The 62,210-nt window shown below is 51.5% G+C and overlaps 4 protein-coding genes across 15 annotated transcripts; all 4 read right to left on the minus strand.

Moving 5' to 3' along the window:
* Positions 1-1,146: 1,146 nt before the first annotated feature.
* On the minus strand, positions 1,147-2,033 carry Tmem89 (transmembrane protein 89). Its single transcript, XM_026383948.1, has 2 exons — positions 1,743-2,033; positions 1,147-1,323 (listed from the first exon to the last, which is right to left on the minus strand). Exons 1-2 carry the CDS (start codon positions 2,031-2,033, stop codon positions 1,147-1,149), a joined length of 468 nt encoding a protein of 155 aa, XP_026239733.1.
* Positions 2,034-3,507: 1,474 nt separating this feature from the next.
* Slc26a6 (solute carrier family 26 member 6) lies at positions 3,508-13,853 on the minus strand. Of its 9 annotated transcripts, none has more exons than XM_026383806.2 (23): positions 13,596-13,853; positions 12,605-12,654; positions 12,422-12,514; positions 11,655-11,812; positions 11,433-11,572; positions 11,177-11,287; positions 10,489-10,652; positions 10,160-10,324; positions 9,932-10,084; positions 9,545-9,627; positions 9,312-9,459; positions 8,953-9,066; positions 8,781-8,858; positions 8,362-8,457; positions 8,165-8,271; positions 7,926-7,995; positions 6,760-6,852; positions 6,570-6,674; positions 6,087-6,179; positions 5,172-5,348; positions 4,922-4,976; positions 4,515-4,651; positions 3,508-4,276 (listed from the first exon to the last, which is right to left on the minus strand). In XM_026383806.2, the coding sequence occupies exons 4-23, from the start codon at positions 11,771-11,773 to the stop codon at positions 4,262-4,264; spliced, it is 2,223 nt and encodes a 740-aa protein (XP_026239591.1). In that variant the 5' UTR covers positions 11,774-11,812; positions 12,422-12,514; positions 12,605-12,654; positions 13,596-13,853; the 3' UTR covers positions 3,508-4,261. The 9 variants fall into 9 exon arrangements, with proteins under 9 accessions (XP_026239591.1, XP_026239597.1, XP_026239594.1 ...); XM_026383809.2 differs by lacking the exon at positions 12,605-12,654 and adding an exon at positions 12,898-13,109 and having other exon boundaries at positions 3,509-4,276; XM_026383808.2 differs by adding an exon at positions 12,898-13,109 and having other exon boundaries at positions 3,509-4,276; positions 12,422-12,654.
* A 3,480-nt stretch (positions 13,854-17,333) lies between these two features.
* Positions 17,334-42,209, minus strand: Celsr3 (cadherin EGF LAG seven-pass G-type receptor 3). Of its 2 annotated transcripts, none has more exons than XM_026383802.2 (35): positions 38,528-42,209; positions 35,986-36,636; positions 35,341-35,566; positions 34,947-35,062; positions 34,503-34,591; positions 34,195-34,352; positions 33,432-33,595; positions 33,018-33,143; positions 32,758-32,927; positions 32,162-32,347; positions 31,467-31,583; positions 30,891-31,062; positions 30,592-30,733; positions 30,374-30,494; positions 29,895-30,078; positions 29,477-29,578; positions 28,011-28,105; positions 27,598-27,807; positions 27,124-27,319; positions 26,737-26,892; positions 26,191-26,362; positions 25,449-25,616; positions 25,092-25,218; positions 24,794-25,000; positions 24,382-24,556; positions 24,027-24,139; positions 23,492-23,571; positions 22,940-23,063; positions 22,298-22,414; positions 22,058-22,206; positions 21,692-21,801; positions 21,165-21,323; positions 20,519-20,719; positions 18,751-19,636; positions 17,334-17,361 (listed from the first exon to the last, which is right to left on the minus strand). In XM_026383802.2, exons 1-35 carry the CDS (start codon positions 42,207-42,209, stop codon positions 17,334-17,336), a joined length of 9,879 nt encoding a protein of 3,292 aa, XP_026239587.2. The 2 variants fall into 2 exon arrangements, with proteins under 2 accessions (XP_026239587.2, XP_077651363.1); XM_077795237.1 differs by having other exon boundaries at positions 35,341-35,560; positions 38,528-42,206.
* Positions 42,210-50,344: 8,135 nt separating this feature from the next.
* On the minus strand, positions 50,345-60,632 carry Nckipsd (NCK interacting protein with SH3 domain). 3 transcript variants are annotated; one of them, XM_026383833.2, is made up of 14 exons: positions 60,400-60,632; positions 57,759-57,868; positions 57,307-57,511; positions 57,041-57,131; positions 56,305-56,795; positions 55,070-55,240; positions 54,811-54,897; positions 54,585-54,723; positions 54,395-54,475; positions 54,082-54,210; positions 53,895-53,987; positions 53,582-53,754; positions 50,983-51,218; positions 50,345-50,522 (listed from the first exon to the last, which is right to left on the minus strand). In XM_026383833.2, the coding sequence occupies exons 1-13, from the start codon at positions 60,568-60,570 to the stop codon at positions 51,015-51,017; spliced, it is 2,145 nt and encodes a 714-aa protein (XP_026239618.1). In that variant the 5' UTR covers positions 60,571-60,632; the 3' UTR covers positions 50,345-50,522; positions 50,983-51,014. The 3 variants fall into 3 exon arrangements, with proteins under 3 accessions (XP_026239618.1, XP_026239617.1, XP_026239619.1); XM_026383832.2 differs by having other exon boundaries at positions 50,345-51,218; XM_026383834.2 differs by lacking the exon at positions 50,345-50,522 and having other exon boundaries at positions 51,057-51,218; positions 53,575-53,754.
* Between the last annotated feature and the right edge of the window lie 1,578 nt (positions 60,633-62,210).

A 62,210-nucleotide genomic window follows, 5' to 3' on the forward strand; every position in this document is an offset into this window, starting at 1 on the left:
CTGGTTTTGAATTTGCAATCCTCCTGCCTCAGCCTCCCGAGCCGCTGGAATTACAGGCGTGCGCCACCATGCCCAGTCTAAAACCATTTTTAATGATTTATTATTTTTTTTTCAATGCTGGTGATTGAACCCAGGGCCTCATGCACATGCTCTACTACTGAGCTAAATCCCCAGCCTTTTTCATTTGTTTCTAGTGTTCAATTTTGTTGTTGTTCCTAATGTTCAATTTGCAATAACATACTCTTTTTCTAAAACAGAGACCCCCAAAATGCATGTGTCTCAGGCCCAATTCTACCTGGATCACCTTTGATAGGTGGGAAAAGGGGTAAGTCTCTTTGGGGAGGTCCGACCTTCATTCTTCTTCTAGGGGCCTTGGAGCAAGGGCACTCAGGTATCAGAGCATGTTTGAGGTGGCCACAAAAACTGCCTACTTGGCTCCAGTTTGGTATTATGGGACCCAAGCTGGGGAGGAGGAGAGTGGGGAGCCAAACAGGTGCCAAGGATCTGGAGAGTGGCTGCTATAGGAGACTCAGCAGTGACCCCCTTGGAGTAGGGCCTTGCAAGTCCAGGGAAGAAGGAAACCAAAGCCAGCTGCTTTCAGGTGGCAAGACTAAAAAGTCACGAGGACATCTCCCCTACTGATCTCCTGAGGTGGTGATAAAGGTGGAAGAAGTAAAGGAGTGGGTGCCCCCCAGTAACTGGGGTCTCAGGGTTCTCAGTTCCTATTAGAGACCATTGGAATCTGGTTCTAGCCTCCTCACTACCCTCCTCCTACTCTTCTCAGCTGACCAGGCCTTTTCTCTGTACCCCATGTGCACTGGAAAAGCCTGGACCCTTCCTTGGCACTTTATGCTCTCCACCACTGATCACTACCCATCCTGACAACAAGCATGGAATACCAAACACAGCATATGGCCTTTACTCAGACTGAGATCTCCACTGGGAGTAACCTCCCCCATACCCACTCTTCCACAGGCACTTTGTCAGTTCCTGGACTCCAGAGACCTGCTGGTTCTAAGAGTAAAAAGGGGCCACAGAGAGGCCCAGAGAGAACATTTGCATAGGCTTGAGTCCCAGCCAGGAAACTCAGACTATCGTCACCCTGGCTGGCCAGCAGGCAGAGAGAAATGTGCTGGATCACCCACACTAGGTGGGAGTCCCCTTTATTTGAATTTGCTTTTGGGTAGCTAGACGCTGCAGGTGGCCCTCAATATGGATCAGGAGGGCATCCAGCATGTGAAGGACCCCAAGGAGTAGGGCACGATCTGAAATTGGAGTTCGCCGTTTCCAAGGTCCGTAGCAACTAGTGGTCACCTGTGGGTGCTGAGAATAGGAGTCCAAGTCTTACTCCAAGAGGTAGGAGTGAGTGGAGAGAGGGGAAGGGGCATAGCAAGTGGCAGCAATAGAGAAGGGTGTAGGGTTACGCATTTGTGCCCAAAGGAGATGGGAGAGGTGACTTAGGGTGATGGATCCCTGAGGGTCTCCTATAGGCTAGCATGTTCATGGGACCCATGGGGGCTGGATGAGAAATGGATGTACTAAAGGAGGATGGATGGTTCTAGAAATGCATTTCATGGAGATGTGTGGACGGATGCAGGGAAAATAGGGTGTTGGGTAGGGTGAGGTTGGGCAGGAGGCCCATGAGTCTTTATAAGGCAGGCTTATTAGGGAAGGTTGAGTAGAAGTTATGGGCCCACTGGGCATGAGTGGAGGAAGGAGCTGTCGGGGAGTACTGTGCTCACCTTACCCTTAGTGTCCTGTGAACGCCACCGCTGCAGCATCACACGGCTGATCACCAGCATCATTGTGGTGGTAATCGTGACCCCAGCCACAGGGTAGATGCGGTTCCCTCCCAGGCCCACCCAACCATTTGGACAGCCCAAGCTGCTCCTGCAAGAGTCTAGGCTATTTGGCTGGCACCCCCAGGGCTGCAAGTCCAACCCCACCTGATACCAGAGGGGCCGTGACCAGGCATGGGTGGGAGTAGGTATTGCCAACAGTAGTGACAAGAGAAAGTACAGTGCATGAAACATGGCTGTGGCCACTACCAGAAGCCGGAACCTTTGCGCTTGGCAACCACCAAACACCCCTCCCCCAAGAGTAGGCCCAGCTCTAAGGCAGCAGGTTCCAGCAGGGCCCAAGGCCCTTCATGACCAGCCTGGACCACAAATGGGAGGTGGAGGACTGTGTTCGGGGGGGCGGGGGGAATGGCAGCTCTGAGGCCTGGCAGACCCAGGATAGAGGGAACACCTCTTATCCCCTATCTTCCCTGCTTCCACCTCATCTTGACAAAATCTAAACACCATGGCCCCTACAGCCCTCTGTTCTTCACCAGAGATAGCACTCCCAGGCCAATCAAGCAGTATGTGACTGAGCTGCTCACTGTCCCTGCCCCCACCCAGCCCAGCTCCACCATCCATACTGCCTGAGTTGCAAAAATGTGGCTCCCGCGCTGGGGTTGTAGCTCAGTGGTAGAGTGCTTGTCTAGCATGAGTGAGGAACTGGGTTCAAGCCTCAGCGCCACTTACTACAAAAAAAAATTTTTTTTTTTTCATGTGGCTCCTGTCAGTAAAAAAAGTCTGAAGGTTCACACTGGCCTATAACATCTCCCTCCCATTCATTTGGCTGTACCTGCCTCATGTACACATCCCTGAACAAATCTGCTGTTCCCTATGTCAAAAGCAATTCATCTCTTAGAAAGTCACCTTCTCATGGCTAGAGTTCAACTGTTACCTACTCCCTAAGCCTCCCTCCCATGACCATCTTGGGTAACACAGCCCCTTCTAATGTGACCCTGCACTGTTTTCTTCAAAGCACTTCTAAGTACCTTCAATTTCATATTTGAGGTCCAGACTCCTACTCCAGCATTTAAGTCTCATTCAACCAATATTTACAGAGTGCCAGTTCCTGGTACCAGAATGCAGTATGATGGAGCCGACAAAGAGCTTTGATTTCCTGGACTGTGGTGAGGTTCTGGAGGGAGGACAGACAGTTTGTAAATACAGTGCCAGGCACTGACATAGGCCATGATAAAAATAGGCCTGGGCAAGGGTGCCTGGGTGATTTGGAGGGCAGGGCAGTCTCTGTGGTCAGTAACTTGATGAATGGCAAAGTTCATGCTTTGAGCAGGTGATTCAAGTCCTGAACTCGTCTAAGCATTTCCCCACATTTGCTCATTTAATACTTACTGGGTAGTCTATGAGGTGAGTACTATCGCCACTCCACTCATCAGTAGCACACCCAAGCCCAGAAAGATTCTGGTGCCCCCATAGACACTCTTGACAATTTACTATGTCAAAACCCCCTTGCCTGCTGGGCCATATGCCCTGATGTTGGCTTTTTTTTTTTTTTAAGTTGTAGACCGACACAATACCTTTATTTATTTTTTTTGTGGTGCTGAGGATTGAACCCAGTGCCTCACATGTTCTAGGCAAGTGCTCTTACCACTGAGCCATAATCCCAGCCCCTGATGTTGGCATTTACTGGGAGAAATCAATAAATGCTTCTTGGCTGACAGTGCTCTGCCAAGTCAAATGATCTAATTATATAAACAAGCAATCAATCACACTTATTTAAAAATACAGATCAGCAGCGTTGGTAGGCAACTGATCTTCCTTGACTGGGTGTTCAGGGGTTCACTCTGTACCACCCAAGGGCTGCCCAGTGGCACCTGCCCTGCTGTGCACCTTATTGGGTATCCCTGAGAGCTGATTATTCCTGAGAAACAGTTTTAACTCCAATTATTTTCCAGCCTGAAGCTAAATTCTACCTGTGTGTAATTGGGGAGAAACTTGAGCCTGGGATGTCCTCACATTGGGCCTGGCCCCATAGCTCTCCTACTCTGTACACTTTCTGCCTGACCTTCCCCTCCTCTAATCCCCATCCCTGGCTTCTGACCTCAGTCTCTATCTTGGGGCATAAAAAGGTCAGAAGCCAGAATTATCAACCATCCAACTCCCCAGTCAAGCTTCCCCCATGTCATGGCAAAGCCTAGAGCTGGTTAAACAAATTTTTATTCCTTAGACTGAAAATAGACATTGGCTCCCTCCCCAAGCCTGGCCAAGGCCAGCCAGACCACAGTACCCCTCTTCCAGGCCTATAACCTGAATCTGGATTCCTAAAATCTCCATCCCTGAGTTGTATGTATGTATGTATGCACCAAGGGGCTCCTGAGTGGCACATGCTCAGTGTGGGGGTCTTCTTGAGGGTGCTCCATCACAACCTCCAGAGGTAAGCAATCTTGGGCAGGGTAATAACACAGTCAGAGTTTGGTGGCCTGGATAGACAGAGGAGGGGAGGTTCTAGTCAGTCTCCAAAAAACACAAAATAAACCACTTCTCCAGGACAGCAACCCCTGCTCCCAGGAGCAACTTAATCCAAAGACAACTGGAGAAGGAAATGGGTCCACTGAGGGCAGAGCTAGGTCAATAGATGGACTTCCTGGAGTTAGGGTCAGGTTGGGGACAAGCAACAGATTAATAAAAAACAGCCTAGTGGGCCAGAAACAAGCTTACCAAAACAGGGCTGATGGGGCCAGACTTTGAGTGTTGGAGGGCAAAGGTCACAGCATCATGAACAGAGACAAAGAGATGCTGTTTTGTTATAGATGCATCAAAGAACTGCCCAGCCTCCAACTGGGTGACCACAGGACCTGTAAGCAAGGAATAGGTCTCCTCTGACTCTCAGGACCACTCGACATTCCAGCCCCAGACACCTTTATAGTGTTCTGATGTCTGCCACACTATCTTCCACCCCTGAGGCTAGAGCTAGACACCCAGTCACTCCCAACACTTGACTCCTTCCTCCCAGGGCACCTTTGATCTCCAGTTTCAGAAACTTTTTCCTTGTGATTCCTGGCAAACCTCTCAGCAAAGAGTCCCACCCTCTTCCTGGACCATCCTGTTATCCCCAAGCAACGCACTGTGGCAGGCTGCAATGTACACATCCACCTCAATCTCCCGGAAGTCACGGAAAATCTGCAGCAACAAAAGGGGCTGGACTCAAGGGAGGCTCAGGGATTCAGAGGGGACACTTGGGCAAGCTTAGGGGAACAATTTTTTGATGTTGAGCTTGCAGGGTTTGGGGGCATCATCATGCTCAGAGGGGTCTCAGCAAAAGTTATGGGGTTTGTGTGGAAGCCTGGGGGCCATGGCCTGCTTACAGCCCCTTACATTCTTTAGGTTCTTGATGCACACAGTGTCTACAAAGGAGAGGGCACCCAGGTCCAGGATGAGGCTATGAAAGTCCGGCTGAGGCAGGCCCAGGGCTTTCAGTGTAGGCACAGCTATAGCCTTGGCATCTTCTTGACCACTAGCCACAATCTCTTCCAGCTCATTCTCTGGCCTTGCCTGCAGGGGAACCAGACATGTGGTAGGACAGCCCATCAGGAAGTGAAAGCAGGGAACATACAAAGCACCTTAGGGACACATGGGATTAGACACAGGAGTGTGCATATAAATACCCACATATAGAGGGACATACAGGGAACACATGATGACACAGACATGGGGGAGTCATGTGTGTACATAGGACAGGCAGAATAGATACATAGGGACATACAGGAGAGCATGCCCAGATATTCACACACAGCTGTTACCTCCTGGGCCCAGGCTTAAAAGGGACACAAGAAGGGAGGACGCTGGGAAACTATATTCCACCATCAGCCAGCCCAGGTGGAGTGGGTAGGGGTACAAGGACCAGAAGAGACACATGCATTCATGTGCACACACTCACACACAGACACCTTGGCAGCCTGTTCTGTTTGAATCTCTAATTGAGTGTGGCATCTCTATGTTCCCAAGATTTTTCCCATATATTCAAGCCCTTCCCTCCCTTCATGAGCAGACTCTGGGATCTATAAATCCAAGGTCTTCATCTAGGCCTGAGATTATAGATAAGAGAACAAGCAGAATTCTGTTTCACCATAGGTCTCTCCAGAGTATCAGAGCCATCACCCTATTTCCCCAGACATTGGTGCCTCCTCAAACCCAATTTGGTTAGGGTCTATGACTTTTCTCAGGAGATGTGTAGACACCCTCATCTCTACAGCTCATGGCTGACCTCTCCTCTTCCACCTCTAGCCTTACCTTGGTCTTAGAGCTCTCCACATCATTGCTCTTGATGTCTCCAAGATTGGTGTTGACATTGATGGAAACTGAGTTGTCCTGGGAAGAAACAGCCTACACAGGGGAAGAGTGGAGACAGGAAAGAGTTATTCCCGCTGTCATATGACAACATGTCAGGTAGGTAGGTCTGATGTAGATCCTAGGCTCTGGAAGCTGTGGGATCTGGGGCAGCCAAGCCACAGGGCTCTGACCAATTCTGAGAACAGCCATAAAAATGGAAGAGGACTATGATGATTCATACTGTCACCGGTATAGGGACAACAAAAGACCACCAAGAGCCCTGCCAGGGAGTGAAACAGGGAGGCTGGGAGACAGGCTGAGGGGGGAACACTGGGGCAGGGGCAGAGTTCAATAGTGAGACAAGTTGGCTGGGGTCAACAGTAGACCACGGGCAGAGGCCAGCCCAGGGCAGGGCCAGGAGTCAACCACTGGAAGGGGCCCTGCCTGTTCCTGGGGTGACTTGTGTTTCTGTAGGCGCTTCAGCTTCATCTCCTGCTTCTTGAGCAGTTTCTTCTTCCGAGAGATGAGGTGATCAACATCCACACCACACTAGAAGTGAATGTGAAAGAGGAGGATGAGGCACTCTGGGAAGGCAAGGGGCCCTCAATCAGTCCCCAAGAGACCTCAGTCTCACCCTCTGCTTCAGTGTGTCACTGTAGAGCTCAGCGTTGGCAAAGTATATGGTGGCTGAGGAGCGGAAGATCTTCACACCTGGGACCTCCCTGGCCTGGGGATGGGACAGAGTTGTAGGGGAGCCAAGTCCTCTCCCTCCATTGCATCCTGTTCTGTCTTTCCTCCCCAAGAGCACCCAGTGCCTGCCACCTCCCACCCTCTGTTCCCAGCCTTTGGCTTACTCAGAGGTGGACTCCCCATCCTACTACTTCACTCCTGCCTCAGGTCCTCTCCCCATCACCTCTCCTGCTCTTTGCCACTACCCAGATTAGATTTTGGTGGTGGCTAGGCCTCCTCTTAAGATCTCCAACCCCTGTTTTTTTTTTTTTTTTCCTGCATGTAGACATAAAGATTCTTCTAAGCTGTCACCCCAATCTCAGTTCCCATCCCATCCACAACACAGCAAGATCTTTACTAGGCATCTAGGCCTGTGCGTCATGGTGCTTCCTCTCTATCCAGCTGAGCTACTCCCCTCATGTCCTCTCCCACACCTTAGATCCCTTGGTCCCATCCTTTACTCTGTCTAATCACACTGTGCTCATGCTTTCAGTCTCTATGTCAGTGGGAAGGGACCTTTTTTTTTTTTTTAACATTTACTATTTGTAGTTGGACACAATAAATTTATTTATTTATTTTTATGTGGTGCCGAGGATCGAACCCAGGGCCTTGCACGTGAGATGCGAGCACTCTACTGCTAAGCCATAACCCAAGAAGGGGCTTATTTTATTCCAGATCCCTATCCCCTGTGCCTGCCCCACAGCCTTTTTTCCATCATTTGGCTTAAGACTTCCCAGGAGGTAAATGATTAGAGACTTAGTAGCCCCACTGATGAGATCTGAAAACAGCCTATGCCCTAGGACCCTGATCCTCTATATTCCTGACCCAGGATGGCTCTAAGACTGACCCCTCACTAGACCTCCAGACCTACCTCTCCTTCTGTCCCTTCTTAGCCCCTCCCCCCGAGTGGGGGTTATAGACCCAGACTCCTCACTAAAAATTCCAGAGACCAAACCCAAAGTACTCTCAGCCCACTGTGTCCTTGCCAGTGTAAAAGGGATTGACATGGGTTTGCTCTGTCTCTGTTCCACCCAACTCATGCTGCCCTCCTACTCAGCCCCTGCCACTCACATCTGAGTACTCTGCCACGTCTCTGTAAATATCCGTGTCTGACACCTGCCCCAGGACAGAGTAGTGAGGTCTGTAGAGGTGAAAGTGAGTATAAGAAGAGGAGGAGAAGGGAGATATGAGGGCACACTGAGGAGCCTGTGGTTTCCCCCTTCCCCAGAGACATGGGGAAACCTGGGGGGGGGGGAGCCAGTATTCCCTTTCCAGCTGGAATGAGGGAAGGACCAATAAGATTGACTCACAGCTGTGTTCGGACCACTACAAGAAGCAGGGAGAAGGCTAATGCAACTGCCAGGCCAAGGTCCAGGTTTAGCAGGATGGTGGCCACAAAGGTCACCAGCCAGATGAGCTGAGAACAGAGGGGCAGGAGTTAAAGAGTATAGAGGGGCCACTGTGGCTAAAGGCCCCAATCCCAGCTCTGGGCCCCCAGGTCTCTCACCAGGTCTACACGATTTTTCTTCCACAGGGAGCATATGTCAGCAAACTGCATCAACATGCCCTTTAGGTTCACAATAATGGTGGCTGCCAAAACTGCCTGGGGTGGAAGGAGTATCACCAGGGCTGCTTATAGGTGCCTAGATATTGACTTCAACCATGTAGGCATGATCCAGACTGACCCCAAGAACCTGGTCAGAACCCCAACCAACAGCAATGACCACCCACCCCAACTCTAACAATTTAGATTTGACTGAAAAATTCTAAACCCTGACCCTTGAGGCCAAATCTCACCCTATAGATCTCAGCCTTAAAAATCCAGGGCATGATCTTATATTCTTGCCCCTTACTTAGGTATAGACTAAACTGAGACCCTGGCCTTACCAAAGCCCTGAAAACTGGTTGGGTAGGGCAGTGGCTCACCCTAGGTAGGTCTTGGAAGAGTTCTCCAAGTTTGAGGATGATGAGGAGGATAAAAAGGGAAGAGACAGCTCCGGCAACCTATGGGATAGGGGCGATGAGCAGGTGGGGGCAAGCAGGGGTAAACCACCCTGGAAAAGCAATGTGCACCCTCACTCCCACATCCAAAACCCACCTGTGTGTTGCCCCCAGTGCTTTCTTGTACCAGACTCCGGGACATAGAGCAACTCACAGGAAAGCATTGGAAGATACCCCCAATGAGGTTACTGAGGCCAAGGGCCACCAGCTCCTGTTGGGGGAACATGGGTGTGAGGAGACTTGCCGGAGGTGCCTGGTCACTGCTCCACTATTTAGCTGATGCATCTCCAACCCCCATCCCCAGTTAAGGGCCTTCAAAGACTTGGCTGCTGTCCCACACATCTTTTTCCCCACTCTCAGTCCCACACAAGTCCCATCTGATCCTCCCTACCCGCAGCTGCTGGGGACTCTGTACATACACCTGGAGGTCCCCTATGTGTCCCTCATTACTCAGACCTGGTTGCTGTCCACACGGTAGCCATGTCTCAAGGCAAAGATCTTTCCCAGTGAGATGGCAATGGCAAACCCAACCACAGCGATGGCGAAGGCATTTCCCACAAGCTTTACAAACAGCTGGGGGTTGGGAGCTTCTGGGGATACCAGTCTGAAAGAGGCATCTGTGAAGTCAAAGAAAGGTTCTTTCCCTGGCTACCCAGTCTCTCCTGCCCTGATAGGGGGCCAGAACTTACCCTGCAGGGATGTTGCCCACAACATCCACCCCAAATCTCTGCTTCAGGCCTACACCATAGGAAATGCCTGTAGCCCCAATGAGCTGTGGGGAGAGAACAGAATCAGGGGAAAAAGGTACAGGTATTATTTTCTGGGAGAAGGATAAACCCCTTTGGGAGAGAGGAGACACTGAAGCAAAATTTTCTGAGGGAAGGGTGAGATTCTGTCAGGGGTAGGGAGAAGCCAATGGCAGATTTTTGCTGCAGTACTCAAGAAGCTTCACAGGGGCCACTTCAACCAGCTCCCAAATATCTGGAGGTTCCCCATACCTGGGATCTATCCTCACTGGCCTTTTTCCCCTGCCCTTCAACACCCAAACCACAAGCAATTCCCCAGTAAACCCGAACCGTGAGCAATTCCCCAGGTATCGGCAGGGGCAGATACCGCTGCAGCTTGTCATTCAACAGCTTCACCATCACAAGCACCACCCCGGCCACAAGTGCAGTGATCACGGTGCCGATGACACTCTGGGGCAGCTTCCAGCAGACCTCCAGCACTATCTGAGGAGAGGTGGGGTCACAGCCAGCACTCAAGTTCATGGGGCACATCTATTCACCCATCCCACCCTTACTCACATAGATGAGGGATAGTGGCCCTGAGTGGCTACTCAGCTGGAGGCCAAACACATACTTGAGCTGTGAGACAAAGACCTGCACAGATGCAGCTGTGGTATAGCTGCGGACCAGAGGCTCTGACAGGTAGGTGACCACAAAGCCAAAGTGCACCAGGCCCAGCCCCACCTGTGGGATAACAGGGAAGAGTCAGGGGAGGCAGGAGTCCTAGCGGTGGTCCAGGGCAGATGGAATCAGAATCAGAGGAGATAGTGAACAGAGGGGACAAAAATAGGATGGCAATAATCAGAGAATCTGGGTGCTGGGGAAACATACTTCTGAATGTTTCACACCTGGAAGAGTCCAACCAGAACACTGAGTGTGGAGGCCAGCTGCACACGGGTGACATCTCTGGCTGTCTCATTGACTGTGGAGTTTGAGTCCAGCAGGAAGTTCTCATCTGGGGCTAGGGATTCTGTCACACTGCCCACCATCACAGACATGATAGCAAAGGTCCCTAAAGGGGCAGAGCAGGGCTGGTCTGAAGGGAAAAGAAAACTGTCCTCCCCTGGAGCCTTGGTCTTGACAGTGAGGCCAAGATAGATCTAGTTCTGGACAAATATCCTTAGACCATGGCTATACAAATGGCAGCAGGTCAGGAGGGAACCCCGAGGCTCATGGGTTCTTAAGGGTACTAGAAATGCTACCCTACATTATATACCTTGTACCATTTATGTCCATTGGCCTAGAGACAGAGACATTCCATGAATTGGGGAAGAGGAAATAACCTGCCTTGGCCTCTTGAATTCCCTCATTCACTTATATCCTCCTGGAGTCAGGGCTTTGAAGTACCCTGAATCTGTGCTCCCACAGCCAGTGACCTAGTCCTGCCTGGGGATGACAAATGGGCCAGCCTCCTAGCAACACAGCAACCATTCTACTCTTTCCCTAAATTTCCCTGCCCTGTTCAGCCCTCCCTCACCCTGTTCTCCATGGGGGATATGGGCATCCTCCCAAAAGTTTAGGCCTGACTCTACTTACCCACGGAGATATGCCGGGAAGTACCAAACAGGAAGTAGATGAAGACTGGGTAGAAGGAGCTATAGAGGCCAAACACAGGAGGCAATCCAGCCAGGAGGGCATAGGCTAAGCCTGGGGGGAAAATGGTAGCAAAGCAGGCTTGGAGATGAGGATCCAAAAGGTTGGAAGAATCCCAGCATGGTTAGAGGCCATGTGTCCAGGTATGGTATATCACAGATCACAGGGACTCTAGGTCAGGGCCTTGAATGTGGCTCACCCTGGGGAAGCTGCATGATGGCAACACTCAGGCCAGATAACAGGTCACCCAGGAGCCAGTCACGCACAGGATAACGGGGTAACCAGCCCAAGACCGGGAGATGTTGAATCAGAAGGGCACGGGCCCGTGCATGGGAGCACCTGGGGACACGAAGGGTATATATGAGGGACAGGGGCTATCTGGGCCCCGCCAGAGTCCCCAGGCCTTTCTCCCTGGCCTTACTTCAACCATGTTCTCCACTGATAGGTCCTAGGTGTCAAGTCCCAGCGCCCCAGTTCTTCCAGTTGCTCCTGGTTCATCAGTGGCCGGTCCACATGGTAATCTTGCTTCTGCAACTCCATTATCTATGTTGCAGACAGGAATGCCTGTGTATCCCTTATCTGGCGGGATGAGATCAGAGATACAGTAAGGATACCCCTTACCCAATCTTCCCTACACATACCTGGGAATAGACAGTCACATACTGATTTTTCCAGGCCCTAAGATCAAGGTAGATCCAGCCCCAAGTTGGTCCCTGCAGGCCTCATGCCCACACCCAAGCAGGGGCAGTACCTGAACTTTGGCTAGTAGAAACCTCTTTCTGGGCCAAAGTCCCTCATGAAGGGATAACAAGAAGAACACGACCCACACTTCCAGCCTAGGTGTGGCTGCCCAGCCCTGAGTACTGGTCCAGGTCCAGGTCCAGGTCCAGGCTGACTGCTCCTCCTAGCCCCCTCCTCCCAGGCCCTTGCTCTCCCTGAGTCAATCCCTGTGTCCTTATCCAGCTGCCTCATGAACCCAGATCTGGCTGGCCGAGAACACATTTAGGGAAGGGATCCAGCAAATCAGAGATCCAAGTCTTCAAGCAATTCTCTCCCCAAGCCTCAGTCCTCCTGATGAAACTCTTTCCTCTAAGGGAAGGACTGTTTTGCCCCTAGGCCTCTAGCCCCAGAGTCCAATTTGTAGACAAGCTGGGGACTGGGTTGGGGAAGCCAAAGGATGGTTCTCACCTGGGGGGATCTCTGAGGAGAAGGGGGTCTTTCTTGAATTTGGAAGTTCTCACCTAGGGGGAGACACTCCCATCTGGAAAGGGAAGCTCTCCCCTGAAGTAGGGAAAGTCACCTGGGAATAGAGCTTTCAGGGGGGAAAGCCTTCACCCCCAGGCAAATTCTGATCTGAGGTAAAGTTCTGACCTGGGAGGAATCTTTTATCTGCCTACATGCTCCTCTCTGAAGTGAAAGACCTTAAAGAATAGGAGATGGAGGTGGGTGGGTGGGAGAGGTAAGTCTTATCTGGGAAATACTCTCACCTAAGGGGTAGGCTCCCCATAGCATGGGAAAAAGCTCTCTCTTGGAAATAACTTCTCAACAGGGAAAGGGTGGTAATGGGGTTCTGGAGCGGGAGGGTCCAGCATAGTAGGAAAGCTTTCACTCATCAGGAGAGTTCTAACCTAGGAGAGGATCCCACCTGAGGGACAGGAACTCACCTGGGGAAAGCCTCTAACCTGGATGTCCCGGTTGGAGGGAGGGAGTACAGCAGGTGCAAGGAAGATCCTCAGAAGGCTCCGCTGTTTCACCGAGATCTTAGAGACCCCTCTCCCCTCCTCCGTAACTCACTCCAGTCTTCTTAAAGGGCTCCCTCCCTCGCAACGCGGGACGCGAGCCTGGAGGGCGGAGCCTTGCTCCTTGGCCCCTCCCTCTGGGAGAGTACGGTGCGGTAGAGCTAGAGCTCTCATTCCCAGGTCAGTTATACACCTGGGCGGACTCGGGCCCCAGCTGATCCACGGGCCCCAGCTGATCCACAGGCCCCAGCCAGAGACTCTCTTGCAGCGATCTTCCAACCTCAACGCGCCCCAGCTAGCACACCTCTTGGGCCGGGGCTCCTCCGCACGCAGCCACCTCCTTGAGCCCCCCCCCCCCCCGTTAGCCCTTGGACAGCATTCCAGTGGCTTTACGCACAGCCCTCAGGGGCTAGGGTCGCACCGGCTCCCACCCCCATCCCTCGCTGCAGAGGGGCAGCCACCTGCGGGAAATCGTCAAAGCGGTAAACCAGTTGGGAGAAGGAAAAGCCTACTCGGGACTTAGCGGTCCCTCTTAAGAAGCCCAGGCCGGGAGCCCGCGCGGGGGCCACGAGGCTGCCCGCGCCTCTCGGACAAGCAGAATCCGGGCCATGCCCTGCACTCACCCCAAAGCATCAGACAGCCCCAAGGCCCTCAGGCTTCTAAGCCAACAGCTCCAGCAAAAGGCCGCTTTGGGACGAAGGTGGCGCCAAGACAGGGGCGAGGTGGGCCTCTAGCTCCCAGGGCCTAATCCAGGGGCAAGTTGGGGAAGGTTTGAACCAATCAGCGTTCTAGGGGCAGGGACCAAAGCACGCTTTCTGAGCGGGGAGAGTCGGGAGAAGAGAAGTTTAACCCCTTCTTCACCCCGGGCCTGGCTTTTTTCTTGCTCCCCCTTGCGGCTCGCTTAACGGTCTGCCAGAGCCTGATGGGACTGTGGAACATGAACCAAGAACCAGAGCGGGACTGGCAAGGAAGTAAGTACAGGCCAGAACCGCGCCTCCAGGGTCCTGAGTGGATGGAGCTGATCCTGGTGCTTCGCTGGGTAGTGTGACCTGATGTGCATGAGGTCTTGTGGGGCCTCTCATATTTCCAAGCTGAGGGCGCCACCCTCAGGCTTTCCCTTGGAGAGCAGGAGGCATGTTTCTGAGACCCACGAAATGTCCCCAAGGCCTCCTCTTCAACTCTAGCTAGTGAGGAGGGCTCTGGACAGGTGCAGGGAGCCCAACTCCATGGTGCCTGGAGTTTCCTCCCTGAGCCATGGAGGAACTCAACATTCTGGCCAGTTGCAAGTCATGGAGGGTGAGAGGAATCTGGGATTGTGGCTCAGTGGTAGAGTGCATGTCTGGCATGTGTGAGGCCCTAGGTTTGATCCTCAGCACTGCATATAAGTAAATAAAATAAAGGTCCATCAATAACTAAAAAAAATATTTTAAAAAAGAAAGGCTTGTGGGGATTAGTGCTGTCAATGGGCAGCTGCAAGGGCAGCTCCTAGAAGCTGACAACTTCTCATGTAACAGTGGTTCACTTTATGCTTTGGATATAGCCCTTGCTGCTCTGCCATTGCAGAATTCTTTAAAATGGACATTTTTTTCTCTCCCTCTTTCCCTTCTCTTGCCTAATCTTTCCCTGTCCCTAATCTCAGAGGAAACAGGATTACCTTTCTTCCCCATCCTAGGCAGATTTATCTGTTCTTGAGTAATCACCCACCATAGAAACAAAGTAATCTGGACTTTGGGGATGGTATCAGAAGATCTCAGAAATGACTAGCTCCTAAATTAACAAGTAAATTACAACTTCAGTAGAGAATGTAGCCTTTGAATCACCTCTATAAAAGACCCCTGTTCCTGTTGGTAGGTAGAATCACAGACTCTGGGAAGGGAGTCCCCTGTGTTTCTCCTTTGCTAGCAAAGCAATAAACCTTCTTTTGGCTTTTTCTCAAAACCGTGTCCTCATTGTTGGACTGGATTGGGGACAAGGACTGCAACACCCAGAGCAAAACAGTAACCAGCTATAGGCATGGTGGCATACGCTTGTAATCCCAGTGGCTTGGGAGGTTGACGCAGGAAAATAATGAGTTCAAAGCTAGTCTCAACAATGGCAAGGTACTAAGCAACTCAGTGAGATCCTGTCTCTAAATAAAATACAAAATAGGGCTGGGGAGGTGGCTCAGTGGTTGAGTGCCCCTGAGTTCAATCCCCCGTACCAAAAAAAGGTGGGGGGAGCCAGTCTTAGCAATTTAGCAGGGCACTTAGCAATTCAGGGAGACCCTGTCTCTAGTAAAATATGTTTTTAAAGGGCTGGGGATGTGGCTCAGTGGTTAAGCACCATTGGGTTCAATTCCCAATACCAAAAAAAAAAAAAAAAAAAAGTACTTAGCCAGGGCTGCAGGCCCTGAACACTAAGTAGGTCCTCATGCTTGACCAGGGAAGAGATTTCCTTGGCACCCCACTCCCAGCACTTGTGGTCCATCTCTAGCCCCAATCACAGGTAAAAGGCCAGATTTCAAAGAGAAAGAGATGGGAACCTGGTCCAAATCTCCTGTAAAGTGAGCAAAAAACCCCAAAATACCCCTAGATATTCAAACTCAGTCTGAACTGAATCATTCACAGCCACCATTCTACCACCACCACCTCCAACAGAAAGAGGCAACAACTGTTTTATATAGAAGTTTATTCCCAAAACAGAGCTCGGCTTCACGGAACAATTTACACAGACAGGAAAGAGGGCCGCTGGGCTGGAGTGGGGAGACCCCAGAGAGGGGTATCTACAGAACCTAGGACATAGCAAGGATACCCTCTCACCCACAGCATGCCACTCAGCCCTTTGAGGGCTGGGGTCATTTTGGGTAAGAGCTGGGGTCCTGGCTGGTGGGATTTGAAACCAGTCAGTGAAGTAGAATTTTTAATCTCCTTGGAAACTGCCTCCAAGAGCATGCATGGGAGTTGGGTATGGGGAGGTGTCTGCACAGACCCAACCCTATACAACCACTGTTAATAGTGGTAAAAGGATGCCTACTCTCAGACCTTCTGGGTCTGCTGTCAAACTGGGGGCTCAGGATGGACCTTTGGCCTGGGAGAGCTAGGAATTAGAAAACCCCACAAGATGACCAGGCCCAGGATCTTCACAGGTGGGTCCTCTTAAGCCCCTCTCCCACTTTTCCTACCTTTCACTTGTAAACAAAGGGGGAAAAAATTCTCAACTGTAAACAAAGTGTTAAAGTTCAAAATTTTAAGTTGTAAACGAAAAAAGTTTTTAAAAACCTCACCTGTAAACAAAGTAACAAAATTTTAAAGTCTCTAGTTCTGAACATCAGACAAAGTAACAAAAGTAAGAGTTTTGTGAACAGGTCCTAACAGTCATTTTTCCCTTTAAAAGGGAATAAAGGAAGGGTGGAACTGAGTCACTTCAGCAGCCCGGTGCCTAGGGCCAGGGAGGATCCTGTAAACATGGGAGGCAGTGGCACCTACATTCTGGGTCTTGAATTCCCTCATATCTGCTCCCTTTGTTCACTCTCCCACCCACCCCTCAGAGGGCAGTGTGGGGGAATCAAATGGCACCACAGACAACTTTTGCTCAGGCAGGGGCAGGGGCAGGTCAGTAACCCCTCTACCCACCCAATACTGGAATGTCTGAGTAGAAGCCTGGGCCCCTCCCCAAGGGAGAAAGAGAAGCCTTGCTCTGTAAACATGACATCTGCTGCTCCACCAGTGCCCACAGCATCAGTCCTAGGTCATAAGGCAGTAAGTGGCAGGGACTCCATGTAATAAACACACACATCCACGGGGAGGGGTGGCATGAGCAAGCCCCCATGAGAGAATCAGAGGACCCCTGTTTCCAAGACCAACCCCCAACCCCAGAAGTTTGGTCGGTGGGGCATTTTAAGAGAAAATAAGATCAGTTCTGCACTTTGGGCCCTGACAATCCTCAGATCAAACAGGGGGGTGGGGTGGGGTGGGGTCAGGAGGGCATCTGTCCACATGTTGGACAAGTCTACCCCAGTAAGATATGAGAAAAGAACATATGGTTTACTATGGACCCAAATGGGGCCAAACTCTGCATCTCTCTTCCTCTGTTCCCTTCCCTTTACCAGTCCAGTCTCAGACCCCTGGGGGGAGACAGAAAAGCTGAAAAATAACATAAGCATATCTCTCTGGTTACAAAGGTATAAAATGTATAAAAGTCTTCCCTTCAGTCCCCACCTGCCTTGCACTTGTCACACCCATGCTCACTGATGTGCATGGAACCTCCACACTGCCATTGAGGGAGCTGGGGGGAGGCGCACAGGATGCTGCCTTAGGATCAGCCCCCCTACTCCTGGATTTTCTCCTGTTGCCCTCAGTTGTTCCTCAAATGCACATCATCCTTCAGGAGTGACCCTCACTTCTGGGAACCCTGTAGAGTTGAACATGGACATCAAAGTTAACTGCTGAGAGGACCCTAAGTCAGGTGCCTCCTAGCTTCCCTACCATATCTGGCCTGCTCCACCTCCCCCATTACCGTAGCCTCTCAGTGTTCAGCCCTTCATGTTCACTTTGGAGTTCTGAGTCCCCCACCCATTCTGAACACCTTAACTCATCAGCAAGGCTTCCTGACTACCTCGGTCTTTTCTCTTAACACTTAGCAAGCACCTGCCATGTACAGACATTATGTTAAGCACTTGGCATGTAATATCTCACAAATCTTCACATCTCAAAGAGTTCGATACTATGGACCTTTCTACAGATGAGGAAACTGAGGCTCACAGAGGCTTGTACCCTGCACAAGGTCACACAGCTAGTAAGATAAGAGAACTCAAACTCACACCTGTATGATTCTAGAGCCTAAGCCCCTACTCAATTTCCCAGCCCTCCTCTTACTCAGCCAAAGCCCAAGGCCACACTGTAGCGGGGCCCAGGTGGTAAGTCTGCTCCCTTTCATCCTCACCCTTTAGTATCCCTCTAGAACCCTGGGCCCTCCAACCCCCCTGCCTCTCCCTTCTTCCTTTGTCTTCCCCCAAACGCTGGGTCCTGCACAGTTCTGTTGGTCCCCTGTCCCATCCCCAAAGACCCCTTCCCCTCAGATCCATCCCTCAGCCTACAGACTCCCCACTCCTCCAGAGCTTGACCTAGCTATACTCCCTGAAATGCAACTCTCCCATTGGCTTACAAAACCAGCAACTCCTGGTTTCTCCTCACCCCACCATTCCTTCTCAGGCTCTTGTATATCCAGCTACTTCTGGGCATGTCTGCCATCCTCTACCCCACAGATGCCCTGCAGGCTCCTGAGATGTACCAGATCCCAGCTCAAGCCTCTGAGCCTCACCCCATAGTGCCCACAGGCAGGAGGAACTTAAAATTGACTGAATATAGTTTATCCTCAAAGTTAGCTCTTCATCCTGACATATCTGGTATCCCAGGATATGACCCCTTAGACAAACCTTCCCAAGAAAACACTCCTTCACTCCTCCCTGCTCTTTGAAAATATGGGGTTATCTTCTACTTCTAGGCTTTGACTCCTGCCTTGCCCCCTCTACTAGATCCAGTCCTTTGGAGGGCAACTATCTCTTCCTTAGTCTGGGAGGTGCAGGGAAGGAAAGCTGGTCCCAATCATACAACTGGTGAGTCCCTGCTAGTCACATTCCCTTTCAATGCCAGACCTCTGTACGCAGCCTCTGACCTCCTGGCTGTGCTGAGCCTGGGGTAGCCCACACCTGTCTGTCAACCCAGACCCCATTCTGTAGTGGAACCTAGGGGAGGAGGCTAAGCTAATAAGGGTATGAGTAGTTGGCTAGGCCATGCTTACTCTGAGTCTGGCGACAACTCTGAGATGCTGTGGGACGTGGCAGAGCGAGGTGTGGAAGGCCCAAGTACAGAGGCTGTGGCAGAAGGGGTGGCAGTGGTGTGAGGGCCAGAGGGCGTGCTTGAGGACTGCACAGAGGAAAGAGCTGAAGAGTTGAAAGAGGCGAGGATGGAGGAGAGAATGTCTAGCTGCTCTGTGGAGGGGCCATGGCTCGGGCCACTGGTTGGCTCCTCCCTAACTCTGAGCAGCTGAGGGGGTGGTCCAAGGGCCTCTCGTGAGGAGTGCCTACTAGGCACTTGGTCCAGCTGCTCCCGAGAGTTCGAGCTCCTGGACAGAGAGTCCAGGGGCCGAGATGGCAAGAGGGGGTCCTTTGAGAATTGCCGCTGGGGAGACAGGGGCAGAGTAGGGTGCTGTGGGTCAAGGTCCCGGGTGAGACGGGGTGGGGGCAGTGTGCTCAGCCATTCTCGGGGTGCTCCTAAGTCCAGTGCATCCCGTGACCCAAAGCGACCAGCTGTGGCTCCAGGGTAGTCTCGGGGTGGCTGCCTCCGTGGCAGGGTGCTGCCCCGAGCTCTGGGCTCTAAGCGGCCTAATGCAGCATCCAGGTGTTCCTGGGAACCTGGCCGGCTCAGGGGATGCAGAACAGGGACAGGGGCTTCCTCTAGTCTCTCACGGCTCAGCTGCCGCCGTAGGAGCAGATCCAGTTGTTCTCGAGAAGAGTAGCGACTGGCTGGCTGTGAAAGGCTGCCTGTACCCCCACCAGCATAGATGCGACCATAAGAGGCAGCTGGCACAGCACGGTGACCCAAGGTGGCTGCACGGCACCAGGACAGCTCAGGAGCACCTCGGGTCTGTGGTACCAGTGGGTACTGCAATGGGTTCTTCAGGATGCCTATAGGAGAAACAAAATGGGGGGCGGGGTGTGGGGGTGGAGTGGGCCAGGTAGGTATTCCCTGAGTTTAGGGATGGGGTAGCTGCTGGGATCCCTGTCAGAGTTGAGACTAGAAATCAATCCCCTGGGGAGGAGCAGAGGCAATCCTGGGTGTCTCAAAGAGGCAGCAAGAAAGGGCCAGAGTGGGCTGGAGATGTGGCTCAAGCAGTGGGGCCCGGGTTCGATCCTCAGCACCACAACAAACAAAGATGTTGTGTCCGCTGAAAACTAAAAAATAAATATTAAAAAAATTCTCTCTCTCTCTTGAAAGAAAGAAAGGGCCAGAGTGGAGAAGTATTAATACTCTGGCTCAGATGAAGGCAGCCAAACTTTCCTACTGACGTCAAAAGAGCAGCAGCCACCAGGTTCTGGAAATATAGGACTAGGTCAAAGAGGAAGTCCCCAGGGCTGGGGTAGAAGCAGTCCCCAGGGTCCCTGTAATGCAAGATTGAAGACAGAAATATTTTGTGTTGTATAGGAACAACCTCTGGGGGTTCCTGTAAAGCAAAGTAAGGAGACAGAAATCTTCCAGATCAGACAGGCTCTGGGATCTGGGAGACAGCTTCCTCTAGGATCTCCACAAAGCAGATGTGGGATTGGGGAAGGGAGAGGAATCCCTTGGGTTGGGGCAGCACTGGCCTCTGGATGTAGGCCAGGGCATGGGAGGAAGGAATTGCCTGGGTTAATATAGGTGCATGGGGACCATGAAGCAGAGGAGAGAAACAGAAACCTCCCAGATCAGAATAAGAGGAGCTCAGTTTGAGACTAGGAAGCTGAAATTGCATGAGGGCAAGAGTAGCCTCTAGGGTTCATATAATGCAGGCCAAAGGTCCTAGACCATACCTTTCCTCTGGCGCTGGGCTTGGCCCAGGGATGTTTCGTCCCCGCTGGTCAGGGCCAGATCTGGATGGTTGTTGTTGGCTGTATCTTTGCTGGTGTCTAGCCCCAGGCGCCTTTCAGAGCCCCATGTCTGCAGAGCACAGGGGGCTGCCTCGCATTCCCCCAGGGCTGGCCAGTAGGACAGGAGGTCATTGCCATCCACGTCTGTGGAGCCAGGGCAGGTTACAGAAGCCTCTAGTTTGATCCCAGTGACTGAGGACTTCTGTGACCCAGACTCAATGACATTCAGTGATTCCTGACTCTAATGACTTTTGAAAATCCTGGCTGTTCTCATTGAGTAGAGGTAGGAACAGAAGGGAGACCAGGAAGACCAGGTTGGGTCCCAACCCACAGGGACAGAGTCTGGAGGGACATGTCATTCTATAACATCCCTGATCTTCATCACTCTATTGCTTAGGCTGTTCCTGTGTCATCCAGATACTGCTGGAAAACTGGATGGGGATGGTGCATGGGGTTCCCATGAAGACCCCAGAGGGTCCTAATGTATCAGATTCAGGCATCCTGAGGAGATGACAGGGTCCCTGAATTGCATCTAAGTGGAACATGGGGTATCCCTCAGTCATTCATGGAATCAGAGTGTTCCCATCACCTTTAGGGTGGGTGAGGAGCCTCTCACTCTGGGCTGCCCGTCGGAGTGGACGCTGGAAACGCCCTCGTGTCCGACCATTGTCCTCGCTTTCTGAAGATGGGATAGACAGACTCCTTTCCTCCTCCAAAGACAGGTCACTGTCAGAGTCAGAGTCTGCACCTAGAGTTGGGAAGACCAGAAGGAGGAATGTGTAGCAGTAGCTTTGGGAAGCAAAGGACTTGGGGATAAGGAAAAGGCCTGGAGATAAGGGTCTAGAGGTGGATGCAGCAAGGAAGTTGGGGAGGAGGGCCCCAGGCAGAACTTGGGAAAGGGATAGGAACAGAGGGGCTATAACTATCAGGTATGAGCTGGGTTAGGAGTAGGTTGGAAGAACCAGGGTTAGGTGGGTGGGTGCCTCCTAAGACAGTGACCTGGGGGGAGCTCATCCCATCCCAGTCAGCCACTGCTCTCAGTTTGGGACAGTAGGAGGATCAGGAAGAGACCCTCTCCCTCCCTCCTTCCTTCCTGATCCAGGGCTCCAACTCCACCAGCATCTCGATGGAACATGGCCACGTCCAGGTCAGTGGGGCCAGCATGAGCCTGGAGGCTGTGGTTAGTGTGGTCAGCAGCTGAGCCATGTCGAACCAGAACATTGTCCCTAGAAATACAGGAGACCCCCCCAATCAAGGACAGATGTGATGAGGTGCTTTGGGAGCTGCAATATCTTCAAGGACATGGCCAGCTGAGAGTAGAATGGTTGAAGGTGTCCCTGGGCGTGTAGCAGGAAACATCTGGGGCAGCGGCAGCAACAGGCCCCCAGGTGGCTGAGATAGGTAAGGTCACCCACCTTAGGATCTGGTATTGCCAACCCCCTGGTGAAGGGGGACTGGTCTAAACCTCATGTGGCCACTCACCTGAGGTAGCCGCGGCCCCGCTGGCTGTCCTGGTCCTGGGTCCGGCCAGAGCGGGCACTGCTCACTGAGGAGACGGTGGAAGCACCAAGAGTGATGCGGATGAGGCCACTCTCTTCAAAGAGGGCCGTGTTATTGTAGGCCCCAGGCCCCTAAGGATGGTGGGCAGGACAGGGGTGTGAGCCAGCCCTGAAGGACCTCCAGGGTCCCCATCCTGACTCCCCAGCCTTGGAAGCCCCTCACCGTCCCAGGTGCTGGCCTTGTCTCCTCTGATGCTGCCTTCCTACTCAGACAGGCTGGTGTCCAGGCAGCCCGAGCATCTGCATTCAGGACACAAAAGAGCAGCAGCACTGCCAGGCCCTGGAGGTGAGCAAGGATCAGGGTGGGGTCAGCAAAAGTCACTAAGAAAGGAGTGGGTTAGGAGTGGGTTGGAAGAACCAGGGTTAGGTGGGTAGGTGCCTCCTAAGAGATCAAAAAAGTCAGATAAGATCAGAGGAGGGCCACCAGATGTCCCTGTGGCTCAGCAAGAGGGGAGTCAGTTATTGCAGGTTAGCATGAGCCAGTGAAAAGTCCAAGGAGGGCTTAGAAAAGTCAGCAGGATCTGAGCAACAGGAGTAACTGGAGTCAGTCAGCAAGGGGCCAGGAACACAGTGTTAGTGAAGGTCTAACCAGCACACAGCCTGACAATTTCTAGTTGAGAGTCAGCTCCAGGCCTGGAGCTAGCAGTTAGGGCCAGTGTCTGGTCTGGAGTAAGCACCCAGCCTGGCAATAATTGTTACCCACTCAGAGTGAACTCCAGGACTGGGGGCAATGCCTTGCCTGGGCTGGGCCCAGCCTGCTGAAGCCCCCTCTGGTTCTGGGATAGAGGAAGGGTGTGAAAGGTACCTGGAGGCCACAGAGTCCAGCATGGAGGTAGTGGAAGGCCAGGATGCTGTGGTTGACTGCCAGGAGGCCAAAGAGCCAGGAGGCACTGACCAGCAGGAGAAGCAGAAAAGAGCTGCGAAGGGTCCTGCTGTGAGGACATGAGAGGACACAGGAGGACACAAAGGGGTCACACTAGAAGAAAAGGAACTTTACAGGAAAATGGAAGTCTCAGAAAAACACTAGAGGAAATGGGAAGTCACACAAAGAACCAGGAAAGTACTCAGGGAGCCATGAAAGGACATGGGGAAAATGGAAGAGTTCAGGTAACACATGGGGCAGGGGAAAAAGTGAGTCACCCAGGCTTTGGGTGACAGAAACTGTGAAGAGCCAGGGAACAAGGAGATGGTAGAATGGAAGCACATGTGGGACCAGAGAGGGACCACAAGCTAGGGAAGGCATTACTTTATCCAGAATTTAGAGCCCAACCTATACCAAGGATGTTCTGGGGGCTCCATATCTTATCCATAATGGGTCTTCCATCTGTGAACCCCACTTTTTCCCCAGTCAACTCACAGCACAGAGGTCTTCTTGGTTTCCCTCTGTCCTGTGGAGCAGGATGTGCGGGCAGCAAGGAGAAACATGGTCCCATTCATCTGGACCCATGGTGAACATGTGGGGTCCGGGTAGGGCAAAGAGAAAGAGAAGAGATAGTGTGAGACAGGGACATAGAGAGACCAAGACTACACATAGGGGCAGAACCAATGAGAAATTCATATACATGCACACACACAAAGATAGATCAGGAACAAAGACAGTGGAGCTTAGAATCACAGGAAAAGTTAGACATAGGGAACCAGAGAGATACTGAGAGACGGAGACAGAGAGAGATGCAGAAAGAATCAGAGAGAGTGGCCAAGTCTCTGACCTCAGGCCCTCCATCTCCATGCCAGCTAAGTGGGGAATGGTCACTCTGTGACCAGACAACAGAGGTAAAGAAAACCCAGGAAGCCTATGGACTGCCACCTCTGCAGACTCCGCATTTTCTGCAAGCCCTCTCCCTTTGTCCTGGGAGGGAAGCACATGGTGGCACCAACTGCTGGGCACTCACCACAATGACAAGGATAACAGGGCCAGCAAAACTCCAGATGAGGGGTTCATGGATAGAGATCCAGCAGAAGTCAGGGTTCCCGTAGCCCTCAGGATCCAGGCCAACAGCAAGGCCTTGGAAAGAGAAGGGGAAGGACCAAAAAGGTGTCTTCTAGAACTAGAGAATGACTGAAAACCCCTTGTGTATGGGGAAAAGCTGGGAGTAAGGATGAACAGGTTCTTCCTTGAGTAGATGGCATTGGGGGGCTGGGGTTAGGGGTCATGATTAGGACTAGGGATATGGTCAGGGTTGGAACATGTGATAAGTGAAGATTTTGGGGTCACATCCCTGAATAGACAAGTGGGCAGGGCCTCACCCAGCAGCACAGCAGGGACACCCCAGCCCAGGGTGTGGTAGAAGCGCATTGCACCGCGGTCCACATTGCGGGGCTCAACCTGCATGCGGTAGAGGTGCAGGCCCTCTACCAGGAGCCATGCAAAGGTGCTGAGGAAGAAGTAGTGTAGGAGGATGGCAACCGCAGTGCACACCAGCTGAAGGTAGAGAAGGAGACATCAGCACATCTCCTGCCTTGCCCTACCTCTGACCCTACTGCAGGCATCTGCTTCCCATCTCTGACTCTTAAACCATAGCATCTTACCCCAGCATATTGTCCCAAACTCTGACCCCAACCTGAGCATCCCTGATCTCAGCTTCTAAACTTTGGCCCCAGGCCTTCCCAGGTCAGGTGGAGTCATCAGGACACAGGTTCCCTGGCCCTGACCCTGCACCTGGTTATGGGTCCTGTGAATCCCCAGCAGGAAGAGAAGCTCTGCCACCCCCAGGGCAGCTGCTACATTGGCATGGATCCCACGCACGTTGGACTTGAGACTGCGTAGGCTCAGCAGGACAGCTGCAGTCAATACCAGTGCAGCCACAGACACTGCCACAACCACATGGGTGAACACAGCCAGAAGCTCCAAGTCACCTTCTAGCCGCTGTGGAGACAGGGATGGTTACTGGGTGTTGGGCAGGACCTCCCTGCCCTTTCAACTTCCCATTTCCTCAGAACCCAGAACACAGCCCCACCTCACGGGGGGAGGCATCCATGAGAACACCAAAGGTGCCCGTCCGGCTGCAGAGACACCGTGCGTGGGACCCATTCCTGTGCACCAGCTCACAGTCCCGTGCTGTCCACGTGCCATGCTGGTCAACCCTGCAGCCACAAGACAGTTAGACCTACCTTTCCCAACAGGGAGTGCCCACTACTAGAATTTGTAAGAGTTGGTGTAGGGGCTGAGGGTTCCTGAAGTTGGGGAGCAGCATTCCTCATGGACCTAGTTGCAAGGCAGCATGGGTAGGGAGCTCAGGGGAAGGCTGGGACTATCAGTTGGCCTCTCAGAGGCTAAAAGGGGAACCAAGGGTTTCCAGAACAGGGATCCTCACGGGCCAGGTGGGTCCCATTGCACGCAGATCGCCTTGCTCCGATTCGCTGTCTGCAGGAGGCGGAACTCAAGGCTAATGGGGGACTCCAAAACACCCTTTAGGAAGTTGCGTCCATGGAACACAGCCACGCTGACCACCGGGGAGTTCATAACAGGGTTCTGGGGAAGCCTGAGGAGATACCCCATTTGGGCTTGGTCATTATTGACTTCTGATCTTTTCAAGCTCTAAACAGCTATCTCATCCTATCTTCATACCATCTGTCATGGCTGACCCAGGGTTTAGGATGCCCCTAGAGTAGATGCTGCTTCTAAGAATGCCTCTAGCCCCTGCCAGCCTGCCATGGGGCTTTAGATTCACTGCCCAGATTGGGATCTGAGCAGCTTTTGATGGTCTACAACTGTTTGACCCAACCTTTCCCCCTCCCATCTCGATCAGACCATCAATTCCTCAGTCATTATGTCTCAGTTAGTTGGCCTATCTGCACCTGTTTCACATATTCCTCTTGTATGATTGACCCATTTGTGCTCCATGTCCATCAGCCTTCACCTCTTCTATTCTGCACAAATCCAGAGAAAATTCACACGGTACCTAAATTGGATAGGTCTTGGAGCCATGCACAAGGACATCTCTGTATATCTGTGAACCTGTGCATCTGTCCACCAAATAAGGAGGTACTAGGCTAGGTAGAAGCTCACAGAAAACTCAAGAGTGAGGGGCCTGAGAATAGTTCTACTCATGGTACCTGGCACCCCGGCGCTCAGCTTGGAACTGGGCAGGGAGTAGCCCCCCCAAGGTGCGGTACACGAGGAGGATGACAATGGAGATCCCAGATTCGGGCTCAGGCTCTGGAGGGGCTGATGAAGGGACCACACTTGAGGCAGTAGAGTTTTCCATGTTGCTACTTGTGGGAAGAACTGACAGGAGAGAGGGAAGAACCATTGTCAAGTGACCTCTAACCTATAAGACCCACAAATCCAACATTGAACCCAACCCAGCATCAAGCACAAGTATCTCTTTCTTGCAGATCCAGAACCGGGGAGTACAGAGAGCAGGCACCCATGAATGAAATATTCCAGGCCTGGGAAGTATCATCTGTGGTGAAGGAGAGGATCTGGCAAGTGAGAGTGTAGCAAGGTGTAGGGTAGAGGGTTAACCTGGAAGGTCACACTTAGTAGATCTGAAGCAGGAAAGGTCTGATAAGGGGAGAATGAACAAGAGGGCAACATGGTGTCTGTCTTGAGAGAATAGGAAAACAGGACTTGGTCAGAGATCACCCAAAGGTTCTCACCTTCAGATGGGAAAGACCGTGGAGTCTGGGAAGGCAGCAGCACATGAGTATGAGGATCCCAGGCATCTTGGCCCCGAAAAAGGTTGCTGTGGTAGCGGGGGTAGCGACGGGCCCCCCGAGTTGAACTAGGATGTTCCAGGCGGTCAATGCTGAGCACTGTCAGGAGAAATAAGAGTGACACCCATCAAGTACCTCCTCCCCATACCAAGAGTCTCATTCCCACCTACCCAAGTACCACAAGTCACATTTTCCTTGCCACTAGTGTAGAGACTGTCCATACAAAGCCTGTCACAGCCTCCTGCCACTATTTGCATTATCATCCGTAGCCCCTCAGAACTCTAGGCCCCTGCCTTTTGCAGCCCCAGTCCTGCCCCACCCACCACGCACTGATATTGGGTGTCACCAGTCCCACAGGATTCAGGTATGTGAGTTCCATATTCCTTGCGAGTGTGGCTGCATATTCCTCCAGATGCTGCATCAGCCCTGCACTGCCTGGGGAGTCCTCAGGGGCCCGCTGCCCCAGCGCTGCCCACAAGTTCCCTGTCTCTGGAGCAAGCAGTGCAGAGCCGGTCCACAGCAGATTCTGAGAGAATGGAAATAAAATTGAACTCAGCCAGGTGGTGAGGATATGCCAAGGGAGAGGGCAGGCATGAGGGATCTGGCCAGGTGCTCAGAGGGACCCCAAGAGGCCAGGGGGCAGAACTGGAGAAGATAAGGGAAGAGAGAATGCCCAGGTCCTTCACTTTTTCAAAGATCAGGAAGGACCTTAACTGGGAATCCAGGGTTGTAGGACTAGGGAGTCAGGGCACATGGAGCTAAGAAATAGGACCAGGGATCTGTGAATATAGGGCATAGCCCTACCTCATTGAAATGGGCATCTTGTGTGGCTGTCAGCCCAAAGCCCTGCTGATGGCTCTCAAAGGCCAGTAGGTAGGCCAACAGGCGGGCAGTGACTCGGACATCTTGGCTAAAGTAGCGGTCAATGTGGCCAGTCACCTCCCGTAGCCGTTGAGCCAGCTTCTTGGCCTCCACAGTATCCAGTGCTGTCTTGTTCAGCTCTAGGCCATCCAGCTGCCAGGACAAGGATGGGAATGGTTGTTCTGTCATCCTGTAGGCTTTTCTCAAGTCTTACAGGGAGAAAGACTGGGACAGATTAAAGGATAACCAGGAAAATCCTTTTAGGTCAACAATTAGGACATGATATTTGGTGCCCACCACAGGCCTGGGGAAGTTGAATCCAGGCCCAGGGCCAGGGAAGGTCTAGGCAATCTCACCAGCAGACTGAGCTCTCGAAAGGCAGGGGAGGTACAGTTGAAGAGGTCAGGCTCCAGCCAACCCCGATCCTCATCACATAGCCTCACAGCAGCACCTGGGGGCAGGCAATACTTGGTCAGGCCTAGGGCCTGGATACCTTTACTGACAGGGTGACCCTCTTCTATCCCAGGGGGATCCCTGAGACAGAGGCCAGAGTAACAGGCATCTATGACTAGATGCCTGGATGTAGCAGCCCAAGCCCAGCTGCTTGTTGGTCAATTCCTGAGGGGTCTGTGGAACATTCTTATCACCAAGCACATAAAGGAGAGCACAAGGATGGTGCTGCAGACACACACACACACACACACACACACACACACACACACACTCACGCACAATTATTCTCACACAGGCCAGGCAGGACAGACACACACTGGCCAACGTTCAAACTCATACACTATTGCTTAGCTGCACAAACACAGACATGTGGACCAGGACAAGTGTGCAAATACTTGATGATCTCTCACACACACTCAAACACACTGATTCAAACAAGGTCTTCCAGGATTATAATGTGACACAAGTGAGATGGGGTTGGGGTTCTCATACAAGTTTTAACTGTTGTCATTACTCTCCCTTATCTGTGGGGTTGGGATGTAGTTGACTAAGACATATCCTGGATCTTAAGCAAGATTATAGCCACCAACAAAAGGGACCCTAACTTAAATATAGTACCCCATTTTCCCAAAAGAGAGTCATAGACACGTGCACAGGCACAGTAAGACACACACATACACATAAGCATGCATACACAGACAATCTCTGTCCAGCCACTGCAGAGACCTCAAGCAGCAGAGAGGTTCTGAGGGACTCTCAGGTGGCAGGGAGGAGCTACTGGGTCCTCAGTCAGAGGGAAGGGGTATTTTGTGACCTCAGTCAGTATGGATAGGCCTACAGGGACCTCAGGAAGTGAGGAAAGGCCAGTACAATTCCTTAGGAATTAGGGAAGGGTTGGCAAGGGTCTTAGGAAGTGGGGAGGGATCTGTAAGATTCTGAGGTGACAGGGAAGGGTTTCTGAGGACCTCAGGCATCTTCAAACAGCAGAAAGAGGCTTCCAGGAACTTTAGGCAGTTAGAAATAGATTTTAGGGACCTCAGGCAGCAGGGAGGGGTCTGCAGGGACTTCAAGCAGCAGGAAGAATCTGCAAAAGCTCAGGCAGTGGGAGGAAGCAGTGTACCTGAGCAAACACGTACCCCTTACCTGCACCCCGTAATCCTGCCCAGAAGCCAAGAGAAACAGATGGAGGCTTAATGAAGGTGTAGGAAAGGACCCAGAGCCCTTAGGAGGTAATGAGGGACCCACAGGACTACCAACCCATCCCACCTTTTTACAGGTACAAGGTCACCCCACTCAGGAAAAGTAGCTCTGACAGTCAGAGAATAGGCCCACCCCTGCCATCAGCAATATCCCTATTTCTCATACTTACCTAGGGCCCCCCGGGGACAGGGCACTGTGGCCAAGACACCAAACTTGGTTTGGGGCCACCACACACCCGATCTCAGGGACTTGGGGCAGGCATCATAGAGCACTAGGGAAAGAGGAAGCTCTGAGCCAGGTAGTCAGGGTCTAAGGCAAGTGACAGCCACACCTACTACCCCTGTACTACACACCACTGCAGACCCCCCACTCCCCTGTAGACTTCTTAAGAGCTGGCATGTCACATTCTGTGACAGGTCAGCAAAGTATTTGGGGTAAATGTGAGGCTTCCTGGGTAAAACTGGTCTGGTCTCCCTCAGAAGCTTCCCAGAGCCCCTCTACCCAGAAGCCAAGCATGCCACTGATCCTTTAGTGGCAACTTGCTGGAACCAACCCTCTACAGGTGGAGCTGGGTGGAGCTTGCTCACCCCGGCAGCCGCTGGCTGTCACCTCAGCAAAAGGACTGTCACAGCTGTTGCACTGGCGGCCAAGGGCTCCTGGGCGGCAGGGGCACTGTCCACTGTGGGGTGCACATGATCTCGAAGTGGAACCAACAGGGTAGCAGTCACAAGGGAAGCATGAGTCACTGCCCCGTGGTCGATAGTGGAACTCCTGTTTGAGGATGAGTCAGGGGCCTGAAGTCAGAAGTCAGGGCTTAACATAAGAGTCTTAGGTCAAGGCTTGAGGAGCAAGCAGAATTAAGGGCAAATAGTAAAGACAATAGGAACATTGGTCTCAAATGAAGACAAGGAAGATGTTATGGGATGAGGAGGAGAATTGATAACTAGGTCACAGAATTCAGGTAAGAGGTTAGGGCCCAAGTCAGGTGACTGAGGTCAGCCAACTGGACAAGAATCACAGATCATACTTAGAGGTTTAAAAGGTCAGGGTCAGGGGCCAGGCAAACCTTGCAATGACACTGCCCATTTGTCTTGTTGCAGCTGGGGTCAAAGCCCTTGTGAACATCACAGTTGCAGGGACCACATGTTGGGCTCCCCCACCAGCCCCGTGGGCATTGCTGGTCCATCCTGGGGATAAGATGAGGTGAGAAATGCTTCCATAATACTTCAGTGACCCTCCCTATCCCCACCAGCTCTTTCCATCATCCAGCACCCAGAATCTCACCTGTGTTCACAGTGGTGACCAAAATAGCCACTTGTACAGTCACAGATATAGCCATAGGGGGCTCCTGGGAGGTGCCGGCATGAACCCTGGTTCTGACAAGGGTTCAAGAGGCAGGCATCCACACAGCCTGGGCCATAGTAACCTGCAAATTGGGTCAGGAAGCTCAGGACACTAGTCACAGAGCATGGAAGGAAGTAGGCACTTCTCCCTCTCAATTCCTACCTCCTCCAGGCCCTGCAGCCTCCCAGTCTTTCCCATAAGCCCCTGGCTTCTTCCCAGATGACCCTCTCAAGGCCCACCTGGCTGGCAGGTACAGGAAAAAGTCTGCCAGAGATCTCGGCAGTCAGCGTGGGGTGGGCAGGGCCCAGATGCACAGGCGTTGGTCACGACACAGCCAGGCTCCACATTCACTCGGTGGGTGGGGGGTAGCAGGGCTGGGGACCCCAAGGGTGTAGAGCCAAGCCATACCCCCTATGGACACAGCCAGCAAGGGATAAGACTCATGTCAAGGCACCTCAGCATCAAGTCCTGTAGAGCCAGCCACCCAGTCTGATGACCCCTGAGATACAGTCTCCCTCAGGTCCCCCCGAATCCCAGCCCCCCCAAATCCCAGCTTAGCCCCCCCATTGGACCCCAAATTGTGCTATTTCTGATATAGATCACTAATGATTCTTGATAATCTAATCTAGACTCTTACTTTCCACACTTCAGAAAGGCTTGACTAATCTCTGAATGCTCTGGGTCATTTATCCCCCAATATCAACTCCTACTTGAATGCTATTTTTCAGCTCCTGATATCTGACCATTATAGGAGCCCCTGACAGCTGACCACTAACCCTAATGCCCCCATATCATGTTCTCATGCTGACCCCCACCTGGATACAGCCGACCAGACCCTGAGGAACATCCTCCTTACTGCTGTGGGGCAGGCCTCCCACGTGGAGTTGCTTTACCTTCAGGCCCTGCAGCTCACTCCCCACTGCCATGGTGTCCTAAAGAAGGGAGACGGTCAGCACTGAGGGAAGTGGGTGACTAGTGGACTCCTGCCATACCCCAGAGTCAGTATTAGTCTTTTTCTAACTCTGCATGACCATATTCTCTGTATAGGGGAATAATGTGGAAATGAGCTACTTCCAAGTACAAAGAACTTTCTGAGGCATGGAGGATGCATAATAGAATGGTTGCAGTCAAGAGCTGGGCTTGGACAGGCCCCTCCCTCCTGAACTCAGAGCAGACCTTGAACTTCCATGATTTTGACCTGAAGTAGTAAGGATTGGGGTAAAGACCAGAAGGGTCTTTTAGGAATCAGGCAAAGTATTGGCTACAGAGGTACCCCCAAGACTAGGCCAGATATCTGGGTATCCTTCCTGACATGAAGAGGGCCTTGACAGTGGACCAACCTAGCTGATGGGATGGGCTTAGAGCAAGGCTATGAGCAGGGAGAGTGGGGGAAGAACATTAGATTTGGTGCAGTGATGGAGTAGAGAGGACCTGGATTAGAGGTGGGGTCAAATAAGGTAAATCTGATTGGAAAACTGAAAACAGACTACACTGGGGTTAGAGGTCAGACCCGGAAGAGGCTGAAGTCCAGTGAGACCATGAAGACGTGGTGGCCCCGCCGGCCACCTGGCTCCTCCTGTAACTCCAGCCGCACATCATGCCATCGGCCATCATTGACAGTCACTTGGTCTAGCAGGAGGTAGGCAGCACGGCCTGAACCCCTGGTTACCGTCACAGATAGCAACCCTCGATCTAGCTGTGGATAGAGATAAATAGCCCCAAGGTTAGAATCCCAAACTGAGTTATGACTGGGAGATGAGATGAGATGAGAATATCAGAGGTCAGAAGAGTAAAGTCAAGGCTATATCTGCCACACAGGGGACACCATGTTGCTGACATGGATCAGTAATGGACAGGGAGCAAATGAAAGGACCAGGGGGTCATGGATTGATGCAGTTAGCACAAGAAAAAGCTATGCTTATGCCCTGCACCTGCAAAGAATATTGTGGTAGGGAAAAGTCAAGGGTCCAGAGCAGAGTCTAGTGCAGTTAGGAAACCTGGCAGAGAAGTATGCTATATGATCAGCCTGAATCCATAGAAATGTTACTGGCAGTATCAGAGATTGATGGTTGAGGGTATATGAAGGGATCAGAAGGAAAAACACACCTGGCAGAGAAGCGTGCTGTGTGGCCCAATCTGTACTTGCATCAGGACCCCGTGCATCGCCCATGTCCGAAATGCTAGCCCCAGGTACCATGGCACAGTCACAGCCATGTCACTTCCAAAGTCCCAGCTCAGTGTGCTGTTGCCATGGAAATGGTAGGGATGGGCCATGGCTGAGGAGATAAGAGAAGCAGGGTCACAGCCCCTATTCTAGAAACAGACCTTACCCTGCAGACCCCTCCTGCCCTATGCAGCCTACTCACTGAGCCGACAGTCTTTGCCACCAAAGCCCACAGGGCAGTCACAACTGAAGCCACCCCAGCGCTCTGAGCAGAAGCCACTATTCTTGCAAGGGCTTGAGTCACAAAAGTGCAGCTTGGCCTGGCAGCCTGGAAGAGGAAGGCATATAGAAGATATAAAAAGATGGGGTGAGGGCATGAGTGCTAGAAAGAATAATTAGGTGCAGAGAGGCCAAAAAACAGCATGATCTCAGCTTTGTGTTCACTGGTGGGGGAGGGGTGGGTAGGAGTAAGGCCCTAAACGCTGGGCTCTAGCAGCCTTGCCATCAAAGGAGACTGGGTTGAGGTCAGATATGGAGCCACCCCATGCAGCCCTACAGAACCCTCTTATGATTGGGACAGGGCCACAAGTGAAGCTAATGGGAGCTTTGTGCCTACCTGCCATGGTGCCATTGTTTGCAACGAAGGCCGCCATGTCCACTCGGCGGCCATCAATATGCAGGTCTCGCATACAGCCAATGAAGTCCTTGTGGGACACGGGGAAGTTCTCGGGGAGGTTGGGGACACCCCCCAGGAGCAGAGGGCCCGTCAGGTCCAGGGACCTGGGAGTCAGGGGCCTGGGTCATTGGTGGAACTGGGGCCAAAGTAGGATTGCTCCTGAGGGCCACAGGAAGTAGGGGGTAGGACTCAGAGGAAAGGGTAAAAAGCAGGGAGGAAAAGGCCGTCTGGGGAGGGAACTGGGGGCTTACTCCAATTATGGGGGCACAAAGGAGAGATCATGATGGTGTGGGGAAAGATGGGTGAGATGGAGTCAAGCAAGGGTCATGATGAAGGAGTGAGGCATCCAGGTGACTGGGGCAAGTGATGGAGAAGTGGGTTTGGGAGTTGATATCAGTAGGCTGAGAGTCCTGGAAGGCTAGGTAGAGATCAAGGAGCTGTAGGTGATGTATGGTATTAGAGACTTGGATGGGAGAGTAGAGGCTTTGGAGGACTGGGTACCTGGGAACTTGTGCATGGGAGCAGGGAGTCAGGGATAGAATACAGGATTGGGAGGAGGCTTCTAAGGTCTTTAAAGGGAAATCTGGTGGTTTGGAGAAAGGTTGGGAAGTTTGGCAGGCTGTGGTGAGGAATGGGGTATGTGAAGGGTTGGGGTAGGCTTTTATAGTCAGAGGATATGGGGACCATGGGATGGGGGCCTCACTTCTTGGAGCTTGTTTGCACACCAGCAGCAGCACATGAGTAGTTGCCAATTTCAGCACCAAACTGCAGAGCTACAGCCACATTGCAGTCATCCACACTCAACACAGCAACCTTGTCCTTGGAGGGGCCCTGAGCACCCCCTAGGGCATCTGTCCGGGGCTAAAAATCCAGGCACACCAGTCAAGTATGCCCAGGGGTAACCCCTGAGAAGCAGAACTCAGAATCCCCATGCACATGCACGAGTGCACGCACACACACACACACACACACACACACACACACACACACCATGCCAGGGGTGGTGCCTACCTTGTTGTAGTATTTTAGATGCACTGTATGCCACTGCCCATCACTCAGGCCCCCTGGAATTGTGGGGCTGACCACTGTATTGGATTCACCTGTGGGGGATATGCAGGTGGAGTGTCCTCTGGAGCTGATGAGTTGCTCTACCCTCACCCAGCTCATATAGCCCATTCCCACAGTCATCCTGGATGCATCAGATCAGTATATCTCCTGGTGACCACACTGGTTAGAACAGAGTGGCCTTGAAGAATTGGGAGAAACATACACTTCTTGGAGAGATGGACCTTCCCACAGGGAATGGACATGGAGCTGGGTCCTCACTGTTGTCTGTTTGGCACTGAAGTGTGTTGAACAGTGCTATAATGAAGCAAACCTGAGGGGACTTGTGAACTACATTTTCCAGCCATCCCATGCACACACTGTCATGTACATCTCCCAGGGAGCACCCACCAGTGGAATATGTGAGCCGCACTTGGCCAGCCACGAGCTCCAGGGCCAGAAAGTCATGCTTCTCATTCAGGCGCCCATTATAGAAGAGTAACCCGCTGGGCTGCACCGTCGCAAACCTGGGTGGAGTGGAGTAGGGACTTTAGGAACCAAAGTGACCTCACACCTACCATCCTTAAGAGAAGGCTCGCAGGTCACCCGCCCAAGCTGGAGCAAGAGAAGACAAGACACGACAGTATACTGATGGCCAGGGTACTGATGCTCTGAGACACCCTAGCTAACTTCAGGGGAGGGGGCGGTGTCCTGTGGGGACTTCAGGATGGGGCAATCAAGAATCTTAAGGTCATGGAGGTAAGGACGGAATGGAGGCGTACAGAGACACGGGGCGGGCACCTACGAGAGGGACAGCGTGAGGTGAAAGCGCTGCCGCAGGCCACGGAACATGACGAACGAACTGGGCGGGAACGAGCGTGCAGCCACCTCACAGCGAGGGCCCTCAAAGGCGCCGCCCGCAGGACACTGGCAGCGGAAGCCGCCAGTGGGCGCATCAGTACAGGTGCCCCCGTTGCGGCATATGCCGGGCACGCAGCGTCCGGCCTCGGTGTCCAGCTCGCAGTCTTCTCCTGCGGAGCAAGACACTTTCAGAAGCCATCATGGCCATACCCTGCCCACGCTGGAGCACGACCAGCCAAAGCCGAGCCTCCAGGCGGGTTCCAAGATCTCTGATTGGTCGAGCTGCCAGAGAGCTCGCCCTCTTTCAGTCTAGCCTAGCCCCATTCATCCCGCCCAGGTCTGGTCACACCCCCTTATCGCCTGGCCCTTGGCCACGCCTCCTTCACAGCTTTTCCAATCTGAGGCTTTTATTCCTTGTGTTCTTAGGCTTTCTTTAGGCTGGGCTCTATGATTTCAAATGTAACTGAGCTCATACTAACCCCGTTGCCTCAAAAGTGATGTCCAGTCTGCACTTGTACTATAGTCCCGCCCCTAATTTTGCAAGTGTTCACCCAGCGCGGTCCAACTTTCAGCCCTGTGCGGGACTCACCGGTAAAGCGCGGACGGCAAACGCAGGTGTAGCCGCCTTCTCGCTGCGCGCAGGCGCCGCCATTCCGGCATGGGTTCGAGTAGCAGAGGTCCAGCTCAGTCTCGCAGAAGTCACCAGTGAAGCCAGGCGGGCAGCGGCAGCGCAGGCCGGCGATAGGCTGGATGGGTCGGAAGAGCGTAGAGGTGGAAGCCAGGAAGGGTGCGGATGAGTCAAAGCGGAGCACCGACACACATTTCATATAGTTCTCACAGGGCTCACGCAGGCACACGTTATCGTCAAAGGGCAGGACATCGAGCAGAGAGCGGGCAGCAAGTGCAGCACGACGAACGTACAGCTGCTCCTGAAGTTCCTCAGAGCTAAACCAGGGCCCAGCAGCGCCCGCCCCCGCCCCACGAGGTGCTAGAGCAGAGAAGCTCACATTAAGCACCGTGCCCCCGACATCTGTGTCATTCTGTATGTTGAAGATGAAGACGTCCTCTGTGGGTGTGGCGAGCACTGCAGCCACGCCTTCCAGGAAGTGGCCCAGGAGCGGTGACAGAAAGCGCTCCTGCCACATGTTCTCCAGACGTACAGTCAGGCTGTTAGCTAGCAGTTCCTCCGTGATGATGACCACCCGCAGCACACACTGCGCTGTCACACTGTGTAGGCCATCTGCAGAAAGGGGTATGGACAGTGGTCAGCCTGGGATTAGCAGCTGCCTTTCCCTGGGACACAAGAGGGCTATGGCTAGTGACTCTAGTCCCCAGTACCTCTGAGTCAACAGGCTGAACCCACCAGGACACAAGTTGAGTCTGAGACTAGTGACCACTAACTCCCCCAGCATCATAGCATCAGCAATTTGCTGCTTCTTCCCCAGCCCCAAAACAGAAGGTGGCTGGGTCAGCAAGCCCATGGTTAGCAAGTCACTCCAACCACACTCAAGAAGGTCCCTAATGCTGGGTGTGGTGGTGCACCTCTGTAATGCCAGGGACTAGGAAGGCTGAGACAGGAGGATCCCAAGTTCAAGAACAGCCTGGGCAACTTAGCCAGACCCTATCTCAAAATAAAAATAAACCTGGGAAGGGTGTTGCACACCTGTAATCCCAGCAGCTCTGGAGGTTGAGACAGGATCAGAGTTCAAAGCCAGCCTCAGCAAAAAGCAAGGCGCTAAGCAACCCAGTGAGACCTTGTCTCTAAATAAATTACAAAATAGGGCTGGGGATGTGGCTTAATAGTCAAGTGCCCCTGAGTTCAATCTTTGGTACCAAAACAAATAAATAAATAAATAAAAATAAAACCGGGGATGTAGCTCAGTGGTAGAGCACCCTGGGTTCAATCCCTACTACTGGGTGGGGGAGCAAGCCCCTAAGTGCTCACTCCCTTATTCCTGTTAACATCAGCAGCCTACTCTACTCATGACACAAAGAGAAGGCAAGGTCACTGACTACACATTTCCAACTTCCTCCCTCACCCATCTCCAGCATGACAGAACCAGCAAAAACACATGCTCCAGAAACAAGGACAATTCCAAGTCAGGGATCCCAATACCTTTCGTCAGCAAACTGAAAGGGATTCTGGCTAAGGGAACACTAATTGCAATTCCCCAGAATCCTGTGTCAACAAGCTACAGGAGAATATAGTACCCTGACACTCCCATACCTCCCCTTACAAACATAAACCCACCACAAAATTCTTCAATTAGCAAACTGCTCACCACCTTAGACCTGGTTTCAGTGCATACCCCCAGAGATGAAAGTGAGGTGCTTATCTGCCTTGTTCACCTTGTTCCCAGACCCTGGTACATGTTAGGAGATCAATAGATTGGTTGTTCTGTGAATTATGAGTAAATGAAGGCTATGCTTTTTCTGACAGTGCCAGGACTCCCAGCTCCAAAATTGAGGAATGAGCACTGCTAAAGCCTATTTTCCAACCTCTGCAGCTTCCAGTAAGTAGGACTTCAAGAACCTCTTCAACTTGTTCTCCCCTCCTAATAGGAGGGTTTTGTGAAAGCCTGGAGAAGTGAAATCAGGAAAGAGGCGGGTGGGTCTCTGGACATTTCCCCAAGACCAGGGCCTTAGACCACAGCCAGGCCAATGTGGGCCCACTCTCTGCTTGAAACTGCCATAGTAAGCTGTTATTCCGAACCATTAAACTACTGGTCTCTTTTTCCTGCACAAATGGGGTAAGGGTCAGTCTGGATCTAAAGTAATCATTCATCTAAACATGGGCATGGTATGGACTAACTGGCAATCTGGTTCTGCCTGGGACCTCCAGAACATTATCTGAGGCCTTCCATGACCTTTAGGGATAACAAAACTGTCCCTAGGGCAGCAGACAGTTGTTTACAATCTTTATGGTATATACTAGATGCCTTAGAATTTGGGGAGTTCTTAGGATACTATCCAAGAACCTAAGCAGAGTCCCTGTGAGGTCTATGGCAGATCTGTGGGGCACAGGAACTTAGAAGACTTGGAAATCACTATTTGATTTGAGGGACTTTGGAGTTCCTGAGGCCTTGACAGCCTAGGATCATTGGGTCACTTGCCTGTTCCCTGCCCCTCACCTGTGACAGTCACCAACATGGAGGCTACCAGTGGGCGGTTGTTATCTAGCTTTCGGCTGAGTCGCAGTTCCCCAGTGGTTTGGTTGACCACAAGCAGCTGCAGCTCATTGCCACGCTCAAAGGAGTAGAAGAGGTGATCAGAGACATCAGGATCATAAGCTGGGATACGCCCAATGATGCCTGAGGGGAAGGTGTCTGAGCGGTTTGATACATAGTTGTTGAAGAGAATCTGGAAGTTGTTGAGCACAGGACTGTTGTCATTCTGGTCAACTAGGCGGACATGAACGGTGGCCCGGCTGACCAGAGGAGCAGATGTGGCTTGTACCACAATCACATATTCCTGACGAGCCTCATAGTCCAAGTCAATGAGTGCTGTCAACTCTCCAGAAAAGATGTCCATTTGGAACAGCTCAGGGATGTTCCCCTCTACAATCTGGTACATTATATGGGCATTGGGCCCTTCATCAGGGTCTATTGCAGTGATCTGGGCCACCACTGAGCCCACTATACTGTTCTCCTTCACTCGCACTTCAAACTCCTCAGCTGGAAAAACAGGTGCATTGTCATTCACATCTTGCACTGTCACCTGGATACTGACTGGAGTCCTCAGTGGGGGCACACCACGGTCCACTGCATAGGCAGTCAACTCATACACTGGTACTGCTTCCCGGTCCAGCCGCCTCACAGTCCGGACAATGCCAGAAGTGGGCTCAATGGTAAAATCTCCATCCCCATCTTCCCCATTCTGGAAAGTGTACTGGACCCGGCCATTGGCATGAACATCCCGGTCAGTGGCCGAGATCTGCAGGACACTTGTGAAAGGTGGAGCATCCTCAGAGACCAACCCTGTATAGTGGGAGGCCACAAACTGTGGTGCATTGTCATTCACATCATTAACCATCACCTCTACATAAGTGGTATCTGCTTTCTGTGGGATGCCATTGTCCCGAGCAGTAATGGCCAGTGTATAGGTCACCTGGTCCTCATAGTCCAATGGAGCCTGTAGTGTAATGGCCCCTGAATCTGCATCAATACGGAACTGGGGCAGGTTGTCCTCCAGAAGATAGGTGATTCGAGCATTCTCACCCACATCATCATCAGAGGCACTGATGACCACCACAGTGCTTCCCACTGGCCGATCCTCATTCATACTCACTGAGTAGTGAGCACTTTGAAAGACAGGCCTGTGAGTATTGGCATCTGTGATATTAATATGCACATAGCAGTGGTCATGAAGGGCACGGTCAGATGCAGTAAGTACCAGTTTGAAATAGCGTTCCTGTTTGTAATCCAGTGGCAGAGCCAGTGTCACTAGACCCACACCCCCTTGGGTGCTGATGGCAAAACGATTCCGGGTGTTTCCACCTGTGATCTGGTAACTGATGGCACTGTTGGCATCACGGTCTACAGCAGTCACACTGACCACACTGGTGCCCACAGCCGCATCCTCATTCAGCCGAAGGTGGTATTCTTTCATGGTGAACTCAGGCCGATTGTCATTAACATCTAGCACAGTCACTGTGACACTGGCTGAGGCAGACAGCGGGGGTGAGCCATGGTCTCGAGCCTCCACACCAAAAAAGTAATGCTCCACAGACTCACGGTCCAGGGGACCACTCACAGAAACCCAGCCAGTGGCACTGTTTATTACAAATGGTGTATCAGGTGCCACACCAGTTAGGGAATACTCCAATCTGGCATTCTCCCCATGGTCTGCATCCACTGCCTGAATGTGGATGACTGAATGGCCGAGGGGTGCATTTTCCAGGACAGAGACCTGGAAGGGTGTGCTGACAAAGATAGGAGTGTGGTCATTGATGTCTACCACCTGAATGCTGACCAGGCCTGTGTTGTTGGACAAGGGTGGCCGGCCTGCATCTTGCGCCCGAATACGCAAGGCATACTCTCTCTCTGCTTCAAAGTCCAAAGGTGCCACTACCTGTATCTCACCCGTGAGGCTGTCAATAGCAAAGTGGCCACGGCTGTTACCACTGATGATGTTGTAGTGCACCAAACCATTGGCGTCCTTATCCCTATCTGTGGCTGTGACACGTAGCACCACCGTATGGGGGCGCACATCTTCGCGTACCTGAGCCACATAGCGCTTCTCGCTGAATTGGGGCACGTTGTCATTCTCATCAAGCACTGTTATATGTACACGAACGGTGGACGAGCGTGGCCCAGGCTCCTGGCCCTGGTCGCTGGCCTCTACCACCAGTTCGTAGCTTTCCATGTGCTCACGGTCTACGCGGCCGCTGGTGCTGATGAGGCCAGAGCGCGAATCAATCTCAAAAGCTGCTGCTGCAGCAGTGCGTGCAGCTGGCGGCCCCACAAAGCGGTAGCGCAGGTTGGCATTGGGGGGCGCATCGCCGTCTGTGGCACGCAACTGCAGGATGGGGTAACCCTCTTCCACATTCTCACGAAGTGTTTCCCGGTACTGAGCCTGCTCAAACACCGGCGCATGGTCATTGCGGTCGGCTACTGTCACGGCCACCATGGTGGTGGCTGATAGGCGTGGTGAACCGTGATCCTGCGCTGTCACACGCAGGTAGTGGCGCTCCATACTCTCCCGGTCCAGAGCGGCAGCTGTGCGGATGAGGCCGCTCTGCGGGTCAATGCTGAAAAGTTCCAGCGAGCGGCTGTTCATGAGTGCCGCCAGCGAGTAGACTAGGCGCCCAGCCTCACCGATATCCGGGTCCTGCGCCACCACACGTAGCACCACGGTGCCTGCCGCCTCATTCTCGGGCACCAGGGTCTGGTAGTTGTACTGAGGAAACTGTGGGTGGCGGTTTGCTGCGCGACGGGGGCGTGACCTGTTCGCTGAAGGTATTCGCCAGGTTTCAGGACCCGCGGGCGGTCCCGGGGGGCGCGGCCCCGGGCGCTGCGGAAGGAAGCGGCGGCGGAAGACACTACCCGAGCGCATGCGCTGCGGCACAGGCTCGGGAGCTGTCCGAGACTTGAGGGGTGCTGAACCCGCTGTAGGAGCTATCCTCGCCGCACGCGGTGCTGAATCCAGTCCGGGCCCAGATTCCACAGCCCCGGGAAGAGAGTCCTGCCGAGGGACTACCCTGCCCGCTTGGGATGCTGTGGCTCTCTCGCCCTGACCCCTGCGCCCTAGCGCCCACAATTCCCTGCAACAACGCAAGGTTCCCACTCTTTTGCGGGAGCTTCTCCTAGCGTCACGCTGGAAGGACACTGGCTTTGGACCACTGGGCTGGGCCAGGAGGTCCAAACGGAAGGGCAAGCTGTTCCCTAGACCAGGCCCCCCTGGGGACAGAGCCTCTGGCGAATGACTATCTCTCCGTCCACAAGAGGAGACCTCTGGGCGCCAGCACAACAGGGGCCCTGGTCCCTGACCTGTCTCTCGCTGCTCAGGGGCCCCTCGGCCTCCCCAAGCGCTTTGCCTTCCCCCTCGGAGCCCCATGAAGACAGGCTCCCTAACTCCCAGGCCAGACCTCCCATTCTCCTGAGCCCCAGGCGGCTCGGGACAAAGAGCCAAGGCTCCGCCGCAGATCTGCGTCCTTGGTCCCATAGCAGGAGCTACCCCCGGGTCCCAGCCCTGGTCTCCGCCACCCCCCAGCTCCTCCTGGCTGAGGGGGAACAAAGAGAGGAGGAGAAGGAACAGGAGTACCGGGGTCAACGGTCCCCCGAGACCCTGCCATAGCGGCCACCTCGCCATCATCCCCGTCCTCCTTGCACGGCCTCCACCACCCCCCGTCCTGGTCCGGGCCATGGGCCCGCCCCGCCGCTCGGGCCCCCTCCCGGGCCCCTGCCGCCGCCCCGGCCCCCCGCCCCTCGGCCTGTCGCTCCGCGCCGCTGCGTCCTTCTGGGCACCATCTACTCCGCGGCCAGAGCCCCTTTGGCATACGGCCCCGGCTTTCGCCGTCCCCACCACAGCATCCCCGACGCTGCTGCCGCCTCCCGCTGCACCAACATGGCTCCCGAACGCCCCAATGGTTCGCTCCACCTCCGCCCCGACGCCCCAAACCTGGTGGTACTACCCGTTGCGCATGGCAGCTCCGGCTGTTGAAGCAGATGCCGCCATCTTTATTGAGGACACAAGTGCTACCCACAGTGCTGAACAGAACACAGAGGTTCATGGTTGTTAGGTCCGCCCTCCCGGCTCCTGGCCGACGCCCTCTCCCGCCTCTCTCCTCTAGGGCGCTATCCCGGCTCCTTTTTCTAGCCTTTCTTCTGCTTGTGGATCTCTTGTCCCCTTCCTGAACCCCATGTTCGATTTTGATCTGAAAATTCGGTGCTCATGATATGGTGAGAAAGTGCTCTTACAGATGGGCGGGGGTACCATGTGGAACCCTGGGGCAAGGGAGATGAAGGCCAGACCGCTGCCTGGAGCCCCTGAAGCCTGAACGATAAATAGCTTTAACTATCTGATCCCAAGTTTAACTTATAAGATACGTCGCGACTGCTTGTTAGGAGTGCCCCAGCGTAACAGGGACTGAGGATGCCACTCCTGAGCCAGGAGCAGAGGTCAAACGCTTCCCGGTCTCGCCCGCCTTCAGCAATCTCCTGGGCTCGGGTTCCTCCCCTGGAAGCTACATTTACTCTCCAGGACACAGGTCCCGAGTGTTCTGGGATGCCACGTGGAGCCCAGTGCTGCCCTACAGCTGTGAGCTCAAGCTTCCTCAGATCCCCGCCCCTCGCCTACGACGATCACATTCCTTAACCCCTTCAAGGAAATGACGGAAGCTTAGTTTTCCAGGGTCCTGATTCAATCCAGCTCTCTCAACGAGGTCCAACTCCTGGCACACGCGGGTCTCGATTGGCCAATAGCTGGACACGGCGCAACAGACGTCACAGAAAACCAGCTGAGGTAGGGGTAAAAGCAGAGCATTCCAATCAAAGAGTCATTGTTTCTATTGGCACAATAGAAAGCCCCGCCCCTCACGGCGGACTCATTGTAAGGGGAGGAGGCTTCGCGGGTTCCAAGCTAGGTGGGAGAGAGAACCTGGGAGGCTCTATACCACCAGCCTCCACAGATGGCAGCGATAACGGGCTGCAGTACCAGATGTAGAGCATGCCGGCATCTTGGCACCAAGGAAAGGGTCAGGGCCAGGACTCGGTAACGTTCTACTGGGTGCGGGTTTCCCAACCGGTGGATCCTGCTTCAAACTGTCCAAGGACTCAAGGCCTTAAGACCTCTGACCCTCCTATGACATCATCACCAACCAATCAGAGCATTCTCTCTTAGACTTCGGGGAGGCTGAACCTAGCCGGTTAAACTTCCAAACGCCCCACTTGGCTGCTGGTAAATGGGCTTCAGCTCTGACTACTTACCCCCCACCACCCCACCTCGGTTCTGTCCTAACACCTTCCCCAGGATCAGAGCTCCGTGCCTGTGCCGGTTGCACACTCTAGGTTCCTACAGTTTTGTGCACGCAGAGGTGGAGCATCTGCAGAGGAAAGCAGAATTCCTCTGAATGAAGACCAGTATGTGCAGGGACCAGAGGAGTTAGAACCAAGACATGGCTTTAATAGCGCCCACTGCTCTTTGGGTTCACAGCGTAGTGACTGGAGGGCACAAAACCTGACACCGAGGAAGGATGAAGGAGGGGGGTGGAGTGCCAGTGGGGAGGAGAGGGAGGGGTTCCTGAGAATTGGTGCATTTGAGCCACCTTGGTGGTTTGAGAAGGCTTCCCACAGAAGATGCTTGAGTAATGCCTTTGAGGAAGGTGGCCCTGTGGGCAAATGTGCAGAGACACACAGAGACTGTGGCTGAGGGAAATCAAGCCTTGCCCTATCACCTAACACGGCTGGTCCTGGCTTCTGTGGGTACTCCTAGTGAACAGCAGCACTCCTTGACACCTCTGAGCAGTGGTATCCACTACAGGTGGCTCTCCATGTTGCTCCCTGATCTACCTGCCTCCACTGTTTTCCTCCTTTGTGGCTCCTGTTCTGTGAAGGCCACCTGCTGGCCTTGTCCTCCCATCTGCACTCATCTCTGTGCCCCATCCCCGGTGGCATCTCCCAATGCACTCCATGAAAAGACAAAAATCAAGTGTCAGTGATAATTCCTCTCTCTGCCTCAAAGTCCAGCCTTGCCCCTACCTGCTAGGAGCAATAATAAGACCCCTATATGGTTCATCCTCATTCTTTTCGTATCAGCTCCAAACTAGAATGTGCATCCAGGTCCCGGAGACCAAGATTTAAGGCTGCTGTGGAGGAAGTAGACAAAAGGCAAAAGACCAAGAAGGTAAAGGTGTGGCCTTCTCAGCTCCTCATATAATTCAGTGCCTTATAGAATCCTTACAATATTGCATGCCCTGGGTTCAATCCTCACACAGACACACACACACACACACACACACACACACACACACACACACAGACACACACACACAAATAGAACCCAGCACTATAACTTACCAGCTCTTTGCTGGGCTAAAATTTAACCTCTACTTAAAATAGACTCTTCATGTATTCCTCACTTCTGGCACAGCAGAACATTGCTAAAGAAAAATATATAACCCTGATAATTGGCCTCATTTTACATTTGTGATCAAATTATGGATGCAATAAAAATCCAAAGAACCTACAAATAAATTCTTAAAAGTGAGTTTAGAAAGTTGTTGAACAGAGTCAATATAGAAAAATCAGCTTAGTCAGGCTGGGGCTGGGGCTCAGTGGTAGAGCACTTGCCTAACATGTATAAGGCACTGGGTTTGATTCTCAGCACTGCATATAAATAAATGAATAAAATAAAGGTACATCACATCTAAACATTAAAAAAAAATTAGCCTGCTGCCATGGCCCACACATATAATCCCAGTGGTACCAGAGACTGTAGGCAGAAAGATCACAAGTTCAAAGCCAGCCCCAGTAACTCAATGAGGCCCTAAGCAACTTAGAGACCCTGTCTCAAAACAAAACATAAAAAGGGCTAGGATGTGACTCAGTGGTTAAGATTCCCTGGGTTCAATTCCCAGTATGGAAAAAAAAAAGAGAGGGAGAAAAGAAAGAAAAGTTTGTTGTAATTTCTGTATGTTGGCAACAGAAAATCAACTTTAAAATTTTTTAAAATGCCATTTACAATAGCATTAATATCAAATGTCAAGGAGTAAATCAATGAAAGATATGTAAAGACTCTACATACATAAAAAACTATAAAAACTTGTTTAAAGAAATTTAAAAAAATGGAATGAAAACTGTCCTCAAAGATAGGAAGATTGAATACTGTAAAGGTACTATTTCTCCCCAAATTACAAAGTTTGAGTTCATACAACTCCAAATATAATCCTAGCAGATTGTGTATGTGTAAACTGACAAACTAGATTCTAAAAAATAAGGACAGGAATTCCCAAGACAGTCTTGAAGAAGACCAAAGAAGGAAAACAAGACAAGATTTAAAAAGTAACAGAAACTAAGACTGTCGGGTGCTGGCAGAGGGATGGGTCCACTAATGGAAGAAATCCAAGGACAGGCCTAAAGATATGTGTAAACTTTGATTTTGACAAAGATGGCTCTATAAAATTAATACAAGAAAAGGATGGACTTTTCAGTAAATGGCCATTTGGATATGTCTACAGAAAAAAATTAAATGAGATCACTATCTTCCTAACAACTGCATAATCAATTCCAGATAGATTTGACATCCAGATATAAAGGGAAAGACTATACAGCTGCAAGAAGGAAGTGCAGGAGAAGATCCTAACAATAACTTAAGGATTTTTTTTTAAAGGACAAAAAATGCACTAACTAAACCAAGTATGGTAGCACCCACTTGTAATCCCAGAAATTTAGGAGGCTGAGGCATAAGGATCTCAAGTTTGAGGCCAATCTCAGCAACTTAATGAGACCCTCAGCAACTTAACAGACCCTGGATGAAAATAAAAATGACTAGGGAGGTAACTCAGTGGTAAATAGCCTCTGGGTTCAAATCCTTATTTAAAAAAAAAAAAAGTAGGGCTGGGGTTGTAGCTCAGTGGTATAGAGCTTGCCTAGCACATGTGAGGTACTGGGTTCGATCCTCAGCACCACATAAAAATAAATTAATAAAGATTTTTTTAAAAAAGTATTAACTATAAAGGAAAAAAAACTGATAAACGCAATTACATTACAATTAACAACTTCCTTTTATCAAATGTCAACATTAACAATGGAAACACCCTGGCACAGTGGCAAATGGTAGTAGTTTCAGCTACTCCAGAAGCTGGGGCAGGAGGATCACTTGAGCTCAGGGGTTTAAGACATTCTAAATCACAGACTCTGTTCCCTGTCTCAATATATAAATAAATAAAAGAGTGAGATATTATAAAATGTAAAACCTAAGGACTCATATCCTGAATACATATTACAAGTCAATGAAAGATAAAACTAATAGATACAGACAAGAGATTTGAATAAGCACATCTCAAAAGAAAATATCCAAATGTTAAATAACCAAACCTAATGAAAAGGTGCTCATATTCTTTAGTCATCAGGGAACTACAAAAGAAAAAAATATCAGTGGGGCAGGGTGGTCCATGCCTGTAATCCAGCTACTCAGGAGGCTAAAATAGATGTATCACAAGTTCAAGGTCAGCCTCAGCAACTTAGCAAGACTATCTCAAAATAAGAAATAAAAAGGGCTAGGCATGCAGCTCAGTGAGAGCACTTGACTAGCATATACAACTCCAGGGTTCAATCCCCAGTACTGTAAAAATATACACCACTCAGTATCATACGGATAGCTAAAATAAAAATGACTGAAATACCAAGTTTGGGGGAAAATATATTTGTGTGTGTGTGTGTGTGTGTGTATGTGTATATATATATATAATCTGTATACGTGTGTGTGAATTTTTTTTTTTGTTGGTGCTATGGATTGAACTCAGGGTCTTGTATATGTTAGGCAGTGCTCTACCACTGAACATGCCCAGCCATAACAAGTTTTGGGAAAGATAGGAGGAGAATACATTGCTAGAAATATTTGGAAAACATGGGCTGTGGTATAGCTCAGTAGTAGACCACCTGCCTAATATGCCAAAGGTCCTGAATTCCATCCCCAGCACCATAAAGAAAGAAGTATCTGCCAGTGACCCTATAATTCTACCCTTGGTAATATGCGCCCCCCCAATAATGCATATGAGCTACAAGAAAACATGTACACTAATGCTCCTCGTAGCTTTATTTATTTATGAGTACCAGGGATTGAACTCTGCGCACTCAACCACTGAGCCACATCCTCAGCCCTATTTTGTATTTTATTTAGAGACAGGGTCTCATTGAGTAGTTCAGCCTCCCATTGCTGAAGCTGCTTTGAACTCAGCCTCCCAAGCCACTAGAATTACAGGCATGCACCACCATGCCTGTCTATAACACTATTTATAATAGAAATTGAAAACAATTGAAAAGTCACCAACAATGGATGGATAAATATGGATACTGTCCATAGAGCACTGGGAATGAGGGGCTGGGGATGTGGCTCAAGCGGTAGCGCACTCGCCTGGCGAGCATCACATACAAACAAAGATGTTGTGTCCGCCGAGAACTAAAAAATAAATATTAAAAATTCAAAAAAAAAAGAGCACTGGGAATGAACAAACTGCAACCAAATACTATGACAGATGAATCTCAGATATTTAAGGATATCAGAAGCAAGACAAGGGTTTTTATCCTGATTCCAAGCTGGGGGGTGTAACTTAGTGGTAGAGTGTTTGCCTATGATGTACTAGGCCCTGAATTTGATCCCCAGTAATGAAAAAAAAACTGTATACTGTATGATTCCATGGCAAAATTTATGATTAACTCCAGGAAGGAGGGAGCAGTGACTGAATGATTAAGTGAGCTTGGAGACTGTAACATTCTATTTCCTTGCTCAAATTGTGGTTATATCAGCATTTTGCACTCTAAATTCATTGTCACTCTTTAAATATCTTTTAATAGTATATTATTCAATAAAACCAAAAAAGGCTTGGCACAGTGGCTCACACCTGTAATCCCAGCAGCTTGGGATCAAGGATGAAGGCAGCCTCAGCAACAGTGAGGCACTAATCGACTCAGTGAGACCCTGTCTCTAAATAAAACACAAAATAGAGCTGGCGATATGGCTCAGTGGTTCAGGCCCCTGAATTCAATCCCTAGTACCCCACCTCCTAAAACAACAATTGTTCTCATTTATTTGGATCCTCTGTCTATCTTTTGGGGACTGAACAGGCAAGTGATCTCTTGGTCACCTGGAGTTGCTGTACATATGCAGTTGGGGTCCAGTCAATAGACACAGTGCCGGCACTCTTAAGCACTCATTTCTAACCCAGAAGTCAGCCCCAAACTTCTTTGCAACCACCTACACCTTCTTTTTTGAACCCAGGGCCTTTTGCATGCAAGGCAAGCATTTTACCAGATGAATTATATACCCTGCCCCTCTTGCAACTTCTTGAATTATCTTTTCAACTTTACCCATAAACACTCCCCTTTAAGTGCACTCATTGCCCTCTCTCCTAGCCACATTCTACTTCTACCAACCTTTCAAGCAGCCTGAGAGATATTGTCTCAGAAAATTCCCTAAGAATTCTCTAGTTGATCATAATCTTCCTTTGTGATGTAATTTTGTGAGACTGTCATTAGGGTATTTGCTTAGGAAGTCCTGGGCTCCTTGGACTCTTCAGAGCATGTTTGTTACCAAGACCCAGCATTTATATAACTTGTCAGCTAGGACTTCTGCAACCCTTACAAACACATGCAAGGGTCCCTTAGATGATCCTGCAAAAATGGGCAAGGGATTCTGCCATGGGGCCATACTTTGTCCATCCTAGGTGCAAGCACTGGGATAGACAGTATAATACAGCCCAGGTCTTCCCACAAGGTAAGTGCATGTTGACAGGGTACAGAGTAATCACAAGTGCATCAGAGGTTCCTGCCTCAGCTTCCTGAGGGCCTGTGCTTTCTACTGTATTATACTCTTTTCAGAATGGTTCTCTGCCTTCAACACTCTAGTTGAGAAAGGAGTCATGATTGGAAGTCATTGATATTGGATGTGAAAGAGAAGGTAGAAAATCTCCAGGATGAAGACAAGTAACCAGGTTGTAACCCCCAGAGCCTGTGTGCTTAGCATTCTAACAATGCCTAAGGAAGGTCATCTCTCCAGCAGCCTTCAGTGCTGTACTCCCATGGGTTTCCCAGCAAATATATATTCCTACCTCAACTTCCTGAGAACCTGCTTGCTGAGATTCCATCCCAAGCCTGCTTTGTGCTGTTTTGACATTAAATTATGAAAATCACTGCCACCTGCTGTCTACCTATGGGTACTGACTTTCCTTGCTCACTGTCAATGAGAATCTTTTTGTTAGTCCAGGAAGAATAATAGTTTTTGTCAAACTCTAGCCTCTCATCACTCTAAAACAGAAGTGCAAATCCCACCCCTGTTAATCTACTCTTTTGCCTTACCAAAATGAGGGCATTGTAGATTCAATGAAAAGGGAAATAGGGCTGGATATGGTCATGTATTCAGGGAGACTGGATATGGGAGAGGGCCTTCTTCACCTGAGAACAACTATGTAGGACAAGAGGGCTTAAACAGGAAGAAGTATGACTTTCAGAGAAAAGAGGACGCTGTTAAGTGAAGGCTGGAAGCAGTCATTTCCAAATGGAACCCAGAGGCACAAGGCTGTGACTAGGTCCAGGTGAAAGGGAAACTCAGGGAATGGAGGCTGAAACAGAGCCCACAAGGTCTTAGAGGACAGGCCTGACAGGGCCTATCATCTCTTCAGGATGCAGAAATAAATGCAAACTAGAGTGATGGATCCTGAGACCCCACTCACCCACTCATCCTCTCCCACCCTAGCATCATAGAGGGAAGTCCAATTCCAGATGCCTGTGATTTATTTCCAAAGGTGAGCTGCAGCACATAGGAAAAAACACATGGCTTTTCAGTCTACATTTTTAGAGAAAATAGAATCTGTCACTGGCTTTCTCAGCTATCATCCAGTTCCATGAGGCTCTAGGACAAATGGCTTGTCTCCAAGATCCCGATTTCAAAGCAGCAACTTGGTCAAGGCCTCTGGGGGTAGAAAGCAAGGGGCAACAACCCCTATGGGGATCAGGGGAGCACATGAGCAGCACTCACTGCAAAGCTAAGGCAAAGAACAGAGCTGGTTGGAGGTACCTCCTGTCACCCCAAGGACATGGCTTGCTGAGGCCCAGGACCCAGACCAGGTGGGGTGGGGATGGGGGCTCTGGCCCAGCTTGGAGCAGCAGCAGGACTTTGCATGTGTACAAGGGAATGGGATGGAGTGGGGGGCATGCTGAAGAGGCAGCCTACCAGGGGATAGAGGGGCTTCAGCTTGCACATCTCCTCTGCCCCAGTTTAACTCCCAGAAAATGGTCCCAAACCCTACATTTGGCCCCTTGCATTAGCTATACTTCAAGTGGTGGGGGCCTTGCTCAGGTAACCTTCTACCCCCTTATCCCCTCACAATGACAGTGCAAAACATTCTCCCCTGAGTCCCCTGCACCCTCACCAGGGCTGCAGGGAAGGAGGAAAAGGAAGGTGCTAGCTGGGGGCTTCCCCCAACACCGGGAATTCCTTGCACATCTCTCGGACAATCATGCGGTCCATCTGGCACTGGGGGGAGGCTTCCTCCTCAGCCAGGATGCGCCGTAGTGTGGCCTGCAGGTCAGGCAGCCGATGGCGGTGCTGCAGGTAGGGCGTGGAGCGGACCACAGCATGCATCAGGGAGAGGTATTCCATGCGCAGCTGTGGGAAGAGCAGGTCAGCTCAGGAACCTCAAGAAGGTACTGTAACCACCACCAGAAAGGGACTGGCTACTACTGCCCCACGGACTCCAAGGCTACTGACCAACTTACACTATTTGAACATAAGGCCTGCATTTCCAGCACCCAAAATGTATCTGGCCTTCAACAATTGCTAAATAAAGTGAACAGATCAATCATCTCAGCCACAGAGAGTCCTAGAATGTGGCCTGCCTAGGGAAGTCCTGCCAATCCTTTAGAGGCCGAACTCTCAAGGTGTCATGTCTGTCAGTTGGAGGCCCTCTTATACTCACCCTATCCCTCTACTTCCTTGGAAGATCTCACAGCTTAAAACAGGGACCCACCCTCTACCTATTGCCTAGACCTGTTCTATAAGCACCAGACAAGAATATCCAATTGCAAGCTTGTCACCTCCTGAACATCTCAAAAAACTCAAACCTACATATTCACCATCAAACTGAAGATCTTCCCCATCCTCTCCAAGCTGAAGGCTTTCTCATGTTCTTTATTGTAAGATAAAACAACACTACTGTCTATTTAGAAGCACAGGCCTGAAATGCAGGTATCCTTTTTGATTCCTATCTTCCAAATACCTCATATCCAATCCATCTCCAAGACCTGGATATCTTACTTTCTATGTACAACCTGAACATCTCTAATGCTTCTCCCCTGAGCTCATACTCCCAGTACCTCTAGCTTAAGCAATTCCATCAGCCCTGTAATTTAACATCCAAGCTCTTCCTTGTTCTGAGACTCCAAATCCATTGGCCTGACTTTCTCCCCCTCCCCTCAGAGATATCCCTCATTATCTCTGATTAGAGAAATTGATACCAAAACCTCCTTTAGGCAGCATCACCTTAATTCCTAATCCTGGGAGTTAGACCAAGGTGCCTACACACCAAAATGCCCGTATCTAAGCAATACACAAGTACAGTAGTTTTCAGGTCTGAACTTCACTCACTATCACAAACCTCAAAAGGATATGTGGCACTAGTGGAGACCCCACTGCTTTTCTTTGATGTGTTTGGTCTCCTTATAGAAGGTGTATCACTGTACACCTTCTCGGTCTTCCAAACCTAAACTGCCTGGCCAGCTGGACTTGTGCTTCATGAATAAAACAGAAGCAATAATTTTTGTTGTTGCATTACTGGGGATTGAACCCAGGGTACTCTACCTCTGAAATACATCCCCAGCCCTTTTTATTTTTTTGAGACAGAGTCTAAGTTACTGAGGCTGGCCTTGAACTTGTGATTCTCCTGCCTCAGTCACTCAAGGAGTTGGGATTACTATGCTTAGCTCAGAAGCAATCTTTTAAAAGACCTTGTCTTTTGCTCTCAGCATCCACATCTCACCTGTCTCCACCTGCTGTGGCTTCTGTCCATGTGATCCTGGACACCCCTCTGTTCAGAAGCAACAGCAGCTTCTCAGAGAAGATTTTGACATTGACTCATCTACCTGCCTCCTGAAGTGGCCCACTCTCCCCAACATGTTCACCATTTTTTAATGCTTACTGGATCATCCCCTCTGACTTAGCACATGCACTGGTACTTCCTACCTTTAAAACACTCCCTGAACTCACATCACGTGTCTCTAGCCCTACTACCCCTGCTCCCCCATTTTTCTGTTCCCTTCACAGAAAATTTTATGAGAGTTGTTTCCATTCTAATCCTTCCTTGTTTTTACTCCCCAATAACTTCAAATTCTCTTAAACTCTCCATTCAGACTCATACTCCCACTCCATCAACACCACTTGTCAATCAACCCCCTGACCTCCACGAGGCAAATTCAATGGCAAATTTTTAGCCCTCTCTTGGATTCCTGACTGTGTGGAGACAGCAGATCTCCTTCCTTCCAACATGTGACTAGGGGCCCTGCTCACTTGGTTTTATTCCCGGGTTTCTCCTTACTTGTCCCTGGTGAAGCCTGAACTTCCAGCTGACCCTGCTCATCTATCTCATATCCTAGGTGACTTCACCACTGCAGGTTTTCCATAACATCTCTGCATGGACAGCTCCAAAACGTCCCTCTGGTTCCAACTTGCTCCTCACTGCATCCCTGATGCCCTCAGTTTGGCAGGTAGCTCCTTAATCTTGACCTATTCAAAACACAACTCTATCTTCCCAAAGTTCTCCCCATAATAATAATCAGCACTGAATTCACCTATTTGCTCAAAATAAATTCAGCAAGCTTTGCCAGATCCACATCCATCATATCTCAAACCTGACATGTTTTCACCACCACCATGTTTCCCTCTATCTCCTTATTTCCATTTGATGTTATGTTCCCGCCCCCATTTGGTTCAGATTCCACTCAGCTACCATCCTCATTGTGGTAATCACCAGGCACCTTGTCACCAGGTGACAGGTCTGCAATATGCCGCACAGTGATGTCAATGAGTGCCATCATGTCTGTGTGGTAGAAGATAGAAGCCGTGGCAGAGCTGCTGAACACATCCTGCAGGAACTTCAGGATAGAATGTGGTGGCTGTGGCTCATGTTTGAAGATGCGCACAGGGTCATCTAGGAGGCAGGAGTCATGGGGGTCAGAATGATTCTTGCCAGGGTCCCAGAACCACCCCAGGAGTTAGAAGAGTCAAAGCAAGGGGTCATAGAGTAACAGGGTATCAAAGGGGTACCCACACGGATTCGTGGGCCCTTACCCCCTCTGTTCAGAAGCAACAGCAGCTTCTCAGAGAAGATTTTGACATTGGTATGCGTACTCAGGGCAGCCATGATGACGTTCTGGTCAGGAGCTAAGGAAGGACATGGGTATAGACAAGAGCACAGGTGCAGAGCTTAAAAGGCTTCACGTTGGTTAACCCCCTCCCAGCTAAGACCCAACCTCACCTGGAAGGTGCAGGTTGAGAGCCAGAAGCAGGTTCATGCAGAGGTCTGGCAGCTGCTCTGTGGTGTCTGAGGGTAGCCCATCCTCAACAATGCTCAGCAGGAACTGGGCAAAGGGTGTGCCCAGGTGTTCTGGAAGAGGAGTGCACACAAGTCTGCAGTCCTATCCCTTCCCAACACTACCCAGCTTCCTGGTCTTTGAGTCTTGGGGATACTCAATCCCTACCAGGCTGTGGTCTGCATGTTCCCAGGCCTTTGGGCCCTGGGTCCAACCTCTAGAACCTGTGGTCAACTGGTCAAATGTTTGCATTCTTACCATAGTGTGCATAGGGCACTGCCTCCCCCATAGAGAAGACCATGGCCAAGACGAGAGCAGAGTAACAGAGCTTCTGGTGGTCTAATGGAGGGAAGGTAAATAGTCAGAGTTCCCGAAGATGGCAGAGACCCTCAGCAGAAGGTGTGAACCCTTTCCAGATGGTAAGAAACAGCCCCTGCCCCTGCCTCACCCTGTGTGTCCGTCTGCATGTCCCGTGCCAGCTCCACAGGCAGCACAGATGATACAAGCGTAGAGATGATGGCTGCATCTAGGCTGCACATGGCACCAAAGCACTTCAGGAGCAGCAGCCGAAGTGACGCACGGTGTTCCTGGCAGAGGACCTTACATGCTCAGTTCCTGGAACCCCAACCCTACCTACATCCCTCCATGCCCCTTCCCTTCTGTTTTGCACACACCATTTGGTAATAGGCCACCAAGGCCAAGACAGACTCAAACTCATTCCTCTTGCACATTTTCTTGCAAACTTCAGGGTCTGCATCAGTCTGTAGGGAGGAAGTAAGAGAGTCACCCAGTTTGAGCCAAGCTGTGCAGCCACATGGGGGCGAATTAAGCATGTACGTGCAGGGAAGACTCATAGGCATTAAAGAGAGATGGTGCAGGGTGGGGGACACTGCTCCACATGGTGGGCAACGTATGTGGGCCCCCACCCCGCACCAGAATATGCAGCAACTCCTCCAGATAGCAGCGAATGACACCCTCGTCCTCATACAGGGCCCAGCTGCGCTGCTGGGCATCATCCTTCCGCCGAGCCAGGTCTGCAAAGATCACCTCCAGTCTCTGCTGGTCATGGCAGACCTGCCCTGAGGGCAGGGCTGAGCTCAGATCCTGGGGAGAGAAGGTGAGGTGCAGCTCAGTATACTCCCTGCTAGTGTCTGTCTCCAGGAAGTCCCCAATATCTGGATCTGTGGGCCTACAGTCTGTGAGCTCAAGTCCTGCACTACCTACACTAGGCAGGGGGGCTCAACTTTGGTCTCGATGACCACTTAGGACAGGATTTTGCATGAGACATGTCTAGGGGTTTTCTAACAACTTCTCACCTTACACCTGGATAAATACCTTCTATGAGAAGGTTTATGGACTCTGTCATTGCCTGAATGTGACTCTGACACTCTATGCCCCCATTCCACACAGAGACACCAGGCCTGTCATTGACCCACCTCTCACATTTCCCTCAAACCCTTAACCAGGCACTGGTTGCTGTGCCCAGCACAGTGTCACCAGAGAGTAGATGCTGTACTGAGGCAGCCTTCTGAGAGATCCCCACCGATCCTAGCCCAGAGTCCCTGTACCCCCAGTACAGGACCCAGTTCCTCTACAGTTCTCACTCCCTCCTCCACAACCAGAACTGTAGGAGGAACTTAAGGAACCTTTCCCTCATCTAGCCTCCAAGATGTAGTCTGGACTCACTGCCCCAGTGCTGTGCCTAACCAATAGCCTTGGCAAGGTGGGGCTTGCTGTTCCATGATGCCCACACACCTCACTCTCTCTTATTCAAGTGCCCTGTGTCCATACTTCCACGTAGCCAGAGAGAACTCCTGGCTATCCATATCTAGTCTCATTTGTCACCTGCCCCAGATCTCACCTCCTCCCATACCACCTGCTCCTTCACTGCCTGTTTTCTAGCCATGCTGGCCTTCTACTTTCTCCTGTGAGCCATGCTCAGTCCTGTTCAGGGCCCTTGTCCAAACTGAATCTCTGACTAGTCTGTTCTTCCTCCCTTTCTCCTTCATGGGTCAGCTCAAATGACCCAAGCGCCCAACAAAATGAAAGCCCAAAGCTTTAACTCAACAAATACTTCCACTTATAGGCTGGACAAATGTATGAGGGTGGGGACAAGGTTGGGGTGGCAGGGTAGCCTGAAGATGAGGAGGCTCCTGGCCCACCCTCACCTTGCCCTCTACCAGTGAGAGGAGGACCTGCTCCATAACAGGTGAACTGGCTGGCACGGAGGCCTGGATGTGACCCACTATGACGCCAATGGCCACGCGGCATAACTCATGGCTCAGGCCGGTGTTTCTCCGCACAAGTTCCATCAGCTCTGCCCCAATGGTCCTCGGCACAACCGTCTCAGCCTCAGCCTTCTCCTCTGTGGTCTCTAGGCTCAAAGATCTTAGGGCCTCCAGGTCATCAGGGGTTGAGGTTGTACCAGCTGCCGTCTCCTCTGCAGGGGGTTCAGGGGCTGGTTCCTTGGAGGGAGAAAGCTGGGCTTGCGACACAGTGGTGTGGGTGCCTCTACGGGGCACAGGTGGGGGCGTAGGTGAGTAACTGGGACCCAGCTCAGAGGGGCTGGAGCCTGTATAGAGCGTGTCCAAGGAGGTACTGCCGACTGAGGAACCACTGGACACAGAACTACCCCCAGAGGGCATGGTGTTACGACCACCTGTGAGCAGAGAGTAGATGCTGTACTGGGGCAGCCTCCTGAGAGACCCTACCCATCCTAGCCCAGAGTCCCTGTCCCTGACCAAGGTCACACCCCAGTACAGGACCCAGTTTCTCTAAGAGTCCCTGTTTCTACCAAGCCCAGAACTCCCACCTGCCCCAAAAGGAGGCCCTATCTTCTCTGACAGAGCAACCATTCCAAGCAAAGTGTACCCCACCCCAATTCCTCCAATCCTGCCTTCTCACCACTCCCTGAGACTATCAATGCCTCACGATCTCGGCGTTTCACAGGTGGGGGTGGTGTGGTGGGTGCTGCCCGGCGAGGCTGTGGTGGGATCTGGGAAGACAGAAAAGAGATCTTGTGGGGACAGGTTAGAGGCTGGGACCCTAAGCTCTGGACATGGGCAAGAATATACTCTGGGTGCATCAGTGATCCAAGTGGACCCCTTGAGCCTCTGGATGAAGCCTTTAGTTCCACCCACCACCTTCTCCAGGATGCCCTCACCATGTACCTGATAGAGGCCTCCATCTGTCCCAAGATGCTCAGAACTGGGCAGGCTGTGCTGCCTTTCAAATCCAATTCGGCACACTCCATTGGGTTGCCTAGCAGCAGCAGTATCCAAATGATGGTCACTGGTAGATGGGGTCATAACTGCAACATTGGAGGCTGAGGGGCCTCTACGAGACAGGGTCTCTTTCCGATGGTAGATCAGCTTCCTAATAAAGGGTCAGGGAGAGTTTTGGGGAAGAAGACCTTACAACTCCCAAAGTCCTTTCCTGGTCCCTGTGGGATGCTGGGACCCCACAGCCCAGGCTTCTCACACCCCCATCTCTGACACTGCCTACCCCACTTTGTGATATTCCATACTATCCCCAATCCTGACTCTACACATCTCTGATCCGCACTTAAGGATCCACCCTTCCATGCTCATGGGAGGATCCACCCCCACTTCCCCACACTCACTGGAGGACTCCACGCTGTTCCAGGCTGTACTTGCCACCATCTCGCATGGCTGTATTGTGCACGGCCTCAATGGCCCGGTCAATGGCCTGGAGGACATCCTGTTCCAGGCCCTAAAAGTGGGTAGTGGTGATCAGTTAAACCTGGAGCTCAAGTGGGGATACTTAATCCAGACTTGGCCCAGGATGGAACCCAGGTGGAGGACCACTACAGCTGAAATCTAGAATGACAGACAAGAGCAGAGACCAAAACTGGACTATGGAATGGGGTTCTCAGACTGCACCACTCAGCAAACTGGGGTACCAGGTGACCCTAAACCAGCTTACATATTGAGGATCTTGGCTAAGATGCCTCAAAACCATGAACCTAAAGCAAAACCATAGCCCAGGGGTTCCCAGCTTGTGACCAGGAGTATATACACAGTCTATTCCTGGGCTTGGCTCAGAGCCCCAGACTGAGATGCCAAGCAGGAAACCTCCAGTGTCTGGAATCCTTAATAAGTCATTCTGATCTTGCTGACCCTTCACAAAACCAAGGTCACACCCCACAACAGCCTTATCCTCACACAGACCTTCACGGACCTGAGAGCAAAGAATAGACCAAAGGAACCTCCTCTCCCCATCCCTGCTTATCAGCCCTCATCCTCCCAAGCTGTCCCAGTAATTTTTTGTACCTGCCCTGGGAAGTGGCTCTGTGTTTGTGGTAAAGGAAGGACATTAGAAATGAGCCTAGACCCTGCTCTAGGCCCTGTGTTGTCATGCCTAACAACCCAGGAATCTGTTCTACGTCACTGCATGTTATAAGTGTGGTGTGGGATCAGCTATCCCCACCCCTTCCCTATCCCTAGACACATGGTGCATCAGGCTACATAGGAGCCACAGAACTCCTCACAGTGGGTTTGGGAAACTTCTCTGATGGAGACAGATGGACATAAAGGTCAGCAAAGCCCCTGAGGTGGCATGAGGCATACCAGGGAACAGGTATACAAGAGAAGGAAGGAGGAATAGAAAGAGAACACACTAACACAGAGAAAGTAAGACCTAGAGAGAGAGAGAGACTCAGAGGCAGGCAGAGGGAAATAAAGCAGGAAAACTGAGAGTCAGAAATAGACTGGGAGAATTGGAGGAAGAAAGGAAAACACCCAAATGGAGAGTCAGAATGAGACAGAGATGCACAGTCAGGGAAACTGAGACACAGGGAATATGCAGAAAGAAACTGAGAGATAGTGACAGAGAAGATGGTTGCCTCTCTGCTCTCCCCAAACAACCAGTCCCACTGGTCCTGGCTCAGGCATAGGCTTTACAAGCCCTTGACCTATGCCCTGTGGGGAAGAGGCAGGACTTCCACAGAGGCCTCCAATGAGATCCCATCTCCAAAAGAGGCTGAGTCTGACACACTCCAGACCTAGTAGGGCTCCCTATTCTCACCACAAGCATAGCTAGATGGAATCAACCAACCCCATCTGTGAGAAAACCTCTAAGGCCCAAGGCCCATCCTCTCTGGTAAGACCAGATGACATTTCCAAATTTATCCCATTATTTCTGTCTTGAACTGGGCTGGCACAGTTTATTTCCTAAAGGCTAGAGACTAGGACAGGACAGGAGTGTCTGACACAGGATAGGTGTCTCAGCACCTTCCTTCCCACTGTGGTCATAACATACCAGCCAGAGACACTACACCCTAGTCCCTGCAACAGGGCTACTCTTGAGGGAACAGGAACTGGGACTGCAGCCTACCTACACTGAAAGAAAATGGGGCATGGTCAGACCAGGGGAAGTCAGGAGAATTCATTTCCTTACAATGGGAACAGCCCCTATTCTTGGCTGGGGACAGGAGGGACAAGCTCCCTCAATTTCAGAGGAAGTCTAAGTCAGGGCCTGAAGCTTGTGAGGAGGCATTGCCAGCTAGAGTTAACAAGAGCTTGGTTCTTGGTTCAGAGAGTGTTCAGAAAGGGGGAGGGGTGTCTTGAAAAGAGTTTAGAGGGTGACTGAGTACAGGAAAGTGAAATACTCTGAGATCCAAGGTTTGGGAGGCACCTAGGAGATGGGAGTGATCATGACTCCAGGTTTCAAATGGGAGGGGATTGAGGGCCTGGAGGATGGTTGGCGAACCAGTGGTATTCTAAGGTGGCTCAATCTCAGTAGTGAGGTGAAGAGGGTCTCAGTGGTAAAGGTAGTGGCTCCAATAGGTGGAGGAGGTGGGGGGTGGGGAAGGAAGAGTGCAGGAATTCTAGAGATCCAGGGAAGTAGTATATTAAGGGTGTGTGTGTGGGGGGGGGGTCTCAGGAATTTGGTAATTGGATTGGAGTTTCTGAGTCTAGCTGTAGAATTCTATTCAGATGGAGGTCTCCATACTGGGGAATATGCATGGGGAATTTGGGGTCCCAATGAGTATCAGTCCCAGAGTTAAGCTTTTAGTAGCTTAAGCTTTTGGTAAGTCTGGACTAAGATGTCAAGGGTCTATCTAGTCTCTTGCAGGGATTGCTGACCCTAGAAGTCCCAGTCTTCATGGGTCTTAGGTCTCAGGGTCAGGTTCTCAAAACTCCCCGTCTCCTAGAGCCCTGAAGGATCTGGAGCCCCTGGGTCGGTTCTACCAGCCTGTGAAAGGGCCCAGTCTCAAAAGCGGGCAGGGGAGGGGCACTCACCTGCAGGCGATGCAGGTAGGCAGGCGGCACGTAGCCTGTCTCGCCACTGCGCGCCCGCGCCGCTAGCCACCAGTGCGCGCTGCTACGCTCCAGGACCAGGAAGGTCTCGCCCGCGGCGAACGCTAACGCGTTGGGCTCCGCCGAACGGAACGCGTACAGCGCACGGTACATGGGGCCGAGTTGGGCCGCGCCGGTGCAAGGTACGCGGCGGGAACTGCTGAGCTAGGACACCAGGCCCGGCAGTGCCGCGCCGTGCTCGCCACGCCCCGTGACACTCAACGCGTGCGTGCGCGCGCGCGCCCGCCCTCCGCAGCCCCGCCCCGAGTGTCAACCCACGCAGTGGCGCGGGCGCCTCCTGTCGGCCCCAGAGACGCGGCGAGGAGGGGCTCAAGAGATTACTTTCTCTGCAGCGTACCTCTTAGATTCAGGGCCGTCGATACATGGCCCCGGCCCCGTCATCCAAAGCCCCGGCCTTGGCTTCCCTCACACGTCCTTGGACTCCCATTTCGCTCAAATCCCAACGCTGCGGCCCTTCCTACATCCTGATGAAGATGTGTTCGGCTCTTAGCCTGTGTGCCCTGACTGTCCGGGGCAAGTGGGTACTGACCTACTAACTGTAAAGATGGTAACTTGGACAAGGTGCTTTCATTATAGGTTTCAGGAAGTGTGAGGATGGAACATATGAGAATAGAAATCACTTCGGACTATATTCCTGTTCAAAGTCCTCCCATCTTTGCTCTCCCTGCCCCACCACCCTGAGTAGTCATGCTCCCGCCACTATCAATCGCTATCATCTTACTTTTTTAATTTTATTTATAGAACTTAAACCCCCAGATTATCTTACTTCGGATGCCCCTTTCTGAGGGCAGTCAGGAGAGCTGGAAGAAGGTGGGGAGTGGAATGCCATATGGCTGTAAAGAATGTTTGACCCATCCAACAGTCAGCCCAAACCTCCTTAGTGAGTTCCTGAGAAACTCAGGGAATATGCCCCAAAGGGTTCTGGGGGTACACTCTCCACTGGGAGCAGGTGTGGACAAAAGGCTTGTGTATGCAGCTGACCTGTTTTTAGGTATGGTGGAGGTAGGCCTAGTGGGTCTTGGAGAGGAGGTGGCTGGAAAGTTCAGGTGAGGGACAGAGCTACTAGAACTGGACAACCAGACCCTGGCTTCTCTGCACCAGATCGGGCTCTGCAATTCCAGAAGCTCCCTCGGAGGGACCCTCCTCCTCCTCCCAGAGCCCCTGCAGGCCCAGAGGAGTAGAAGTTAGGGGCTACACTGCACTGCCTGAACTTTTGTGAGGGATGAGACTGGTTAATTTTGGTAGAGCCCAGGGATGGGTAGAAGTAGTGACAGGTGGTGTGGGTAAGAGGATCAGCATACCCATAACCCCTTTAATTGTGCCCTCCAACACCAGGCCCCTTTTTCACACAGCCTATGGCTGCCAGTGGACCACAGCCTAGTGTTACTTCAAACCCTAGTATTGGATCCAGGACATCTGACATCACAATCTTCAGCTTATTGCTGCCAGTGGCACAGGAGGGAACAAGAGCTAAACCTAGGGGCTGGGGATACTGGTAGAGTGCTTGCCTCACACGTACAAGGTCCTGGGTTCAATCCCCAGCACCATCACACAAAAAAAATAAAGCTAGACCTAAAATTTGGAGCCTCTGCTGCCTAACTTTGGCTTAAGCTGCTACATAGGGGCAAAGTATAGTGTCAAAGTATAGTTTTGCTGTATGTATATACGTGACTGTATGACCAATGCGATTCTGCAACCTGTACACTCAGAAAAACAAGAAATTATACCCCATT

This window comes from Urocitellus parryii, chromosome 2 (genome assembly GCF_045843805.1).
Source record: "Urocitellus parryii isolate mUroPar1 chromosome 2, mUroPar1.hap1, whole genome shotgun sequence".
NCBI classification, from domain to species: domain Eukaryota; kingdom Metazoa; phylum Chordata; class Mammalia; order Rodentia; family Sciuridae; genus Urocitellus; species Urocitellus parryii.

What these genes read in the sequence shown, in the direction of transcription:
- Nckipsd (XM_026383833.2), bottom strand. Translation starts at nt 60,570, where the DNA reads ATGTACCGTGCGCTGTACGCGTTCCGTTCGGCGGAGCCCAACGCGTTA. An exon ending in CAGATGGAGGCCTCTATCAG is followed by an intron (nt 57,132 to 57,306) that starts GTACATGGTGAG and finishes CTGTCTTCCCAG; the next exon opens with ATCCCACCACAGCCTCGCCG. An exon ending in ACCTGTCACCTGGTGACAAG is followed by an intron (nt 51,219 to 53,581) that starts GTGCCTGGTGAT and finishes CTCTTCCCACAG; the next exon opens with CTGCGCATGGAATACCTCTC.
- Celsr3 (XM_026383802.2), bottom strand. Translation starts at nt 42,209, where the DNA reads ATGATGGCGAGGTGGCCGCTATGGCAGGGTCTCGGGGGACCGTTGACC. An exon ending in ACGGTCTTTCCCATCTGAAG is followed by an intron (nt 26,363 to 26,736) that starts GTGAGAACCTTT and finishes CTCTCCTGTCAG; the next exon opens with TTCTTCCCACAAGTAGCAAC. An exon ending in TGTCCCTGCTGTGCTGCTGG is followed by an intron (nt 24,140 to 24,381) that starts GTGAGGCCCTGC and finishes TCTCTTTCCAAG; the next exon opens with GCCTTGCTGTTGGCCTGGAT.
- Slc26a6 (XM_026383812.2), bottom strand. Translation starts at nt 11,773, where the DNA reads ATGGAGTTGCAGAAGCAAGATTACCATGTGGACCGGCCACTGATGAAC. An exon ending in TTCCCGGCATATCTCCGTGG is followed by an intron (nt 10,653 to 11,176) that starts GTAAGTAGAGTC and finishes CTGCCCCTTTAG; the next exon opens with GGACCTTTGCTATCATGTCT. An exon ending in GCATCAAGAACCTAAAGAAT is followed by an intron (nt 4,977 to 5,171) that starts GTAAGGGGCTGT and finishes TTGTTGCTGCAG; the next exon opens with ATTTTCCGTGACTTCCGGGA.
- Tmem89 (XM_026383948.1), bottom strand. Translation starts at nt 2,033, where the DNA reads ATGTTTCATGCACTGTACTTTCTCTTGTCACTACTGTTGGCAATACCT. An exon ending in CACAGGACACTAAGGGTAAG is followed by an intron (nt 1,324 to 1,742) that starts GTGAGCACAGTA and finishes TCCTATTCTCAG; the next exon opens with CACCCACAGGTGACCACTAG.